The following is a 72,089-nucleotide window of genomic DNA, read 5'->3' on the forward strand; positions in this document are numbered from 1 at the left end:
AGACCGGGGAAACAAAGCGCGGGGGGGGGGAAAGATGTTGTTTAAAATGTTTTTTCACCATGTCATTTAAAAGAGAAATTCACAAAAGTGTCTATAAACTTTCTTTCACCAAAAACTGAAAAGTGGCTGTTTAGTTGGAAATTAGGCAGATTTCTGTTTGAATATGGAGAAAAGTTTTACCACCGCACAAATGCTATCTCCATTTTTGTGAATTCCCCCTTATTGATATATACAGAAAACAGCTCTTGCACCTTGTGGGCTGTGACACACGGGAGACTAGTCTCCTGCGACAAATCTCCCTTGTCGAGGGTGACTAGTCTCCCCGAAATCCCATTCCACCGGCAAGTATGTATATCGCTGGTGGGATGGCATACGTGGCGCCACAATTTCACCAAAATCGTGGAAGTTGCTGTGAGAAGTCCCGTGTTTCCCCGTGTGCCACAGCCCTAAAAATAGGCTGCTAATGCCCATGGATATGCTAATATGCCCCCCATTCTGCAGCCAAAAGTGGGGTAAATGCAGACAGAAAAAAAGAAATGCAGAGGTGAGGAGAAGAGTTACACTGAGCTTTACTCCATTTTTAAAAAAGGTGGGGGGAAAAAATTTCTGTTTAAAATGCTTTTTATTCACAAAAGTGTCTGTAAACCGTTTTTCTTTCCCCAAAAACACATTTGTCAGATTTCTGTTTGTGAATATGGAGATTGTATTTACACCACTTTAACTAAAAAAAAAAAATGCTTTCTCCTTCTCCATTCCCCCCATTGTGTTAAATTAGATACAGTGCTACTCAGTTTTCTTTCAGTTTGTTGGGGTCTTCAACTCAGATTCTTTTTAAAGGGCAACTATATGTCATCATGATTGACAAACCAGCTTACACAGCTCTTCCTTTCAGGAAATGGTACCGGGCAAGGGCAAGTCCATTTTTCTAGTCTGGTGGGGCTTTTGGGGAGGCTGGCCTGTGCAGGGCCCCTCTTAGAGACAGCAGACACATGTTCCCTGTGCTTTCAGCTTCATTTTGTGATATACCAGCCTGAGGGGTTCTCCAGAAAGTATGCTTTGCAATATTTGTATAAAGTATGTCACTATAAAAGCATAGGAATTTTAAAACCTGAGTGCAAGGATGTACTTTCTGATCTACTTACTAATGGATAAATTGATTTATTACTCAGTTTCCACAAGTCACTGGAATGTGTATCATGCTGCCACCCACTGGATACACTGGCCAATGGCAGAGAGTTTCTGGACCAAGAACAGATATGTAGGGTAACAATGTGCATTAAGTTCCCTGCAACACAGGGAGCTCTGATACTGCTAAAATAAAAGGCATAGGTCTGCTGCAGTAAGCGGCACAACACCTCTATGTCATGGGAATAACAATACAAAGATATTTTTATATACATGTCCTTTAATAGGCTTGCAGAATTATAATAGGCTGAGATCAGAACCCTAAGATTAAAACTTCTGAAACTAAAACCACTGAACTTCCTGTGCTTTCAGTGGCCTCAAAGCAGGTGCTTAATCTTGAATTCCAGACAAGCTTTAATTGCATAAAAACTATGTGTACTGCCAAACAGAGTCTTGTGTAGGCTGCCATGGGGGCTACCAAATAGCTAAAGCCCATATTGCACCCCCAGAAAACATTTTGCATGCTTGTGGTGCTTTCCAACTCTTTTTACATTTGAATGTGACTCTCAAGTAATCAGCAGGGAAACAGGACTGAGCACTGAGGGGTGCAAATCTGTATGGGTAGTTAAGTAAAAGTTGATATTACTCAGCTGAGAATGTCCAGCATGTACATGGGGCGATATGCAGTATGGTGATATGCTCAGTTCAGTGGGTGATTTCGGGCTAATTTGATCGTTTGGCCCTAGGGCCAAATAATTGGATTAAAATGGTAAGTATATTGGCCATCGGACCAAGAACCATATAAAAGACCTGACCAACGGGAAAATCAAACCTATATACCGGTAGGTCAGATATTGATTGGGGGTGCCCATACATGGGCAGATAAGCTAACAAATCGGTCTGAAGGGTCCGGAACATGCAGCTGAAATTTGTCTGTGTATGGCCAGTTTATAGGTATATACCCTGCTTAGTGATTGTATTCACTGAGGGCAGTCCAGAATTACCAGGCAGCGAGATAACTTCATTTATAAATGTAGGTAAAAGGAGTGTGGTGTTTCTAGCGCCTCCCCTCTGTTGTACCCTAGGCACTTGTCTCTTCTGCCTACCCTTAGTTCCAGCCCTTACTGGGGGTGGCAAGCAGATTGGTACTTTTAAATGCACCCAATGTGTTTATCAATAATCCCTGTAGAGTCAGACGCACAACATTAGTTACACAAATGGTGCAAATCTCATACTTGTACTTTTTTGAGTAAAATTTATTAAGGGTTATAGACATATTGATTATGAAGATCTGATATTTCTTCTTTTGGACTGGGGACTGTTAGTTGTGTCACTGCTATGTCTTTTTTTGGCACTAATTGGTCCCATTTGGCACTAAAGGTCCCATGCCAATTCCCTGCGGGCACAAATTCTGGATGGTTTACCATGAACCTTCTGCTGCCTTGAAATCTACTACTCCCAGTACATGTGAGAGCCAGGTAGGCATGGCAGGTATAGGATCCCTGTGCAATAACATCCAGAAAGTTCAGAATTACAGAAAGGCCATCTCCCACAGACTCCATTATAAGCAAATAATTTGAATTTTTAAAAATGATTTCCTTTTTCTCTGTAATAATAAAACAGTACCTTGTACTTGATCCCAACTAAGGTATAATTAATCCTTATTGGAGGCAAAACAAGCCTATTGGGTTTATTCAATATTTGAATGATTTTTAGCAGACTTGAGTTATGGAGATCCAAATTATGGAAAAATCCCTTATCTGGAAAACCCCAGTTCCTGAGCATTCTGTATAACAGGTCCCATATCTGTACTAGTTTTGTACCTCAGACTGTAATCAGTTATCTGAAGAACACAGGAAGCTGGAAAACCTGATGATGTCCTGGTTCATTCCTAAACTAGCCCATCCTTCAATATAATGATTGATTTCTTTCCATGTGGACAAGATGGCAGTGTTTCTGGTGTGCAGAGTACCGCCCTAACAGCAACTCACCATTCCATGAGCCACAGCAACAAGATCTTTCAGGAAAAACAAAGCTGTCTCTGGTAACCTCAAGAGCCAATTTTCTGTTTATTAAAACAGAAGGAAAATACTATAGCAAACTGAAGTTAGAACCAGTACATAATGAAGTATCCTTCTATATCCTCCCTTGTACAAAAATGGTTTTATTTTAGGGCTTAAATTTTCATTCTTGGTCAAATAATGTATATAGGGTTTTGTTTGCTATAATAGAGAAGGAAAGGAATTTTGGTTTTTTTGCCAACAGATTAGCCACATTAGTGCATTTTAGAATGCTATATTTATTCTGCAGAATGCTTTACCATACCTGAGTAAAAGCTCCCTCTGTATGTATAAGACAGCAGCTGCCATTTTAGCTTGGTCTTGGTAGCTTCCTGCTGTAGCTCTGGCTGAAGCTCAGATTACAGCTTTCTGCTGCCAACCATATAGTAAAGTAATATAATATAGTTATGTAATATAGGTTATTTGTTAGACACCATAGCCTTAATCTGAATTACATGCTAGTCATGGGAAGAATACTCATAAATTTTAGGGCTTGTTTAAAATAAGTTCTCCAAAAATACATATTACCGTGTTTGTGAGTAGATCAGAAGGGAAAAAAAAAATGGTATGGTGACGACCATACAATAAATGATGTGATCTGTCATGAGACATTCAAGGTGCAAAATATGCTACTATCAGCCATTTTTTGCACTTTGCACACTATGTTTGGGTGTGCACTTCCTTTTCTTTAATAAACCACTGACTGCGTTAGTGCTGCATGTCATTGAAATGCACAAGTTACAGAGCGGAAGGAGCAGAAGGCTTTCCTTACCACATGCTCTAAGGGCTGGGGATTATTGAGATGGCACCCCCTGCAAAGCGCAGTGTGGTCTTGTACATGCTAAGCTGAAAAGCCAATTGCCATGTCAATGTTTTTAACTGCTCTCATTTACTGTAAAAAGTTACAGATACCCTTTAGCATATGGTAAACTGTAGCAAGATTGTAAATGTGCACACAGGGCAGATTTTGGCCCCAGTACTGAGTATTTTTACGCAGAAATCTGACCTAGGTTCAAACTGACAGATGTCATGTGAGTGTAACAGGCAGTAGTGGAGTCTTCTCTGTGGGTACTTAGGCTTGTGCCACGCACAGTGTATTTTCAGCCTGCAGCCACCAGGTTAGGGAACCATTATCAGGAGCGCTTTTCTTTAAACTGGTCTGCAAAAACCTATATTAGAGGTCTGATCCTAAGGGACACAGTGCACATGTGCATTAGTTTAAAAACTAAGCTATCAAAGGCTGTGCTGTTATCTATCTCACATTTACTTGATGGATGCAAAAAGGGCCCTGGCTAGAATGTAAAGTGGGATGGGATACGCGGAGAGGAAACTTCGGCAAATTGTGGCGCCACGTATGCCATCCCACCGGCAATTTACATTCTAGCCGGTGGGATGGCATTGCGGGGAGATTAGTCGCCCGCTGACTAATCTCCCCATGCTTCACAACCTTTACAAGGGATCATTTACAAACACAAAACTGTGAATGCAGTGATGACATTCACTAAAGGTACTTGCACCAATACATGCTCCTTGCACTTGTGCAAACTGCTGCAATGAATAGTGTGCGCAATGACATGAATAGACACCACAGAGACCCAGAGTATTTCCAGCCTGGATGTGCCAGTAATTGCAGGTTTCTTAACTGACTTGTAGCAAGTAACTCACAATTTTAATACTGTTATTTACACTGTGCACTACAAGAATGGTGTCCCATTCAAACACAGAGGAAATACTGCATGGTGTAAACTTAGGGTGCAACTTACCAAAACAGACACTACTTTGTACATTGCACGCAAGTTATACACATAAAATTACCCTGGCGTTCTGGGTGGGCATTGTGGGTAAAAAATCATGGTGATTTCATTAAAAAAACTCAACTGGCGGCAAAAAAAAAAAAAAAAAAAAAATATACTGGAACATTTTCCAAATAAATTACAAATAAATTAACAAAACCAGACATCCACAATTCTTTGCAAAGGATAATTGAAGTGTCTCCTGCACCCAAAATGTGGTTATCTACTGATACTTTGGACCACTCAACTTAATATTGCTTGCCAAAACGCCTTGGTAATCTCCTCATTTGATGATGCCATTACAAGGGCAGCAAAGCAAGCCCAAATCATCAGCAAACCTCCTCCATGTTGTGCTTTACCTATAAACTCTAGATTTATTTCATTGCTCCACAGGACATTCCCCCAAAAGTATTTTGGTTCTGGGGTGTTTTTGGCAAGCTCTGGAGTGAGGTCTTCCTGGTACTCCCTGCTACAAAGCTCTCTTTTCATTGATAATAGATGGTGTGAATTGAACCTGTTGTACCTTGTGCCTAAAGGTCAGCTTGAATCTGTCTGGCATCTGATATAGGGTCTTTCAATACAATTTGAATAGTCCTTCTCTTATCAAATTTTCTCTTGCATCCAGGAAGACTGGCTACTGTGCTATGGGCCTTAGGGCAAAAACAGAGGGAGTGATAAGTCGCCACAATTAAAATAAAAATCTTTGTGTGTACAGTTTGCTGTATGGGACAAACTGGTTTGCTATAGGTGTCGCGATTGGATTTTTAAAAGTTGCGGCAACTAATTGCCCCATCTGTTTTTACCCTTAAACTTCATGTACAGTGGACACAATACATGTTTTTGTATCTGTTGTTCCTTCTCAGACTGTTCTGACACAGCCAATGCAAAATCACAAAAAAAAACATAGTATAAAACCAAATACAGGTATGGGATCCGTTATTTTGAAATGCGTTATCCATGAAAGCTCCAAATTACAGGAAAGCCATCTCCCATAGACTTAGAGATTTACTAATCCACGAACGGACCAAAAGCGTCCGTACGCGTTTTTTCGTAATGATCTGTATTTTTGTGACTTTTTCGTCGCCGCTGCGACTTTTTCGTATGTCCCGCGATTTTTCCGTTGCTGTTACGACTTTATCGTATATTTTCCACGACTTTTTCGTCGCCGTCGCACAAAAAAGTCGCGCAAAATACGATAAAGTCGTGGCGGCGACGGAAAAATCGCGCAAAATACGGAAAAAACGCGACAGCAACAAAAAAGTCGCAAAATTTTCGTTTCCAATCCAATTTTTTCCCATTCGGGATTCGGATTCGTGGATTAGTAAATGTGCCCCTTAATTTTAATCAAATAATTCTAATTTTTAAAAAAGATTTCCTTTTCCTTTGTAAATAATAAGACATTATCTTGTACTTGTTCCTAACTAGCTCCAGGTCCCAAGCATTCTGGTTCACAGGTTCCATAGCTGTATGTGCAAACATACAGAAAGCTAGACCACAAGATTCACCCATAATTATTTATTACAAACACATATGCATAAGCAACAAGTAAAAAAAAAAATGCTGGGTAGACTTCATTTGGTCATTCACTGAAGTAAGAAAATAAAAAGTCCCAAACATCAAGACAGGAATAACTATAATGTTTGATATAACATAATTTTTCTTAAAAAAATACTATTAGAGTTCCTTCTGCACCAACTTTTGTCATGAAGTACGCCTTTAAGTAACTTCTATGTTTGTAACTTTGTTGGTGACTCTGGACCTGCGAGGTATGCACTCCAGATCATAACGACTCTCATAGATTGTTGGGCAAATCTGCCAGTGATTATTCCTGTAGATTCCTAAATAGGTATAAACATCTGGTTTGTAAGCCAGGAGACACTTTATACCAGAGCTGCGAATGACTGCGTCAGTTTGCATGATGCTTTCTTCATCTGTGAAGTCTTGCGTATATACACAAATAACATGCTTACTGTCTGTCTGGAAGGGGCTCACTTTGGCTACACTGAGCTGCCCCTCGACCACTGCTTTGGCGATGCCACTCCAGGCATAATCCACTTTGAAACCAGTCTCAAGATGCATAAGCCATTTCCCTGAAGTGACCCCATAGTTTAGAGCAAGTTCTTTTATAAGTTCATAGTTTATTTTACGCCCTGTACTTTGCAGTTTGTCCCAAGCATCTTGAAGTTCCTTACCACCCTCCACTTGTGGGCAATATCCTGGACCATACACTGCTATCCATCCCACTGGACTTGCTCCCTCCTCTGGGTTTCCAAAACGGGAGACTCTGGAAGGGCGATACGTTTCCAGCCACTCACTGAACTCAGCTCTTGGTGTTTTTCTCGCATCAAAAATAATCCATGGGTCCATGTCAGCAGCCATTGATTCAGCTGCATGTTCTTCTGCCCCAAGAGCCCTCCCTCTTTCTCCTTCCTCGTAGTCTGCCATTTTTAACAGCTGATGAAAAAGAAAAAATAATTGAAATCAGAAGGTACAGACCTATGAGGAAGGGTAAACTAAAAAATGATTTTTCTTATTCTATCTTTGTCTTCAAAGGGAATAATCAGAGATATATTGTTTAATTCTATAATAACACAGGACAGCAGTTAAATATTTCTCTGCAAGCTATTAGCAAACCAAGGGGACTTTTCCTGTTTGTTTTTCATACCCAGCTCACTAACATAACCAGTTTTTCTGTTCTGGCTACAAGCCACTGCCTCGCCAACTCAAAATATTGTATTGTTCCAAGATTATAAATACAAAAGGAGAATTTGTGGACACAGAATTATGGATAGAATTAAATAAAAAAAATTTGACACATGGCAGAATCTGCAGTATTTCCTTTAGACAGAAGGTAACGTAGTGTTCAAATGTTATTATTGTGCTTGGATGGAGGAGTCATTTCTCTGGAACTCAAAGGGTGAAAGGCAAGTTTGATTTGCCAAACTGGGAGGAGAATGCCACAGTGTCCTTTGCACGTGTATTAAATGTATCCTATGGCAAACTCTGGTGAACTGGCCTTTCACCGTTTGATAATTTTACCTCATGGTCTTGCAAAGTACATCAGGGTCAATTCCCCTTTAAAGTAAAGATTCCTTGTGATTTTAGGTCTACTGGCTGGCTAAATGCTGGCATATCAACAAACTGCCCTGAATAGTAAACCTTAAAGGGGTAGTTCACTTTCAGACTAACTTTTCATAGTTTTTGAATTATTTGCCTTCTTTTTCAGACTTTTTCCAGCTTTCAAATGGGGGTCACTGACTACAGCTGCCAAAAACTATTGCTTTGTGAGGCTACAATGTTATTGTTATTTTATGTTACTTATCTTTCTGTGTAGGCCCTTCTTTATTCATATTCCTGTTACTTTTACAAGCCACTGTTTACTAGGTTAAACTGGGCCCTAGCAACCATATGGCTGCTGAAATTTCAACCTGGAGAGCTGCTGAACAGAATGCTAAATTATTAAAAAAACGCAAATAATAAAAAATGAAGACCAATTGCAAGTTGTCTCAGAATAGCCTTCTCTACGTCATACTAAAAGTTAATTAAAAGGTGAACAACCACTTTAGGCTAGCAAAATCAGGGTAGTTAGAAGAACAGCAACAGCAATTTCAATGGATGTCATTAGGTATGTTGGGGAGCAAGGTGTGAATCCTATTTCTATTTAATTTTTGGGTAAAATAACTAAAGGCATTTAATCACAAAAAAACCCTGACATTGCCATGAATAAACATAAAATAACAATGAAAGAATCTTGATGTGAGTTCATCTAAAATAACAACTAGTGATATCCACACTCAGTTTTCATTCAATTGATCATGAGAATAAAGGACCTGTTATTTTAGAAAGTGCCTAAAACCGCAGGAGGAAGTTTGTTCAGAAAAAAAAAGTGAATGGGATTTTGGATTCTCTGAGCATTTTTTTGCTTTCCTGCGAAAATATTTCTTCCCTAGGCCCAATTTATTTTAGAACTGAAACAACTGGTTTTGCAGTAAAGCCCAAACACTGTTTTTTAAAATTTTGGGCTTTGACTCCACATAAAAGCTACGCTCTTCAGCGTAAACTAACATAGCAAAATCTGCAAGGCACAAAACCAGTTTTAACAAAATTCTGCCTATATGATACAGAGAGCTGGCTTCCTATCTTTGAAGTAGCCTTTAAAGAAGCCTTGCAATAGTAGAACTTTGCTTGCTGAGTAAACAGACACACCTGAATCTGACAGATTCAAATAAGCAGTGTAACCAAAGGCTTAGGGGCCCAAGGCAAAATTTGTCCTGGGGCCCCTATGCCATAGGCTCCTACCATACAGGGCGGATTCTTGGCCGGCGGATAAACACAGATGAGAATCCGCCCCTACGTTTCAATAAGTTCATTGCTGTGCCTGCACCCGGGGCCATTGCACAGGCCCAGCTGCAGGCACACTAAGCATCTGTTTATCTGCAGACTGAGAAACCACCCTGTGTGGCAGGAGCCATAAGCTTGCAGTGTTGCAAGCCCCAGTGCAGTTGCACCCACTGTTTCTCTGTTAGTTACACTACTGTTCTGAAATGTATCACTTTGTAGTGCCAGGCAGACGTTACCATATTTTGTGATCATTTTCACTACAGACTTTGGATGGAGTTTCTATGGTATAGTAAGTAAAGAACTCTATTTTGAATAACCAAATCATTTTACTGAACTTTATTTCAAAAATGCATAAAAGTGGAAGCAAACACAAATATTTTATATACCCAAGGGAATAGAAATGTGTGGCATAACTTGAGCTCTGCTCATCTCTTCTCTACTTCCCAGAAAACAGACCAGTGCCTTATCTGAAATTCATTGCTTAAATAAAATTTGCCCTTACCAGGGCCAGCTTATCAGAGTTTTTTTCTGGATCGCTAGCATATTTGCATTGATCCGTTCATTTTAAATGAGTCTATGGTTGACTTACAAATCGCAAAAAAAATAAAATAGCTTGAATCCTGAAAAAACACTTCCCATTACTTCTAGCCAAGCTCAACAGGGTTTTATCAGGCAAATTTTTTCAAGCGATTTTTTAAAAATGTATCTCAAAATGCATATAATAAGATAATTAAGATCAAGTGTATCAGCATTTTATCACATTGAGGCAAAACAAATATCTTAAATTTTAATAAATTTGTCCTTATGCTGGGAATAAGGGAATGGGAAAGAAATGACTGCAGCCTGGCATGTGTGCAATTAGATCTAGGCATGCAAATGCAAGCAGGAAATGTGAGAGATGGTTGTCTGCTCTTTGTGCTCACTGCTCCATTCCAGCAGCTGCCTATCTGCGTGGCTGCATTTATTAACCAGAAAGACAACAATGCAATTCTAACTTCCCCAGACCAGTGAGGTTTCTTCCCAGCACCAGCCTAAAGGTGGCCATACACGAGCAGATCCGCTCGCTTGGCGATGTCGCCAAGCGAGCGGATCTTCCCCCAATATCCCCACCTACGGGTGGGCGATATCGGGGACCATTTAGGTAAAAAAAATAATAATCCGATCGTTTGGCCCTGGGGCCAGACGATCGGATTATGTGAGCGGCAATGGGGCAGTCGGATCGGGGACCGCATCAACGAGCATTAACGTGTTTGAAAATAATTAAAACATGATAATTTGTTGTCCTGTACTAATAAAAGTGATATCTAGTATAAGTAAATCTAAAGCAACTGGACTTGCTAAGTAATCATTGAAGACAGCTGCTCGGATGAGTATTGAAACGTCTTCAATGATTACTTAGCAAGTCAAGTTGCTTTAGATTTATTTATACAGGTATGGGATCCCTTATCTGGAAACTTATTATACAGAAAGTTCCAAATTAATGAAAGGCCATCTGCCATAGACTCCATTACAAACAAATAATTCCAATTTTTGAAAATTATGGAGATCCAAATTACAGAAAGATCCCTTATCCGGAAAATCCCAGGTCTTGAGCATTCTGGATAACAGGTCCCATGCCTGATATACCATGACCTGGATGAATGAAAATCTTCATAGTCATATAGTAAAACTGATGTGTTTGCTTCAGAAATGTTATTATTGTGTATATAAACACACTGCTGTGTAGCAATGGGTAGCCATTAAAGATGGGAAGGAGTAATGCACAGGTTTACAAATAACAAATTAGCTCTGTAAATACAAGTGTATTCTGTTACACTTTCATTTTTTGGTATTGTTGTTCTTTTAACTTTGTATGAATGTATTATATCACTATGTATTTTATATATATATATATATATATATATATTTATTCATGTATATACACACAGAGAATACATACTTTGATCATTTATGTAGTAGGTACATTTTAATATTTACATTTATTTTAGTTATTCTGTGGATCTCCACGAACACATATGTATGAATGTGTCTGGATTTGAAGAGAATGAGAGAAAGAATAGCTTGTAATATATATATATATATATATATATATATATTATTTCTTTCTCTCATTCTCTTCAAATCCAGACACATTCATACATATGTGTTCGTGGAGATCCACAGAATGATTAAAATAAATGTAAATATTAAAATGTACCTACTACATAAATGATCAAAGTATGTATTCTCTGTGTGTATATACATGAAAATATGAAACCATTTTCAAGAACTCCTAGAAAGCTACAGAGTACACCTAGAGGAAAAGAAGGCGATGACCAGGAAAACAGGTAACCTAGCCTATTCCAATCACTGGAAATGTACTCATTCCTTACAAGATTAAGCGATTCGAAGTCGCGTCGCTGCAGCGTCCCACTTCCTGTACCAGGCCGCGTTGCCGCGGAAACAGTGACATGTTGGGTTGCTAGACAGGGAGGGTTTTGTTGCTTCCATTTTTTTCAAAAAACTTTATTAACTAGAGGAAGCCACTAACACTGAAGAAAAAATACAGTATACTGTACATTAGTGCGCGGCTGGCTTCAACCCAGCACCTCAGGGTCGGCCGTCCATGCACTTTACTTATATTGTGGCATGTGCATCATCCAAACCAAACAATACAGCAATATTTCCGAGTTCAGAGAAAAACAAAAATCGCATGGGTTTTGTTACAGCGGGAAAGTGTGCCGCTACAGAAGCATTTTGCAATGCGGCCAAGCTGACACAACTTTAGTTTATACACAACTCAATGAACTGCTCGCTACAAAAGCAACACTGAAGTGGCAGCGCTCGTCAATAAACTTTATTGTTCGCGAAGCAGCGCAGTGAGCACAGCGGGGCAGGGTGTGTTTCCTCCTCAATTCGCTCAACTTTAATGAACATCGCTGGGCGCGAACACTGCCAGTCTCCCGGCGCTGCTGCTTGTGGCTATTGCCGCTTCTCTGGAGGCCTCAGCTGAGTTCTGCTCCCCCGCCCTTTCCCTCGCTGAAGATGCCGAGCAAGAAAAAGAAATACAACGCTCGTTTTCCCCCGGTGAGTCGGCGGTCTCCTCTCGCACCGCTCTTTCCTGGTACAGGCTCCCCGAAAATCTCCCGCAAGGACCCCCCTCTGGTTCTGGATCCTTTGCGTTGCGCCGGATTTTGGCATCTTTTTTGCTCTGCCCAGCGCTATGGTTATGGGCAGTAGGAGCGTTGTGCAGAGTATTCAGCCTCATTGTAACAATAACACTGTATCCGCACACGCTGCAGCTTGTTATTGCTCACTAGTGCCTTTTGTACAGTCTATAAACATATATTGTTTACGTTCAATACACTGGTTCCTTAACGGAGTATCTGCCCCTCGACCAGGATGTTCGGTGCCTTGGCAGGGCCAACCCGCAGCCACCCGGGGACATAGCTGGGTAGAATGCCCAAGGTACTATTTAATTCCCTTCATGAAGGTCATTTAAAGCAAGTTTTGGGGTGAACACTGTTCTTATGGCTGTGACTGAATGGATAATACACAGAGTCTGTGATCTTGTTATGGGCTAAGGGGGTCCAAGCCAAATGGTGGGTCTTAAAGGTGAGAAGATAAGGGACCTGGGCAGTTTTTGGCTTTAATTAAGGTGGGGGTGGATCCTGGCCAAGTGGTGGGCCTTAGATGAGGGGGTCCTGGTTAAGTGTTGGGCCTTATTGGGGGGGGGGAGGTAAGGTCAAATGGTGGAAATTAAAGGGGAAGGGGGGCCCTGGTCAAATGATGGGGCTAAAGGGGGGGGGGGTCAATTAGTTGGCCCTATTGGGGGTGTCCTGGTAAAATGGTGGTGGGCCTTAAAAGGGGGGGGGGGGGGGCTGGTCAATTGGAAGACCACTGTTCTTATGTTTGACACGCATACACCTTGCTATCCTATTCATCCAGTGCACAAGTAGGCCTTCCTCATTACCTTAACATTAGTTGCTCTCAGTGCCCCCAAACCAGGGAGTTATTTTTGAATTCCTGACTTGGGGGCAAGTTTTGGTTGAATAAAAACAAGGTTTACTACCAAATAAAGCCCACTGTAAGCTGATAGGTTGCATAGAGGCCCCTAATAGCCAATCAAAGCCCTTATTTGGCTCCTCCATGAACTTTTATGGTGCTTGTGTTGCTCTCCAAGTCTTTTTACATTTGACTGTGGCTCATGAGTAAGAAAGGTTGGGGATCCCTGCCTTAACCAATACTTTCTTCTCTAACCATTCATTGTCATCCTTTGCCTAAATTGCTTAGTATGATGGGATTTTTTTTTAATAGTACTAAAGGGTAAATTTGCCAGGGCTCACTATCGGACATTTTATCTGCTATATCTTATTGCTGAAGCTTCCTAGAGCAGTGGTAACCCCTGCGTTTTAGTGAGCTTAACATAACCATTGCAGTTCTTCTTTTATTTAGAAATAACTTACTTCTAACTATTTAGAAAATGTTCAAAGTTATATTTATTTATTTAATAAAAACCTAGTGTTTGTGATTTTTCTGCTCCCACCTCTGTTGGTTCTCATGTCTACTTCAGTAAGCATAGACTGTTTCTCTGCCTTCTATATTTACTTCCCCTTCGAAGGGGCACAATTTCCCTTTTTTAAATACATTAGAGGACATTGTGAACAGATAGCAGGGAATTGTTTTTTCCCACAGAAAAGATGAAAGAATAAGAAGTCCCCTTTAGACTTGAGCAACTGAACTTTGAAGCAGCTTAGGTGATTTTTTTTATGGTAAGGGCAGTGAGGTTGTGGAATGCCCTGCTGGCAGATTCTGTCAATGCTTTTAAGAGGGGCTTGGGTAATTTCTTGGACAAGCACAATATCCATGTCTATAGTGATTTTAAGATCTACGATTATCTCAGTATAGATACATGTTCATATAGTTACATAGGGTTGAAAAAAGAGTCCATCAAGCTCAACCCATCCAAGTAACAGCAACACACAAACATATACTGACCTATCTATACACTCACATACATAAACTATATATACCAACATCAATTCTAACTGTAGATATTAGTATCACAATAACCTTTGATAGTCTGCTTGTTCAAAAACCTATCCAGGCCCCTCTTAAAGGCATTAACAGAATCTGCCATCACTCGGAAGGGCATTCCCCAACCTCCCCAAACTTGTACAGAGTAATCATGTCCCCTCGCAAGCACACAACAAAACATCTGTCAGATTTCATTCCAATTTATTCTAAAGCAGGCAGACATATTACAATAACAATCTTTCCTGCGACCATTAGAGTTTACTAACTTGGATCAGAATAATCTCCTTTAACGTCCTAAGGGCATTGAAATGTTGAGGCAGAGTTTTGGTATGTTCCATTTGGTCCTAGCTGTCTGAGGCTCTTGGGATATTAGTAGACTCAATTTTTTTTTGAAGATGTGCTTTTTATAATTCTGATGTAATTATGTCATATTTATAAAGCGCTGTGTATTTGTGTAGGCACTATAAAGAGATTAAATGTCTTTCGCATCAGTCCCTGCCCCATGGGACGTTTTATTTGTGAAAAGACATAGAGAAAAAACATTTGCTTGTGCCTTATAAGAATAGCTGTAAAGAATTATAAAGAATAGTTATGTATGGGCAAAACATGGTAAGATGGACTGCCATAGCCACTATGATTATATGAGAACTAAACCCTAAAAACTAACATGAGCAAAAATTAGGTTTTTAATATATCTGAACTTACACCACCAGCCTAAACTTTCAGATTCTCTATAACAGTAATGATTCAGGCCTTTAAATTTCTGCGCAGTGGCTTCCCTTCTTGGATTTTATTAGAAGTGTCAGTAACACTGCACATGCTCAGTGTGCTCTGGGCAGCTGTTGAGAAGCTAAGATTAGGGGCTGTTGCAAATCATAGCACAGAGCATGTGCTGGGAATCAGAACAGAAAATGGTGTTGGGGGCATCTTTAGATTCACAGATCTTCCCTGTTGTAGTAGAGCTGTAGTTCTCTTGGACTAGTGCAGAATCTCAAAACATAATGTGCAGCATTTCTACCCTATTTCTTTGTTCTCTTTTAATATACTGTGTGTGCCTTCATTTCCAAGGGACTCCCTTATGGAAATGTAATTGTTGTTTGCTTCTTTCTATTCACTGCCATGTGAGTTGTGACTCTAGTCTAGATCAATGTAGCAGAGGCCAGAGAATTGGCAGACTTGTTATATATAGATATATAGATATATATATATATATATATATATATATATATAGATATGTGTGTGTGTTTGTTAATTTTTTTATTCACAAATTATGTCATTTTTTATTTTAGTCCTTGTAAATATTTTGTTGAGGATTAGTAAAACTTTTGGATCCCATGCAAGCCTTGGCATAATCTTTTTATATATACTGCACACAGAGCCTTGGAATTGGAATTCATGCCAAAATGGGAAGCTTGCAATTAGTTCCATCACTGCAGCTTTATAAATATGTAATTATATACCAGATTTTACCGGTATGTACTTTGCTATTAAGAGGTTGTGATGTGTCTTATGAATCCAGGTTACCGTAATGCTATGTTTATAATAACATTTCTTGTTTTCTCACATATTTTGCTTGTATATATCAATGTAGCTTTGCTTTTTCTCTAACAGGCGAGAATTAAGAAGATTATGCAGACAGATGAAGAAATAGGGAAAGTTGCAGCCGCTGTTCCTGTCATTATCTGTATCCTTTCATAATAATAACATGTAAATATTGTGACAAATTTGTTTAAATTGCTGCACTCACACTGCTATCTTTAAATCATCAAATAAAACAGCAGTTTCAGTTGAGTAAAAATGTATTCCTTGTGCACCTATTTTTTTCAGCACTTGCAAATCTTCCATTCAGTCCAGCTAGATTTATTTTACAGGCATATTATTATTGTGTGGGTGCTGGGGGTTCTCCAGATTAGAGATCTTTCCGTAGTTTGGATTACCATATATTGTCTGTTGAAAATTATAAAATACATAAATAAAACCAATTGGATTGTTACAATAAGGATTCATGCATCTTGGGTACCATTAAATACAAGCTACTGTCTTATTATAACAGAGAAAAAGGAAATCATTTTTAAAAATGTTGAATTTTTTTTTTATTAAAATTGAGTCTGTGGGAGATGAACTTCCCTCAATTCAGAGCTTTCTGAATAATGAGTTTCAAGATAATGAATCCCATACCTGTATATATTCTGTGTCAATTATAGATACAGGTATGGGATTATCCAGAATGCGCAGGACCTGGGGTTTTCTGGATAAGGGGTCTTTCCGTATTTCAGATCTCCTACCTTACATCTACTAACAAATTATTAAACCCAATAGGATGGTTTTGGCTCCAATAAGGATTAATTATTACCTTAGTTGGGATAAAGTACAAGGTACTGTTTATTATAACAGAGAAAAAGGAAACCATTTTTAAAAATGTGAATTATTTGGTTAAAATGGATATGGGTAGTCATTACACAACACTTTATTTGGTTATATAACATGTGCATAAGCACTGATGCTTGCCTGCGGATTGCCTTCTGAGAATGCTTTAGTAGATATTTTCAGACTGCAGTCATCTCACAATCGCCAGTGCTTGCTTTTTCAGACAAATGCCATTGACACTATTATAAAGCTGCTTATTGGAAAAACAAATTAGACGCTTTAAGGACTGGTTCTGTTGACAAGAATGTTTGTTTTTTTAACTTAATTTCCAAACTGGCTTCCAGCCTTGTGTACAGGCTAGAAGAAGAGGTCTCCTGTGTCTTTACCACCATTCTGTTATTTAGGCTTAGTGAGGATCTTCTGTTCTCTCCATCTGCATTTTGTACGCAAGCAGAGAGAAGCGGATCCGCTCCCATCCACTCCTTTGAGTAGCTACCAAAAATGTAAAAGTATGCGTTTTTGTGCCAGTATTCGCAGAGAGAAGATGATGATCCACACCATCTGTCCTTAGCTTTAATGTTATTTCTTGCTATTTAAAGCTGTTTCTTTGTCTTCGTGTGTAAAACTGAAGGATCTCCTGGGACTAAAACTGCTGACTTGATCATCATTCTGTTACCTTCCAAAAACACTTTGTGAGACTTTTATTTAACAAAAAGCCTTGCTTAAGCTAGCAATGAATCTGTGCCTTGGGTTGTAAATACAGTGCTTAGCTGTATAGCATAGCTTTGCTGCAAGCACAACTCTACTATATTATATCCTACTCATGGGCAAAATAAATGCTTTAAAATCTGACCAGAAAATCTTTGAAATGCATATATGCCCTTTAACACTCTAGCATAGCTCGTGCACTAGAACTGTTCCTGGAATCACTTCTGAAGAAAGCATGTCAAGTCACACAGTCCCGAAGCGCCAAAACTATGACTACATCGCATCTGTAAGTCTGTTAGCATTTTTTGGTTTCTTTTTTTAATATCCTGTTACTCTTTTGATCCCTTATTTATTTGTTTTAATTAATATATTGTCATAGCCGAAATTCCATATGTATGAAGAAAATATTCCTATAACTATATTTTATATTTTTAGACCCTAGACTGTCTAGGCCACTACTTTGAAAAAAACAAAAGTGTAAGTTAAATAAAGAACAATAATAAAAGTTATGATAAGCAATAATAAATGAAACTGTAGGGGCCCTGACACACAGGGCACTTTATCATCCATGGGAAATCCCCACCTCTCGTGGACAACCAATAATATTTGGCCCTCAGAATTCACTAAATGCAAAACATTTTACATGTTATGATCCCAGGTAATAGTGCAAAAATGCCTTCTTATGTGTTTTCTCGTTTGTGGGAAAGATTTCCCGTGGACGATAAAAAACCCATTCATCATAGCCATCGGGGAGCAAAGTAACATACCATTATGTTGGTTATATATATCCAACACTTACAGATATCTGTGACCAACTGTGCAAAGCAGCTCTGTATGTTAACTTTTACTCTTAAAGGGCATGTCAACCCATGTCAACTTATGAAACATTATTAGTGCTTTAAAGGTTATTTGTAAATATAATTGCTATAGAAAGCAGCATTTGCTGAACTCATGGTTGTTACATTTTAAATAATGTTGCAAGTGCCAGGCTCCTCCGGCAAGGCAGGTCTGTAAAATCTGTTTCCTTGTGTTACATTGTTTCAAATGCCAGAGCCACCAGGGCAGAGAATAGAAAGGACAGGCAGACACTACTTTTAATAGCAGTTATACATATATACAAATAACTAAAAAAACTATTACAAATATGTAATGTATGTATATTGCAAAGTTGCTTAGAATCAAGTTGTCTGTTATTGGGCAAAAAATAGTTATATCTTTTCTTTTGTATACACATGTTCTTCTGTGTCAGACTTCTCTCGGAGAAATCCTTCAGGGCATGACAAAAGTCTGCTTGGTTTGCTCCTCTCTCCCCCTCCCTTCTCCCCCTCCCAACTGTGCTGTAATCTGAGCTGCAGCACAGAAGCTACTGAGACCAAGCTAAAATGGCAGCTGCTATCTTATACAATCAGTGGGAGCTTCTAGGGCTGTTTAATCAGGTATGGCAAAGCTTTCTATAGAATAAATATAGCTTTCTAGCTTGCACTATTGTGCCTTAACAATCGGCAATAAAATGCCAAAATTAGTGATGAGTAAAAATTTTTGCCAGACATTGATTGCACAATTTTGCATTTCGCCAGTGGTGACTTTCACAAAACTGGCACAAACATTTGTCACTAACAAAAGTTCACTCAAGTGAGGAAAAAGTTGCGGTTGCATCATAAAAGTCATGTGCCTCAAAAAAGTTGTGCAGTAGCCACTGTGAAATGGGACAGGTTCGCTGATCACTAGCCAAAATGCCTTTTCTTCTCCCTTAAACTTCATATATTACAAATGCTATCTACCTCTCCCCTACATATTGTAATGATCCAATATGATCGAAACTAATAGGATTTATTGTTGTTGTTTGATGTAAAGAAAGTTTTTTTTCTGGATACCATAATAATATTGTATGTTTTGATAAAAAACATTTTGCCTTTTTCTCTTTTCCAGAAAGCAGTGTATCGAGCTTGAGCAACAGTTTGACTTCCTAAAGGATCTTGTAGCTACTGTTCCAGACATGCAGGGTGATGCTGAAGACAATCATACTGAAGGAGAGAGGGTGTCACGGAGGTGAGCTACTGCAGAGTAAGCCCAGTAAAGTGCACCACATGTGAATACATAACTTTCTGGTCATTTCATTGGAGTTGCTCTTTCCAGTTCATAAAAGCATAGCCTCAGTGGTGCAAGTAGTATTCACTGTAAACATATGGTAGTGGTAGTTATGTAGTCTTTTGGTTTTTACCCACCTGTACCTGAGACCATAACTACACTTTTAAGAGTACAAGAGAAAGGATGGATAGTAGGGAGTCAGGAGGCACTACAGCTAAGCCTGTTGTGTATCACAGAGGGGTACTTGTTAGCAGCCATCCATCCAGTGTTCCACCTCATGGATTTTTATATTGTTTTCTGTGAGAAAAAGATAAGGGGCTGGGTACTCCTTGATTTATCCCTGATATGCAAGAAATAAAATATTGATGTTTATATGCTACTGATTTAAGGATGAGACTGTAGTGGACATACGTTATATGCTATCAAGCATTTTAAGGGTAAAGACACACAGAGCTACTAGTAGCAGCTACTGCCTAAGGGCAGTGGCACACGGGGAGATTAGTTGCCCCGCGACAAATCTTTGCTACCACCGACGACTAATCTTCCCACAGTGTCATCTGACCGAAAACTTTGGGAAATCGTATCAATCGTATGTCATCCCACTGGCGATTTACATTGTTGCTGGTGGGATGGCATTGCAGGGAGATTAGTCGCTCACCCTAAATGCCAGAAAATACCCTGCCATAGACAATACTGAGAATTGCCTCTGCTAAGACACATGTAGAGCCAATTATCAGTAAATGATCAGCATTGTCTATTTTTGTTGCCGTGACAAGTAGCTGCTACTAGTAGCCCTGTGTGTCTTTACCCTAAGGGATTATAAATGATATTATGCCTTAGTTTCATGCAAATAGTGGTGCAGCACCCTCCAGCATGTCTATTCCAGATATAGTAGAATAAGTAACTAATATTTCCTGTAAGAATATTATATACCAAATAACATAAAAGCTAATTCTGCATATGTCACACATTCTTTTTTTTTTTTTTGTAACTCAAATTTTTTATTTGAAAAATTATCATGTGAAATACATAATACATATAAAACATTGCTGATTAGGACATCTTGATAGTTAGTATGTTGTGCTTTACTTTTAATACATAAATGAAAATAGCATAAGTTCAACAGTTGTAAACCTAATAAAACAGTGCATGCTCTGGTCCAGATCCTGTTACCTTGTGTGTCTTGTGGTTCTGCAACCCCTATCTTTATTAAGGTGTGGTTTTTAGTTTCCATCTGACATATTGTTTGTGCTTGTGTGAATTTCTGGATTTTCCCGTGGGTTTGATGCTAAGTAGGCTTCCCAAGGCAACCATATGTTATCATTCAATTGCACATTATTAGTTATAGAGGCGGTCATCGTTTCAAATCGTTTATTGCTCTCCACCCTTGTTATGACCTCGGATATGTTGGGGATATTGTGTGATTTCCACTTGGAGGTGAGCGCTAATCGTGCAGCTGTTGTGATGTGGTTTACAAGTTTTTGAACTGGGCGTTTGAGTCTCGCTATGGGTTGTCCCAGTAGAAGATGAGGTGGTTGAATATCTAGTGGTATTGCAAGTACTGAGGTGATGAGGTCGCCTACCTCTTTCCAGTAGCTTGTTACCAAGGGGCATTGCCATAGTATGTGGCTTAAGGTTCCTCTAGCTGTGCATCCCCTCCAACAATGTGGGAGGCTGTTTGGATAAATTTTTGATAGCCTATCTGGTGTCATGTACCATCTCATCATTACCTTGTAAACGCTTTCTTTCTGCTGTGTGCAGGTGACTATGTGATTAGCATTGTCCCAAATTTTTGACCAGGTATGGTCAGACAGTTCTATCCCGAGGGCCTCTTCCCAATACCGCATGTAGCTATGTTTGGGGAAGGGGTCCTCAGGTAATGTTACCATCAGTTTGTAGAGGTGAGATATTAAGCCCTTATAGGGGAATGGGGAGCTCAAGATTTTTTCATATGGGGTCAAGGGGTTAATTGCGATTGTGCCCAGTTTAGAGTTTATAAAGTGTTGGATTTGCAGATATTCCATGAACTTGTCTTTGGCCCATTTGTACTTCTCTTTGAGTCTTTCATAGGGGTAAAGTTTGATTTCTTGGGTCCATAAAGTTATGGATCTTAGTCATATTGATTGGTGCCCAGGTTGTTTTATGATTCCAGAGGAGCCCTGGTGAGAATTCAGGGTTTCCCAATATGGGGGTGAGAAGGGAGTGTAGCCCCAATATTTTATATTTCTTTTTGCATCTGTTCCAGGTCATGGCCGTGAATTTTATTGGGGCAGGTGCAGTATCTGGTAGTAGGGTTTTACCTTTTTCTACAAATAAGAGACAGCTAATGTGGTAGGGGTAGGTGTATGAGGCTTCTATTTGCGCCCACCTTGTGGGAGGTGTTGGCTGGATCCATGGTAGAGTTTGTCTTAATTGGGCTGCATCGTAATATTTGGAGATGTCTGGCACAGCTAGTCCTCCCTGTTGTCTGCTTGTGAGTAGAATTGATCTTGAGACTCTGCCCTTCGCAGACCCCCAGACAAATCTCAGAGTGTCCCTCTGGATGTTTTTCAAACCCGCTCCGGGAACTGTGACAGGCAGAGTCTCAAAAAGGTACAACAGTTTAGGCAGAATGTTCATTTTAATAGAGGCTATACGGCCGAACCAGGATAATGGGTAATTATCCCATTCCTTAAGGTCCTGTGTGATTTTTTTAAGTAATGGTATGTAATTTGCCCTATAGAGATCTTCATACTTGGGGGTGATGTGTATCCCCAGGTATTTTAGGTGGGATGTTTGCCATTTATATATGAAGGTTTGGGTTATTGCCTTTTTTGTGCGAATGTCTATGTTCATGGGGAGTGCCTCTGTTTTGGACCAATTTATTTTATATCCAGAAATGATGCTATACTGCTGGAGGGTTTTATGCAGATTAGGCAGGGAGACGACAGGGTTGCTAATGGTTAGGAGGACATCATCTGCAAATAGTTAAATTTTGTAGACTTCGTTGTTAATAGTTATTCCCTTTATATCTGGGTGGGTTCTTATTCTGGCTGCAAGAGGTTCGATGCTGATTGCGTATAATAGTGGGGATAATGGGCACCCCTGGCGGGTCCCATTATGTATTGAAATTGGGGTTCCTCCATCTCCGTTTAGTTTTAAATATGCTTTGGGGTTGGAGTATAGGAGCTTTACTGCCTGCAGAAATGGGCCTCTGAATCCCATATATTGTAAGAGTTTGACCATAAAGCTCCAGTCTAAGCGGTCAAACGCTTTTTCAGCGTCTAGGCTGAGCGCTATGGTCGGGAGTTTTAATTTTTGTATAGTGTCGAAAATGTCTATAGTTCTCCTGGTGTTGTCTCCTGCCTGCCTTCCCATTATAAAGCCAACCTGGTCCAAATGAATTAGGCGCGGTAGTATTCTGGCTAATCTGTTGGCCAGTATCTTTGTAAAAATTTTTAAATCGCAGTTTAATAATGCTATAGGTCGGTAATTGGCACATAATGTCAGGTCTTTCCCTTCTTTTGGTAGTAATGTTATGTATGAGGATAGCATTGTATCTGGGATGGCTTCCCTACCTCTTAAAAAATCATTAAATAGATCCACTAAGATGGGGCTAAGATAGTCTTTAAAAATTTTGTAGTAAGAGTTGGGGAAGCCATCTGGGCCCAGTGATTTTTGAGAGGGGAGCGACTTTATTACGTCAAGAAGTTCTTCAACTGTTATATCTCTGTTTAGTTTCTCCAGTTCCTCAATTGTAAGTTTAGGTAGTTTGCAGTCTTGGAGGTAGGAGGCTAGTGTACTAGACAGGTTGGCTTCACAACGGGAAGGGGCATCTGTTAAGTTGTATAAAGTTGAGTAATATCTATGAAATGCCTGTGCAATCTGTCTAGGGTCATATGTTAAGTCCCCGGTACCTGTTTGTATAGAGAGGATTTGAGACTGATTATAACTTTTTTTCAGTTGTTGGGCTAGGATTATGTGGGCTTTGTTTCCTGATTGATAGTATCGTCTTTTGGTCCAAATCATTGTTTTTTCTGCACTTTTGAGGGCACTCTGTTTTAGTAAATTGCGGGCAGACTGGATTTCGTGTAGTAATGCTGGAGTGGGGTTAGTGTTGTAGGAGGTCTCTAAATTTTTGAGTTTAGCTTCTAAGTTATGAGTTTCGGTGCGTCTGGCGGATTGTTTAGCTGTTGAGAGGGCTATAAGTTGGCCCCTAATTGTAGCCTTGTGGGCTTCCCATAAAAGTGCCTTTGATGTTACTGAATCTTTATTAATGGTAAAGTATTATTTAATGGAGTCAAGGACCTTGTCTTTTGTTTCTATGTTGTGTAATATGGTCTCATTGAGACGCCAATGTGATTGTTTTGGGATGCTGGGTGGTAATGAGATAGATACTGTGATGGGGGCATGGTCAGACCAAGAGATGGCTTGTATGGAGGACTCTATAGGGTGCTTCAGGCATTGGGGCGAAACAAAGAAATAATCTAATCTAGTAGAAATTTTGTGGGGCGAAGAATAGAATGTATACCTCCTTTCCTTAGGATGTTTAATACGCCAGATGTCAAGCAAAGAGTGGGCTCTCAGCATTGATCTAAACTGTTTAGCTTGGTGTGTGTCGGGCTTTAAGGTTAGGGGGGTTGTCCCTATCAAGTATATCTGAGTGTACCATATTAAAGTCTCCCCCTATAATAGTTATGGAGGCCGTTGTTTTGGCTAGTTTAGATAATACCTTTCTCAGTGTATGAAGTTGCTTTACATTCGGGAGGTATACATTTACGAGTATGATAGGAATGCTGACATAGGTGCCTTGCAGCAGGAGGTAGTGGCCTCTAGGGTCTGCAATTTGCTTAGTTATAGAGATTGGGCAATCTTTTCGAATTAAGGTTATGACTATGTCACACATTCTTATATTGCAAACCACTGCTATTATAACGTAAGTTATATTTATCACAAATTAAGCCATTCAGAACCTCATTTGAATGTTTTTTGTAGTATATTTATCAGTTAAGCCCTGAGGGGGCTTGAGTCATTGATTTGCATTTTCAACAGTACAGCACTGCAACTTGTAAAGTAGTAATGTGCCTACACTGCAACAGGCTCCCTTACAAAAAAAGTCTATGAAGGAGCCTGGTGTGTACTGCAACCCTACCATCCCGGACGGCCCACTAGCGTTTCTCTAAACCTATAGAGGAAGCAGACCCTGCAGTCAGCCCCCCCCCCCCCTACAACCGCGGGTTCTGCTTCTACTATATTTATACCACTCTTGTCAAGATTGTATCCTGTTAAAGTATTTTAACATCAAAACATCATTTGTGGGTATTTCAGGTATCTCTGAAATTAACTGAATAACTCACTTTTGTGTTTTATGATCTCATCGTGAAGCTCAGGGCTTGCTGTTTTGATTAGATATCATGTTTCAGGGTTTTCTTTTTATGATTATTTGTGGGTCAACTTGGGTAAATGAAGACATTTTGGTGAAAGCCACAGTTACTGAAAAGCACCACTGCGCTTGTGAAAGTGTTAGCTGACTAGGTTGTAATTTTTTTCATCATTGAGATTCTCAGTAAAGAGAGTTTCACCCCGCAGAGAAAAACTTACTTTAATATAACATGTTTTATTTCAAAGGGGACGAAAACCAGGAAGTAGTCGGAAGAATGGGGGATCTGCCATGAAAGGAAAGGACAAGAAGCAGTCAGAGACAGAGTCAGAACAAGAGGTACATAGATCAGCAGCAGTGTATATGTTGCAGCTGTGAATAAATGCAACAAAAAATAAAATTGTTAGGCAAATGAAGCCTATTGTTTAATTATATTGTGCAATTAAGAACAACTATCTTTCTTTTTCCGCACATATATTTGCATGTTTCACATTTATCTTGGTATTGTTAAAAGCTCTTAAAAAATATTCAGCTATTTAGTCCTTTCTCTGTTTTTTGCAATTATATGGATCCCTTGGACTAAGTGTTAACATTAGTTTGAGCTAATAATATTTTCAAAATAACAGGAGGAGTCTGAAGGTACAGAATCGGAGGGAGAGGAAGATATGTGTCCCGATCCTCCTCTAGGCAACCAATCACAAGTCACATTTCAGAGGTAAAGCCATTTCCACTCTTTGCATTTGGGTATATCTTTTTAAAGGGGTTGTTCATCTTTGAGTAAACTTTTAGTATGATGTAGACTGGAGTGCTATTCTCAGACAAGTTTTTTATTATTGGTAGTTTTTGAATTATTTTATTTTTTGTTCCATGGCTTTCCAGGTTGGAATATCAGCAGTTATCTGGTTGCTAGGGTCCATTGTACCTTAGTTACCAGGCAGTGGTTTGGGAGAGTGACTGATATATGAATAGTAGAGAGCCTGAGTCATAAAAAGTAACAATGAAAATAAATTTGTAGTCTAACAGAGTCAGAAGAGAAATTAAAAAACTAGTAAAGATAGAAAGTAAAGACCAAGTTGCTTAGAAGTAGCCATTCTATAACATCTTAAAAGTTAACTTTGAGGTGAACAACCCCTTTAAGCCAAAACTGAACCTCCTGTGTCTGCTTCCGGGAGCCACTGAATCGACCCAGAGGAACCAGGTCGATGACCACAGATATGCTGATTTTCAGCTTGTACTTATGCACAGGCCAAGAATTAGCCCCATGGGGCATTACCTTTAAAGGGGTGGTGCACCCTTAAGTTCTAGTATGTTATATAATGTCTTATTTCTAGCAACCTGGCAATTCCTCTTCTACATCTTTGCAGCTTTCAAATTTGGGTCACTGACCCGGCAGCCAGAAAAATCTCTTGGGTATAATTTCGTTATTTTGACTTCCTTATTTTCATATTCAGTTCCTCTACTAATTATATTCCAGTCTCTCATTCTACTTGGTGGCTAATGTAAACAAGACCCTAGCAACCACATAGCAGCTGAAATTCTGAGCTCGAAGAGCTAATGAACAAATAAACTAAATAACTGAGAAACCATAAAAAATGAAAACCAATTGCAAGTTCTCAGACTCTCAATGTCTGTATTAACAACCCCTTTAAGCTGACTGTATTGTCATTGAATAAGCACAGGGGTTGGGTAGTCTGATGTGAATGCATTTATTTCAGATAATATCCTGTAAGGCTCTAAAACTGCTGCTCTTGCATCCGTCAACGTAACTAGTCGCTGTTTGATGTAATAATGTATAGTTTCCTTTAATTCCTTTACCACTTGAAAGAGCTGTAAGATTTGGAGCTGTTGTCATTTTTTCCCTTTGAACACATGGGTATTCAGAGTTCCTAACAGCGATATTATCAGTATAGTGTGGGTGCGTGTAATTAGTAATGTAATGCGTAGCTGAGAGGAGCAGCCTTGCTGATGATACAGAATGCTAGCCATACACTTAGGGGCTGATTTACTAACCCACGAATCCGACCCGAATTGGAAAAGTTCCGACTTGAAAACGAACATTTTGCGACTTTTTCGTATGTTTTGCGATTTTTTCGGATTCTGTACGAATTTTTCGTTACCAATACGATTTTTGCGTAAAAACGCGAGTTTTTCGTATCCATTACGAAAGTTGCGTAAAAAGTTGTGCATTTTTCGTAGCGTTAAAACTTACGTGAAAAGTTGCGCATTTTTCGTAGCGTTAAAACTTAACGCTACGAAAAATGCGCAACTTTTCGCGTAAGTTTTAACGCTACGAAAAATGCGCAACTTTTTACGCAACTTTCGTAATGGATAGGAAAACTCGCGTTTTTACGCAAAAATCGTATTGGTAACGAAAAATTCGTAAAGAATCCGAAAAAATCGCAAAACATACGAAAAAATCGCAAAATACCGATCATTACGAAAAAAACGCAATCGGACTCCATTCGACCCGTTCGTGGGTAAGTAAATCAGCCCCTTATAGTTGCAGATTATTTTAACTGAAAGTTTCCAGTGTGTCAGATATTGACCATTTGTCGATGAAATGTTAATATTTGTACCTTTAATTCATGTTAATTACCGTAGGTGAGGAAAAGAATGAAGTAGGAAGAACCTCTTAAAGAAAATATTTTTTTATGTGCAAATGAATCCCTTTCTCATATTGTTTTTTTTTTTTTCCCCTGCATTCTTCCTTCATATGGATTCGCCTGTCCAGCCCCCAGGCTCCTTCTTTCACTAATTTCCATTCTGGGACTGCACTGCCCCAAGTACCTGCTGCTCTGCCAGCAATGCCAGCTCCATTGCCACCTACCGGCTGTGAGGAGGAGGAGGAGGAGGACTATGATTCGTAGCCACTAGATGGACCCTGTTTAATTCCGTTTTCATTTATTCGCTTTGTTTGTTTTTTTTATTTTGATTTTAAAAGGGCTTGAAAGCCTTGGGGGGGGGGTTGTTATATGTGTTCTTAAATTTATTAAAAAAGGAAGTGGAGGATAAAAACTAAGTTTGTGTTTATTTAAATGTATGGCGTATCATGCACAGCGGGGGCACACCTTTGTGTTTCCTCCCCCAGTCAGGAGGGGGCCGGACTAAAGGCCAGTTAGAGAGAGATCTAGGGGTAATTCCTGTTTGCACTTCTAGATACAATCCAATTTTTTAAAAATAGCATTAAGGAAAACTAAAATACTGAAAACAATTGCAAAAAAACAGTTGGTAAAGGTGAATGGGGACTCCATTTGATATAAAATGTCTAGTGACTTGATTCATCACAATATCAGGCCCTCGTGTACTTAGCCATATAAATGCCCTATTACCCTATAACTAAGATGGTTAGCCTCATTTTCACTTGTGTCTAAGTGGTCAATGACACAGATCACTAATTTGTGCCTGAGCTGGCAAATTGGCATTCCATTAGCATTTATAAATAAGCGTTTATCAATATGAATGCCACGTGTAAATGTATAAATTTATCTAGAGCAACTGGACTTGCTCAGTAATCGGTAACTAAGTCCAGTTGCTCTAGATTAACTTGTTCTAGATATACCATGACCTGGATGAATGGAAATCTTCATAGTCACATGTAAATGGATAACTTTCATGTTAAAGCCTAATATGTGCACCAGTTTTTAAGAAACGCCAAACTATATGTGATGCTTGGGTATAGTACACCAAATGTCTAATGTACACAACACAATGATTGCATTCTATTTAAAGCCAGTTTCCAATGCAGACCTAAGAAATAGTTATCTTGCAGTGATCATTGTTCACAATACCTGATCATTTAGTCTCATTGCATAATGATAGTACGAAGGTCATAAATAATTAACAGTTCAGATCTAAAAACAAAGTCACTATAAATGTAATAAAAACAACTCATTAAAATACATTTATCAGATTGTGGTTAGGGTTGCTATACCTGATCTGCTAGTTATATTCCTTTAGGGAATAAATAAGACTTAAACAGGCGGTTCGCCTTTACGTTTAGTATGTTATAGAATGGCTTATTCCTAGCAATTTTGCAATTGGTCTAATTCATGTATTCTTTATAGCTTTTGAGTAATTTACCTTCCTCCTTACTCTTCAAGGCTTTTAAATGGGGGTCTTTGACCCCTGTAGGCAAAAACTATTGCTCTGTGAGGCTACAATTTTGTTATTTTTATTACTCATCTATCTATTCAGTCCCTTCACAATACTTTTTTCAGTCTTTCAGTCATATCACTGGTTGCTAGGGAAAATAAGACCATAGTAACCAGATAGTTGCTGAAATACCGTACTGGTATACTGCTGAATAAAAAGCTTAAATAACTGAAAAACTTAAAAGAAAAATGAAGGCCAATTGCAAACTATCAGAATATCACTGTCTAATTTAAAGGTGAACAAACACTCAAGGGTTATTTTTTAAATAAAAACAGATTAAGAAATATTGTATATAAGTATGTTTGTGAGAATGCAAAACCTAGTGACAAAGGCAAACATTTGCTGCAATATATAAAGGTAAAGGACCTTAGGCTTTGTGAGACCTCCTGCAGCCACTTCCAGGTGCCCATAGGAAGCATGGAGGGATCCAGAGGAATGCCCACAACATGTCATTGCCACAAATACCATTGTTTACTAGGACAATTGTCAACCCACCTCTGTTTGTTGCTGCTAATATACAGCTTCATGCTTCTCAGGCAAATGGTTAAAGCATAAAATGCAGATGAATAAATGATTATAGCTCACCCTGCAGTCTGCGTATGTTTCTCTTCACTCTTCTTGCTCCACCCCTTTTCCTACCATACTCTCATCTTCTCTGAACTAGTTTCCATACTATATTGTCCCTTTTCCATGCACCGCCTTTCCCCGCAATGTGTTCACATTTTATAAGTTGGGTTTGGCATGATGTCACCTCACACAGGCTGCCTTTTCTCCCCCATATATGTATTAAACATAATTGTGTCTCTTCCTATCAGCATTGCTGTTCTGCCTTTATTATCAGTGAGATCTCTGCATGGTTTGGTAGGAAAGAACTGCTCTGTGATTGCTCAGTTAGCAAAAGGCTCCAGTCACTTGCTGGCTGATGGGTTGCTACCCAGGTGAAAATTTGCAATCAGCAACATTGTAAATGGGTCTACAGCGACCCTCCACCTCCAGCTTATGCCATTTCTCACTCCCCTTCCTTTTCAAACCTCGAGTCAGTGATCTGAGCATGCCCAGTAAGAGCTGCCTGTCCACTGAACATGCTCAGATTGCACCTGGATCACCTTAATCAGACTTAACCAATCAGTCGTGGTCAGCCTGGCAGCCAGGAAAAGGGCTTCAAAATGCTGAATTGCAGCTTTTCTGGCAACTTCCTAGGTATTTAAGTTTAAAAATATGGCAGTTTAAGTTTGGGACCTGTGGCCTTTTGTACCCCACAAATTGTATGTATATTTGTCACAGAGCCTTGTTCCCCTTTAAGACATCCATGTGCCTAAAGAAGGGAATAAAAGGCTCTGCAGCCCTTACCCATACAACGTTTGGAAGTGGACATTGCACTGCCTTTGTTACCTTCTGTGCTTTCTTTGTCGCCACTTTTTTTTTTTATTACATTAAAAAAATATGGCAACAAAAATATATAGTTTTGCTGAGGAGCAACACCATCATGACAAAAGTTTCTGGGGGCGCCAAATAAGGGCTGTGACTGGCTATTTGGTAGGCCCTGTGTGTACTGGCAGCCTACAGAAAGCCTACAGCCAAACATAAGCTCCTGCTTTGAGGCCACTGGGAGCAACATCTTGGAACCACTGGTTGGGTATCACTGTTGTCGAGAGTGCTATTCTGAATATTTTTGAATTATTAAGCTTTATATTCAATATAATTTTAGCAGCTATATGGTTTCTAGGGTCCAAGTTACCCTAGCAATCAGGTAGTGGTTCAAACGAGAAGCTGGAATATGAATAGGAGTGGATCTGAATTGAAATATAAGTTATAAAAAGTAACAATGAAATTGTAGCCTCAACTTGTTTGGCTGTTGGGGTCAATGACCCCCTTTTTGATGCTGGAAATAGAATAGAAAGCCAAATAATGATAAAGAATAAAAAAATGAAGACCATTGGAAAAGTTGCTAAGACCTGGCCATTCTAGGACATACTGAAAGTTAACTTAAAGGTGACCCACCCCTTTAAAGAATAAAGGACAGCAATGTAAACAAGACAACTCTTGACAATAGATGTAACTGTGATTCTGTCATGCTATGTTTCAGTTGTTTCTCATGTCGGTGATTGTGAAAGGTGTGTGGTGCAATGTATTGAGGAAATGTAGCCATCTGTGCTTGCCAGACATGCCCGCCCATACCAGTTATCCAAAAGCCATGCTTTCCCAATGAGGAAAATGTCTACACAGCTACTGGAAAGATGTAGAACTCTTGCACAAGTTAAAGCAATGGAAATGTTCATACGAAGCAGTTGTTTTAATTCACCATAATAACAAAAAAAAGCAGCATGCAGATTTTTCTTAAAGTGCTGAGATCAGATGAATTCAAACACAGTGCTGAATAAATCACAGTCCTTACAACTCCCATCTTCAGTGGCAGAATCATTTCCCTTTTCAGTATATTTATAAGGAGTGGTTTCCCGATTATTTTAACTATGTAGTGGCGTTTTGAGTGGTTTTCCATGTTTATCCATTTTCTGGCATCTTTTGCTCGCCGCTATACTGTATGTAAATCTGAATCCATTCAGAGGTTGGTAATAGGGATTTCTGCATTGCATTGAAATGTTGAGCCCTTCAGTAACATCCTAATAATGATTTCCCCTTTATCTTTAATAAACCTGCTTTGTGATTCCTTTGTCAATATTTGCAGAATTCTCTCTGTGTTTTAATTAGAAATACGGCATTTAGATCCCAACAGAGGTTGGTTTGGTCAAGAAGAATAGTTTTTTGGCTTCTTTATCCATTGACAGCTACACAAGCCCAGAGCATGATACAGAGAAAGCAACAATAGATCACTGAGGCCAGGAAAGCAATGCTGAGTCCTATGTACTGCACAATGAGCATCCAGAAAGCGAAGAGGAAGAGGACATCTTGACACTTTCCATGGTAGTTTATGTGGTGCTGGAAAACCCAGATGCTGCCTGCAGAAAAATGATGGATAAATAATAATTAAAGTCTCTCCAGAATAACTTTTACATAAATGGGGTCACCATGCCTTAAGTTTACTGAAAAACCATTTAAACATTAAACAAACCCAATAAGATTGTTTTGCCAATTATATCTCAGTTAGGATCAAGTACAAGGTACTGTTTTATTGTTAGAGAAAAAAGAAATCATTTTTAACCATTTGATTTTATTATTCTAATAAAATAATTATATATATATATATATATATTATATATTACATATGGAAGTTGACCTCCCTGTAACTCTGGATAACAGGTTTCTGGATATGCATCCAATACAGGTATGGGATCCCTTATCCGGAAGCCCGTAATCCAGAAACTTCCGAATTACGGAAAGGCCATCTCCCATAGACTCCATTATAAGCAAATAATTCTAATTTTTAAAAATGATTCCCTTTTTCTCTGTAATAATAAAACAGTACCTTGTACTTGATCCCAACTAAGATATAAATAATCCTTACTGGGGGCAAAACAAGCCTATTGGGTTTGATCAATATTTCAATTATTTTTAGCAAAAGGGGGATATATACCATAAATTTTTGCAATGCACTAAAGAATGTAAAATAATGTAAAATAGAAGGAAGTGCTTTTATTTTAATACCTTTGGCTTCAAATATGTCCATAAGTGCTTGAAAACTGTGCTCTACCCAGATACCCAGACCTTATGCCAGCTTCGGGTTTAGACTCTTCAGTATAGGGCTCAGAGAGCTGCCGCCCAGATAGACTTCAATGACACCCTCACCTACTTAAAGTGAAGTGAATATGCATAGAGTGGGCAGGGCTTAGCGAGCTCACAGGCAGTCTGTTCCTGCTTTACTTGCTCCTCCCCCCCCCCCCTGGCAGCAGCACAAGCAGAGAGACACAGAAGGAGGGAGGGGTTTTCCCTGCTGCTGCTGAGTAAAGCCTGTCAGTCAGTGCTGTGACCACTTCCTGTGGGAGACTGAAGGACACTCCCATGTCTCATTTAGCTCTGGCTTCAGACTGGAGAGCTTGTGTATGCAGCTCTCATATAATGACAGTTTTAGGAGGTAAAATGCTTTCAAAACATCTTTCTTTCTGCATCATTTCAAATTTTGAGGGAGGATGAATATTATAACTGAATATGAACTTTATATAAAATGTCTCCTTTAAGGTATAGAGATCCAAATTACGGAAAGATCCCTTATCCGGAAAACCCCAGGTCCCGAGCATTCTGAATAACAGGTCCCATACATGTACCTGTATTTATTTGCTATGAAGTCATTGCATTGCTCACTGAATATTTTCTTATCAATATTTACTGAATACTTTAATGCTTTCTATTACTTATTACTGACCATAGGGACAAAGAAATATAGAGGATTTTATTCCCTCAGATTGTAATTGTGTTTAAAATGTTGCAGACTTCCAGATCACTAATTTCTATTTGAGCAACTACCCTACCAAAGGGACTGTAGGGCTTAAAGGAATACCATAGTGGGTAAATAGGTTTTTTTCAAAATGCATCAGTTAATAGAACTTCTCCAGCAGAATCCTGCATTGTAATCCATTTTTTAAAAGAGCAAACCAATTTCCTTACTTTCCCCGGTGCTCAGAGCCATGTGACTTGTGCTCTTATAAACTTCCCACTATCTCCCACTATCATCCCACTATCTATCCCCCCAGCAGCCGATCAGCAGAACAATAGGCGGGTAACCAGATAACAGCTCTCTGGCACCTCTGCTGAAGGATTAGGGTAAGAACCCACGGAGGGAGTTACTTGCCCGCGAAAGATCTCTGCTATCACAGGAACATCTCTGAAAAGGTTTTCCACCTGGAGCAATAGAAGTCGCCAGTGGAAAGCCCTTTGCGTCAATTCGGTAATTTGAAGTCACGCAAAGATTCCCCCTGCAAGCAACTTCACGTGACTTCAGAAACCGAAGTCTGCTCACTGTAAATTTGGGTGTAGTTTGGCCATCCATACGTAGGCATGCACGCCAACAAACTCCTCGTCTGATGGAATTTCTAAGCCTGTCTGATTGATATCTGTCCCATATTCTGCTAGATAGTGGTTGGCCAGGCCCGATGGTGGATGCCATACACGGCCAATAAACTTAGCCTGGACTGAGTTGGCAGCTTTTATCGGCTTGTGTATGGCCACCTTATGAAACACATTAGTCCTTAACTTTTTTTAAAGAGTTATTTAGATGCTAACTATGGCCAACTAAATGGGTTAATTCCATAACCAGTTAAAACTGATATAGTGCGTATAAATTACGTTTCTATTTAGTCTTATTCAGGCAGCAAAAGGTAAATTATTAATTGTGAGAGTTAACAGAACTGATTATAGTGCACTGTTTTTATTAAAAGATCTTCTTACCCATAATGAGCCAACAGAACCAGAAGGTGCCCAGAATGCAGAGAAATAAGAAGAGCAAGACAAAGTGGTCACTTGTAAAGAAGATTGCAATTGCAGCTGCAAGTAGCAAAAAGTGAATTCCTTGCACCAGCACATAGATAGGAATGTGTCTTTCCAAAGCGCAGTCATCTAGGTAGGAGGCACCTGAGGGAAATCAGAACAAATAAGCATCAGCTTTAGCCTTGGTTGATTTGGACTCCCTTTTTCCAAAGTATAGGACATGGGGCATACACAGTGAGTGGGGCAGCAAATGGCAGGTCCTGGGCAAAGTGCAGTATGCACAAAGCAATGCCAAGAGAGAAATGCAAGAACCCTAAGCAGCGCAATTCTGCACCTCACCCCATAGTGTTCAAGTACTTTGGTAAAAGAGACCATTTTTCTTCATTGTTGCAGCCAACAAAAGAGCTAACAGGAATACAAACACTTACCAATGATTATAAATGTAATCCCAATAATGCACAGGACGGTAATTACTAAGACCACACCAACTGTAAGAGAGAAAATAGCAGGTATTATTCAACTCTGTACTTACTGACCAACACTGTGGGTGGTTTAAATTTATGAGATGTGATGTCTTTATCAGTCCTATGTCTCTAGGTTTCTCTGGCTACTCTATGGCTGGGCATGTGCGGCCATCACCAGACACAATTAAACTTTGTTTTTTTAATACAAATGACTTTTTTGCAGATGACTAATCATCAGCATGTGATGCTTTGGTTGTTGCCATCCTGGGGGGGGGGGGGGGAAGGGGGGGGAAGGGGGGTTAGGATTCACAAAAGTGGAATAAATTGAAATTGGAGTCAATCATTATTGGAGTTAAATGGGAATTAAAAGAGCATCAAATTCACCAAAGTCTTAATCCATTTTGTGAATATGGCAGTTTTGTAGATTGTCTCATTGAGTTGCATTGTCGCTCCAGAACACCACAAAACTGATATTAAATATCTGGCCAGAATCAATTAGGTGAGAAAAGCTCAGCTCCTTATTCAAGTACAAATTTTCCTATAGATCCAGATGGAATTTCGAAGTTTTCCTCAAATTAAATATGGTCCAAAAATTTCTCCATAGGAATCTGCAGTACAACTTGCACCAGGCGGAAGTTGGCCGTTTTTTTTCACTATTTTTCTGGAGTTGGTCACCTTCAAGTTAACTTTTTTTTTAAAGGCAATTTAAATCAAGTTAATTTTTAGTATGTTATAGAATGGCTAATGTAATTTGCCTTCTGCTTCTGACATTTAAACTTTCTCATGGGGGTCACTGACCCCAGCAGCCAAAAACTATCGCTCTGTAAGGCTACAATTTTATAGCTATTAATATATTGTATTAACTTTTTTTTATTCAAGTCCACCCTTATTTGTATTACAGTCTCTCTTTCAAACCACTGCTGGTTGCTGGGGTAATTTAGACCCTAGCAACTTGATAGCTTCAAAAAATTTCAAACTGAAGAACTGCTGAACAAAAAGCTAAATACTGCTAAATAAAAGCTAAATAAAAAATGAAGACCAGTTGGAAATTGTCTCAGAATATCATGCTCTACATCAAGTTGCAACCCCTTTAAAAATGTCTAAACTGTTGAAATTGCTTTTCTCCAATTTTTTTTTTTTGAAAAAACCCAAAACATTTTGGCATAAGGTGGCATAAAAGAAAAAGATGGTGTTCAAACAATTGCGAATTAGTTATTTTGGAGCAAATGAACATTTTATTCCAATTCAATGCCAATTTTGTCTTAATGTCACTTTTGTAAAATCCCCCATAAAGCCTGTGTGAGTTCAGGTATATATTCCTGGCTATGTGCTTCTTCTTATGTTGTGGCAGCAAATTGCACCCAAATACTGACAATTCACTAGCCAAATAGGGCTGATTGGATAATTTGACCTCCGAAGGCAGACAATTAGAACTGCAGTCCATGCCTGCCAGGATTTTCAAGCCAATCATACTAGTATCCAGCCTAGCCCCTACCAGATGTCAGGAAATGCCATTGTTCAAGCCCATATAGGGGCCAATAAGCTGATGACTTTGCAGTGATTACAATCTATTTGCAGTGGTGTAGCTTGTATATAGCAGACCCAGCAACTGCAGGAGGGCTTGGGGAAGAGGGGGTCCTAAGCCTGCATTCTGCTCCCTCCTTCCTTCACCTCTCTATCCAATGACCGCATCCTTCCCCCATGCCGAACTATTGTTTGACAAACACACAAGGGAGAGGGTTGTATCATACACTTAGCAGGGGCCCCCAAAATGTTCACTATGGGAGTCAACATTGTCAGTTAGTCAATAAATGTAGCACCTTCATGTCACTTTTATTTTTCATTTTAAAAGCGTTACCTTATATCATGCATAGATTCCCGAGAGCTATATAACTCTGCTAAATGCTTGCAGGTGACAGTGACTCTATGTACAGTAAATGTAAGACCAATACATTATTTTTGTGATTAGAATATAGAATGTGAAATGTTGGCAGATCATGCAGTCTTGCATGTACCATTTCATTCCCATGCTACATTAAAATTAGTAAATCATATCCTGTGTAGAATGTAAATGTGAAGCAATGTGGCAGGATTGGCTGTTTGGATGTACAGCCTAGAGCTTTGGCTATTCACACCTATTTTCTTATGCGTGCTCTGTTGTAGGCCTCCATCATTCCAGCCCCCACCTCTGAATGAATCATTCTCTCTCCTACACTGATCATACGCACGCCTTGGCAACTCTCAGTACCACCCATCTACAGATCATTGCAATGCACCTAGCTCGTATTCCTTTTCCCCAGCCAGCAACAGGCAGCACTATTCACTCATAGCCCACTTAGTAAATGGTATTTTATAATAAAAGCCAATGCCATCTTAGTTTTACAGTGCAGAATGTCCCCTTGCAGGGTCAGACTGGGCCGGCAGGACACCAGGAGAAAACCTGGTGGGATCAGGGCTTCATGGGCCCCCGTCGACCCTGGCCCACTCCCCTGCCTGTGCCGCCCCATCAAAGATTCTGAGTAAGCAAGCAATGTGATGTGGCAAGAGCATGCATGCTCTATGGGGGGGAGTTTTGAGTTGGGAGGGGACCCTAGAGATTGTGAGGGGTCCCTTAAAGTTGCAGCCCCAGTGGGCCACTGCTGCCCCACTCTGACGCTGTTCCCTTCTGATCTGAGAAGAGTGTTTAAGATTTTCAGCCTTCAGTTAAATCAGTGATCCCCATCATTTCTGCATATCCCTGCATTCCTTTTGCTCTAAATGTGCGTTTGCCTGTAATACACACAGACAATAAACGTTTCTGTGCAGTGACTTTGTGTGTTCCACCACTGCATGTAAATGGAGCTAATTCGTTTCTGTTGTCCCAGTATCCATGCCACCATACTGAACTACTGAATGCAGCGGAGATGAACGTGAGTTTTTTCTGCTGTTTGGCGGTTCAGATCAGAGCTGTGGGTACAGGGATAATTGAAAAGAATGGGCTCCGTTAACTCACGCATTCCATTTGTTGGAACACATAAAGCCACTGCACAGGAACACATATAAAACACCTGTGTGTAAAGACCCTAAAACAATATATTTATAGAGATCCCTGCAACCAAAAAAATGCCATTTATTTTTAATGTAATCTTTAGTTTTAATGGCTTATGTTTCTGTTCAGGTACATTTTCCACTTCCCATGAACTGCCATGTTGCTGTTGTAATTAAGCCTCAGATAACTAGATAAAATACTTAATTCCTAGCCTGAGAGTTGCAGAGCAACAAAACAAAAAAAACCCTTAAACACTAAGACTAACACCAAAATGCACTATAGTGTAGACAGACAACACTAAAAGGACATGGAATGACAAACCTCTGTGGTGTGATTGTGCCAATCTGGGGTACCTTACTGAAAGCTTGAGGTTGTGCTTTCCTGTCACCCAAAGTGCTCAGTGCAAAAATAAATGTGCATGTGCAAAATACAATAAACCTTCCCTTAAAAGGAAAAGGCTCCAACACAGGCCTGGATTGGGATTCAAAATAGGCCCTGGCATTTCAAGTGCACAGGGGCCCAAACAGCCCCCCCACCCACAGGCCCAATAAATAGTGACTGCCTCTGACATCTTACAGCAGCCCCTCTGGCATTTGCCAGTATCCACAGATTGTCAGTCCGGACCTGCCCCAACACATTTTCCAAATCCTGTGGCCAGTGGGCTCCATGGGACTTTAGAGTCTTTGGCCCCTCCTTTGCTGAAGCTAGGAATACAGTTGCCACCTTGAGTCCAGGCAGGGGGAGGGCTGTGATGTTTCAGGGGGTGGGCCAGTGAAGTCGGATCGGGGGGTGATGGTTTGGGTCTGTGCCACATCAGGGTGTGTGTCTGTGATGCAAGGATTGGTGATTGGCTTATTGCCTCATCATGTCTTTTCCTAATTTGGATATCTGGACAGGTAGTTTTTTTTTTTTACCCAGACAGCCCTTCCAAAAACTGTGCTGGGTGAAAACCCCTGGCCAACAGATATGAAGGGGAAAAGGGTCTTTCAGACCTACCTTTACCCAACGCTGCCCCACCATATTTTTAGTCCTCACTACCTCCCGGTACGTATGCACAATAGAGCAGAATAGGAACTTGTAAGCAAGCCCGGACTGGCAATCTGTGGGTTCTGGCAAATACCAGAGGTACTGCTGTAAGATGCCACAGGCAGTCACTATTTATTGGGCCTGTGGGGGCTGTTTGGGCCTCTGTGTACTTGAAATGCCAGAGTCTAATTGGAAGCTAAGTCCAGAGCAGCTTACAAACTAGAAAAGTATTTTGGATAGATGTTCCTCATTTGTATGCAAGGCAGTTGTGAGAAGGAAGCCCAACATAGCTAAAATTTCCATTTCCATGGAACACCTTAGAGCAAGGATCCACAACCTTTTTTTTTACCCTTAAGTCACATTCAAATATAAAAAAAGTTGGAGAGCAAAAAGGTCCTGGCGTGCCAAATAATGGCTGCTTTGAAACCACTAGGAGCAGCAACCAAGTACCAACCCCCAACATGTTGCTCGCAAGCCACTGGTTTGGGATCACTGTCCTACAGACTAAACCACTGAGCTCATAGTTGTAGAGCAATTTAAATAGTAAAATCAATGTTCACCTATGAGGCGGATGCCGACATCTTGCGAGTTTCAAGGCATTCACACAAATGTAAATTGTGTCTTACAGGTAACGTTGAAGTATAGAAATATATGGGGCTATTAGTAGAGACATTACATTTATAATTAAAGGGGAACTACATCCAAATATTACTTTTTGCACAATAAAATAAACTATAATTGCAAGCAATAATACAATAATAATAATACGCAACTTTCCAATATATATTGAAAAATGTCAGGCCCTATAGTGGCAGCACAACACTAAACTGCCCAATGCACGTGGGACGCATACAGCATTCCATCTGCATTATGTGGTTGAGATGGGTGTAGTGGGTGCTATCAGTACGGGGTACAATGGGGTATGTTAACGAACGAATGGAAAAAGCCACCACATGGGATTCTATAGAGCCATTGCTGGGTTTTGCCTCTTGAAAAAAATTTAGCAACTATTTAAAAGTCCTGGAGGAGAACCGATTCTACTAAATCGTTTCAAGAGTCAGAAACAACAAAAGAGATAAACAAATGCAGTTTCAAATTTGAACATTTACAAATAACTGTAAAACCACTAAAAGTTGGAAAGTTGCCGAGAGCGGTGATGATCCACTCTAGTAAAAGCAGTAGCGTTAGAAAGAAAAAATTGCTTACCTGTAAAGAGATCAGGTTTGTGACATAGTTTGTTCTAAGGAAAAAAGGGTAAAGAATGTGACAATGTATACCTTTCTCAAACATACCTGTCTCACAGAAATATAGAGCTTGTTTTTAATGAGGGCCTTAGGCTCTTACCCCTGCCATTGTATGAAAAGGCTTCTGGGTAATTATGGTGACAGTGTTCAGGTCAAGACATCTAGGAAAAGTGAGTAAGGGTAACCAGACATATAAACAAAAGTATCAGAACAAAAATACATTGATAACAATGAAGACCTGGTTCTTGGGGCAGTTTCACTGAATTACACAAAAGGAAAATAATCTAGAATAAATGGATGCAAGATAATGCATGCAAATACAAGGAGGGAGGAAAGAGAAAACAAAGTTATAGCAAAGAAAAGTAAAAAGAAAAAAAGGAATGGCAATGCCCAGGGACTGGTTGCTGGGCAGCAAAGGGAAGGTGTCTTATATCCTGGGCATAAAAAACATGGTTTTACCCCTATCCAGTTATCCTTGTCCAATGCCCTCAGTCCGTACTTCCCCCCTCTGCTACCTGAGCCACAGTCTCTGCTCTTCTCTTCTTTTTCTGCTCTGCACCTAAAACCATGCGCTCTCCTCCCCGTCTCCCTCTGCCCAGCAGGATAGCTGATGTTGAAATCAGCCACAGCGACATGGCATTTTCAAAAGATTTCTGGACTGCCCTATCCTTGCCCTCTTGTACCCACACAGGCCTCTACCTCCCTCCACTGCCTCTTTTTACTTCGCCCCCTCACCACCCTCCCTCTCCCACCACTGGAAATGTAGTATCTTCAGGTGCGTCGTAATGTCTTCTTCCCATAGCAACAGCATTGAGTGTGTGTGCAGAAGAGCGCAGCAACACCTCCCTCCCTTCCATTCCATCATCCACCCATTATCTACACCCCTTAATCTGTCTGCCCCCACTATGTCTGACTTCATAGTCTGCCTCTATTATCTCTGCACACTGCACATGCTTGTACACTTCCCAGCCCATGCATCTCTCCATGCATCTACCTATGTTTGTCTCTCCTCCAGGCATACACAGTGCCACTGCTGGACTTTGCTGTGTTTGACTTGTGCAAACACAAAGTGTGCCACACGCTCAAAGAGTCACTGTGCTATTGTCCTGAATCCCCAAGACCTTACACCCTCTAGCTCTCAGTCCCTCCTTCCATCAGGCTTCAGAACAAATCATTCCCCACCCTGCATATCTGTGCACTCCTCTGTAGTTCTCTGTCCTGCCTACTCTCCTCTTAGCAAATCATTGATCGGCTCACCCCCTCCATGTACACAGCTTTTATTCCTTTCTCTAAGCCATCACAGGCAGTACAATTCATTGCCCCTCTCTTTCTCTAAAAGTAAAGCAATCCATGGCAGAGAAATAGGCAGCAGAATAAATGGGGTTTCTGCATTTTCCTATATTCCTTTCACCTTTCACTCTGCATTTCCTGCACATTCTGGAGCTGCATATTCTTATCAAACCTCCACCTTATATTGACATCTGATCATTACTTTTCTAGAAAGGTTTGGATTTATTGTTAGCAAAAGTAACCTTGCACTGTATTCCACAGGCAGGACATGTATTGAGTTTTATCTTTATTGTTTAGGGCAATAAATAAATACAGGTAAGGACGGTAAATGCTTCTCTATGTTACATATGCATATAACCAAATGCTTCTCTATGTTCATGGGCGTCCACAGAAGGGGGCAAGAGGGGGCACTTGCCCCCCCCTGGAAAAGTAGCAAAAAAAACAAAAAAAAAAAAACAAAAAACCTTACTCCGTTTCTGCACTGTCCCCTCAAGCCTGTTTTGCTGTGCTCCGATTGGATCTTTCTTCTTGTGGATTCTCCAATCAGAGCACAGCTTCCTTGACAGACAGTAAAATTGACCAATCAGAGCACAGATGCACACAGGGATCGGGAGATTTTGCAAACTGGAAACAGAAATGAAGACTGAAAAGAAGAATCTGCAGCTGTAACTTTACCTAAGAACCAACTCTCAACTTTTGCTGCAGATTTCATCCCACAGGTACTATACACAGGTACTATACATAGGTACTATACAGTTCTAAAGAATCACTAGCTGACATTAAATTGTTTTTTGCCCCTACCCTTACCCTAAGTTAACTCTTTCCCTCTGAAAAAGCTCATTGTGTGTTTATATATTTGTTGTTGTTTTTTGCACTTACTATTTTTTTTTTAATTTTTGTCATTGTTTTGTTCATTTATAGTAAGTTACAGTGGGGCCAATGTTGTGTATCAGTGCCAGTGTTATAGTGCCAGGGCCTGAATATCTGCCATCAGTACCCACTGCTTCTCACTGTATATAATGTGCTGGGTTTGTAAATACGGACTGCGTCTCACTGTATATAATGGGGAGTCAGTACCCACTGCCTTTCTTGCTATAAAACTAACATTAACACATCTAAAGGGGTGGTTCACTTTTAAGTTAACCTTTAGTATGTTATAAAATGGCCTATTCCTAGCAACTTTGCAATTGGTCTTCCTAATTAATTTTTTTTAATAATTTGCTTTTCTCTTCTGCCTCTATACAGATTTCAAATGGGGGCCAAAAAATATTGCTCTGTGAGGCTACAATTTTATTATTATTATAATTTTGTATTACTTATTTTTCCAAGTAGGCCCCTTAACTATTCATATTCCCATCTCTTGTTTAAACCACTACCTGGTTGCTAGGGTAAATAAGACCCTAGCAACCAGATAGCTGCTGAAATACCAAATGGAGAGCTGCTGAACAAAAAGCTAAATAACTGAAAAACCATTAAAAATAAAAGTGAATTCGAATGCGAACTACCCCTTTAAGCTAACTGATCACAAACACAAATGTTTGCAGATCACCTCACAGAAGTGCACGTATGAATACTTTTACATACTAAACATTTTAGGGTAAAAAAAAAAAGCACCCCCCGCACTTTTGTACAGTATCCCTGGGAGTCAGTGGGAACGGCAAGAGGTAGTTGGGAGGTTAACTTTTTACGCCAGCAGCGAATCCACTAAGTGTCACATTAGCTGTAGGTCAGTCTGTGTATGGGCCATCTTTAGCCTCCCCTAGTATCATCCTGCAAAAAAAATATATATATATATATTTATATATATATATTTATATATTTGTCTGTTTTAGGATGATGCTAGCTTACTTGCCCCCCCTTGGAAAATTTTCTGCGGACGCCCATGTCTATGTTACAAATTTTTTTTAATTCTCTCCCCCTGTAAAGTGCTCAGATATTCATGTCGATACTCATGCATGCCTATGGCTCAGTTTATTTAACTTTGTGCCAAGTTGGTGCCAGAGGGGGTAGGGATCCTTGGAGAAAGCAGTCTATCCAGTATGACAACCCAGAGCTACATAGACTGCTATATTTAATCGCTGTGGAAGGCAGACTTTACTATTGCCACACACAAAAGGGGATTGATCAATGCTCATTTCATTACCTCGTGTTTCCTAAAAACACTTGCTGGTACCTACATAACAGAAAACAGGCTTTTTAAGCTGGCCATACACACACCGATAATATCGTACTAAACCTCTATTTTTGGTGCATGTATGTATGGCCGACGACTCGCCGATCGGGCGGGTTAAAAGCAAAATCTGCCTTCAGGGCTGAATCGGCAGAAGGAGGTAGAAATCCTGTTGTTTCTACCTTCATATCTGACGATTCAGCCCTGAACGTCAGTGGAAGGTTGGAACGATCTTTCGTGTGACCGAGATAGAAAATGTGAAGTAATATTTGATTAGGTGAGCCAAAAGTGTGGCGTTTTTACTAAACAATAGGAGGACTATTGGGCAGTATGCTTTTTAAATTTTGACTTGCATTCTCCTAAGTATTACATCATGTACTTTTTCCTTTCTAGCATATTAAGTTTCCTCTCCCCCCACAATTTGCCTCACTACAGACAGTGTTTGGGGCCTGTAAATTCACACAGCATCAAAGAAAAGACTTTTAACCTTGCACTGCTCACCTCACAAGACACTACTTCGGCGGCATTGCAGTCCTCAACTTTATCCCATTTCTCAGCCATTTCAATCACTCAGCCTTGCAATCAGTGTGGGCAGGCAGGACTCACCTGGCTCACATGCACAACTGGGGGGCTTTATAAAAGTGGCGCGGAGACAAATTTGGAGTAAAATAGGCATAAAATTGTTGTTTATTCCATCAAGTTGGAGTAAAGCATTTGGCCAGTTTAATTTCACCTTTCAAAATTGTGAAATGATTAACTTTAGCAAAGGGGGACATTCACAAAAGAGTAAACTGAAACTAGAGTAAGAAATATTATTCTGGAGCTAAAAGAACATCAGTTTCACAAAAGCCTTAATATAGTTTTAAACACTTTGGTGTTAAATTGTCATTCCAGATCGCCCTAGGGTTGCTGCTTTAACCCTTTAATATTGCCCACATAATGAATCCACATCCTGCATGGCTAATTAGCTAATGGCTAATTCTGCAGACTGAACTGATATACAGGTATGTGCAGCCATGCAGCTGCATCTAAATAAATAGCTAACTAGCCATGCAAGGTGTGGATTCAACATGTGCTGGTATTAAAGGGGTATGGTAGCAACCCGTATAACAACCTTAGTGACTCTGGAGTAAAAAACACACAACTTCATCTTGGGGACAACAGAGAGAAAGTTAAGTAACCTGAAATTGGAGTGAGAAATATTGTTGGAGCATCACATAGCCTTAAAGGGGTTGTTCACCTTTAAGTTAACAGTATGTTATAGAATGTCTTATTCTCTTAAACTTGCTCTGTGAGGCTACAATCTTATTTTTATTGTTACTTTTTATCACTTCTTTCTATTCAGGCCTCTCCTATTCATATTCCAGTCACTGATTCAAGCCTGGTTGTTAGGGTAATTTGGACCCTAGCAACCAGAAAGCTGCTGAAATTGCGTATTGCAGATATTCTTAGACTGTAAATGTCTACATTATTCTAAAAGGTGAAAAACCCTGTTTATTCCATTTCATTTTTCAGGCAGTTTTGTAAATTTTGGTGTTATATTGTCGGTCAGACTATGGAAGTGGTACATATTTGGAAATAGTTGAGAAACTCATCTTAGGCGGCAGCTCCCCACAAGTTACCAGGGGCTCCTGGAAACTTTAAAAGCCAAATTTCTGTTTCTTAAACCAGAATTCGGCTCTTCAAGTGCAAGGAGCACAATTGTGCTCTCTGCACAAGCAATGCAGCCCCCCCAGGCCCCCTCCAGTGCAGTAAAGGTAAGTACGGGGGGCAGCCACATTGGGAAAGCTGCGTTCATACAGATTGTACGTTCCTCTATAGCAGTGTTGAATGAGCCTATCATTATATCAGGAAATCTCCTGGTGGGTCTAGCTGTCAGTGAGCCCTTCTGCACCATTTTGCCTTGTATACCTATTTCTTGGTCATTCCTCTTTTTTGTAAAAGAATAAAGAGCAGTAATGGAGAGGCGGCTAGATGGTACTATAGAGAAGTATGAAACATGACGCCATGTCAGCAGTAACAGGGTAAAGCCCTCTGGTCCCGTCAGAGGAACTCTCCCCAAAGCTTTAAAAGACCAACTCCATGTCCAAAAAGCCATCTAGTGACAAGCTTCTAGCAGCTACCAGAAACAATACAGGAAATTTGTATCATCGAGTTCTGGAAAGGCCAATCATGATGAGTTTAACTCCATGCTACACTGACTTGGATGTAACAGGTACTAAAAAGATATCTGTATCACAGAATGTAACCCCAAGAAGAATAACTAAAAAATGTATAGAAAGAGATATGGATAGGAACAGTGGCATAACTAGATGTTACTGGGCCCCATAGCAAATTCAATTTGCTATAGTAAATTGACCTGTTCTACCATATTGAAATTATTTATTTATTTAAGGCCCCTCTGGGCCCCCTGAAACCGCAGGGTCTGCTTCCTCTATAGTTACGCCCCTAGATAGAAAAACCAAACACCCTCAGCCAGAGGAATTCCATCAGGGAAGCAGACTAGTCTTTGCTAGTATAGTATGATGATCTTGATCCTAAGATGGAGGGACACGAACAGACTTAAAGTTAATATAAAAGATAGAGGGGGATTGATCAATAAACATTCCATGGTCCCGTTTAAAAAAAAAAAAAAAAAAAAAACAGGGGTTTTTAGTTACAAAATTATGATCACAAGATTGCTTCGTCACCATACCACGTCAAGGTAAACCCCATATGGTGGTCCTAACTATTTACCTCTGGTCATATTTTTCAAAGGCTGGCACTTCCCTGCATGGTAGCGATCTTGCGATGAGTGTCTCCATACGGGGTTTACCATAGACACACCAGCACCAAGTGCAACTATGGAAGTAAAAGGAGTGACTTTGCATACAAGCGCCTTCTATAAAGGTTATAAAGTCACAAAAACCAAGTCGATTTTAGCACAACCATAAACTGGGTTAGGGTTAGGCCTAGAAAAAAACTAGTGTATGTCACACTGTGCAACTTGTATTTAGCCTTAAATATAAAAGACTGAATTCAAACTTCAAAGTCATCGATTAACCTAGTCCATCATCACCTTCAGTGAGCATGCATCACACGATTCACATGGCAAATGCCCATTCATTGTACCTTTTCTAAAGCACTGGCCAAGATCCATGTATTGATTATCACTCATTCTAGGTACATTTTCACTAGACGCTAAGATATCCCTCAAGTCAGGGGGGCCTCAAAGACTTTGGTCATGCCACAGACTCTTACTGGGCCCAAGGGGCCAAATGTAAACTCAGAGAATGAACCAGTAAGGGCTCAACTCGTCAGAAGGGCTGGGTCAGAACTAGAAAAAACAAAACAAGGCAAAAAGGCATATAAGTGTGATGCAAACTTAGCCCCCAGTATGGGATCAATAACCCAGAAGGATTGGACCAGAGCAGGAATTAGGAACAAGAATTGAACTGATTCAGGAATCCAAGCACTCAGGTACAAAAGGTCTTGACCTGCAATGTACAGGGTTTTTATGTGTTTTTATTAATAACTTTACAGGGAATGAGCTCACAGCTAGGCATTATATAGGGGTGGTAAACTCACCTGAGCAGACTAAGCTTGCCTAAAAACTCAAGAATACCAAAACAGTGAATCGGGAGACTAGCTGTCTGCTCATATAGAGCAGTGCTATAGCAGCCTGCATAGTCAGTTGCTGGGTCATATCGAGGCAGGTTTTTACACTCTCCCTGTATACAAGATTTATTCATTCACTTGTCTTTAGGGCAACATTGAAGGTTCCAGTCTAACATGAAGCCCTCAGACTTTGTCCATCTGCTGGGCCAGGGATGTCTGACATTCTGACATTGTTTCAAGTAAATGTCTATGCAGTTATTTATGAATTTTCTCTTCCTTATTTTTTAATGAGAAGAACACTTTTGGACAAAAGAATGGGTAAATCGGTTAACATACAAATTTACTTGTATATATTTTATTGTCTTGTCTTCATTTTAACCTCATATTTTACTGGGAAGGGGCCTTGGATTTTGCACTGGAGATTACTAATGGAATATGTATATTAATCACATCTATCACTATTGCTTTCATCAACTTTTTGTATAGAGGTTTTCTTATAAATTAGCACAATGACACTTGCCAAGATCAATCAAGGCATGCAAAATGTATTTGTCTATTCTGGGCCATTTAGAAAATGTTTGGGGGTAAATGAGGAGCAGAATTAGAAGTAGAAAATCGTGCATCAAATATCCATAGAATGTTTGTGGGTCAGGGGGATCAAAAGTACAGAGCAAAAGTATGTTCCTTCATTGGTCAGGCCCGAGGCCGCCCCCATTCTTCGTCCCCCTCTGCGCATAGGCGAACACCTGAAACCCCCGCCGCTGAGCGCGCATGCGCATTCCCGAACAGTAATAGTCCCATACGGAGCACTGGGGAGAGGTCCCCATTTCTCCGTATGGGAGCAAAATTTAAAAATTGTGCTGCGGCAGGGCAACATGCCACCTCGCCACAAATCCGGGCCTGGTTAGGGCATACATGATTCTATCAGATAAAAGCATGCCATGTGAAATATGCATAATTCAGAGCTTTGTGGGAAATGGTAGAATAGTTGTATATGTTCCAGAATGTATTGTAGAATGTTTAAGCACTACATAAATTATCCGAATGAGGAGAGCACCTCTCGCAGAGTTCCTGCTTAAAAGGGCTTTATTCCTGACTACACTGTGTAATGAGGATTAAAGCCTTTCTAAGCAGGAATTCTGCGAGAGGTGCACTCCTCATTCGTATACTTTACTTTTTACATATAGAGGGCTGTTGAGGGCAGGACTTTGGTGATATTTACACTGGCAAAATGACAACAAAATGAGAACAGACCTGTGATCCACTGAAAATTCGTCTGGCACAGGAGTGGCAAAGGAAAACAAGAATGATCTTCTGCAGATACAAGATTTCCTAATGTTTGTTTTTAGAAAAGGGTTTACAAACATTCCTACATTTCCAAGTACATTGTACTTGTATTGACACGTAGAGGCAAGTCAGCACTTTTTTGCAATTCCAGCTTCTAGACAAAATATGGCAAATATGTTTAACAACTATAAATAGTTGTATGAGCTAAAGCACAATATATAGGCTCTAGTGGAATGATTTCCTAAAAGTGTCGGACTGAGATGCCAGGGGGCCATCAGGAAACCTTGGACCATAGGCCCACTTTCTAAACTCACTCAACCTCTCTTCCGAAACCTCTTGATTATCCAAGTCTCTTTTCTCTATCCTTCCATCTCTTTTCCCATACAGAAATAGGGAATGACCATGCTAATGGCCAAATAGTTTGAAGCAAGAGGGCTCACTAACGCCTCGGGCCACCGGGAGTTTTCCTGGTATCCTGGTGGGCCAGTCCGAAACTGTTACCTAACGTGGATATTAACTTGCACCACCACAGTTAGCAGCAAGAAATCAGTATACATTTTAATTGGTTAACCATTAAAAGAAAACACATATTTTTAATTAATGGTACTAGGAGGATTAGAAATATATTGCGCTGCTAGGATGGTGGTTGGTGGATCTCAATGGCAATAGAAACTTACATATGGTAAGCTGCACTCTTCTGCCCTCATAAATGTGTCCTCATATCTAGCAACACCTCTCTCAATCTTTCTTCAGATTTTGAACAATTTCTGCAGGCAGCTAATGTCTGTATGTAAAGTGACGCATGCAACACAATCTATTAAATCAGCTTTGGCGTATAAAGACCACATCCCAACAAGCTATGAAAAGATATGGGAAGCAGCATTTGAGTATAACAGGGGTTATTCATTATGTACAGAACAGAATTGAAAGTATAAAAAAACTGCCACAATCTGTCCCAGTCAGAGAATTGTGAATGTCATTGGCTTTAACAGAGCCCTGTAATTATGGTAGGCAGTAGGCTTCTTACACTTAAATCCTAAAGAGGCATTACATAACACTGTGCATCTTCTGATGGACCCTATTGTATTTATGTTGGCCATGGGTCTGAAGATCCCCCTCACTGGGTTTACCAACCAGGACAAGGTGAGAAATCCTGCATCTTCCATAAAAAAAATGTATAGGGAACCCTGAATGTATACTGATGATCCACATGTGGGAATGCTCACCTATTGGGCATTAATAGGTGTGGGATTCCATTCTTTTTTTTTTTCTTTTCCAGCTCCTATCGATTTTTGATGGTGCAAGCAGAAGTATTGCCCAGCTGACTTAAATCAGTATCCTGCTGAATGCCAAAGAGATGTGAGCAGGGTCGGACTGGCCCACCTAGAAATATCCCAATGGGCCTCACCACCCAGGTTTTGTCAGTTTACATAGCCTATTGCCCCCTCAGTCAGAGACATTGTTAGTGCATGGCCCTGATAAAATGTATGTGCACAAACTCAACACTCACAAGCTCCTTGCTGCCTGTAAGTCAACTCTGCCTGCGGTTGTCTCTCCCACTAGATATATGGCTGGTATTACCACACATGGAGCTGGGAGTATAGATTACAGGAGCACAGAATGGACATAATAAGTGGAAACACACTGCACATAAGAAAGAAAGACAGAGGAAAGGATAGCATATATGGATAAGAAAAGAGACAAGAGGCGCATGGGAAAATAAAAGCATGTCATGTCGGAAAATGGGGAATAAAACACTATGACCTGGAAAAATAAAGATAGCCTGGACAAGAAAAAGTAAAATCAGGAAATAGGAAAATGCACAATAGGTATGGAGCATCAAGGAGACAGCAAAAAAGGACAGAAAAGAGGCAAGGGGAGAGACTGAAACAAAAAGAGTGAAAGAGTGAAAATTGAGAAGAAAAACAATCTTAAGTTAAAGAGACAAAAGAAAAAAAGAAAAGGTGAAATGGTCTGAGATATAAGAAGTAGAAAGGTAGACAAGAATTTGAAAAAAGCCCCCAGGCCCAGCACTGGCAATGGGCACTAATTCACCTTAGGCGGGTTATGCACAGTATTTGGTGGGCCCTTTAAGGTAAGGTTATCTGGTGGTCCCAGGTACCCCAGTCTGACACTGGATGTGAGGTGATCTTTTGGAAGTGGCACATCCAGGACAAAATGTCAGAATTTAGGTGCAGCATCCCCATACTCTGGCTATGGGACAGCTCATCCAAGGAGGGCATATGTCTCCCAAACAAACAAGGCTAACTGGATGGATTGGCTGGTGCTGATCATTCTGTTACTGCTGACTTACTGGTGCCAACAGAGACATGGAACACACTGCCAAAACTTCAGCTGCCATGACCACAATTCATTTTTTTCATGTTGAAAGTGTAACAAAATGGCATCTGTTCCTGTTATTTCTATGAATCTTTTTAAAATCCCCCACTTTAACTCTTACCATTCTGTGACAGTCGCTATCAATCAGCATGGGATTTTGTACCCTACAACTTAAAAAAGAATGCTAAAAATTCCAGTTTTTTTCAAGGATTAAAAATGTTCTATTATTGTGAAGTGCATGTGAATTTGGGAGGTCAAAGCAGCAGTTCTGTTACTCTGATATTACAAGTTTATTTCAAGCACCCTCGATAAATGATAACTGATAACTAAAAATTCATGATATGTAAAAAAGTGACATTCATTTAAAAATTGAATGTTTTAGATTATTGTGCAAAAAACCCCCACTATAATTAATCTGTGGGGAAAAAATGCTATACAGGTATAGGATCTATTACCCGTTATCTAGAAAGTTCTGAATTACTGGAAAGCCATAGACTCTATTTTAATTAAAAATTTCAAAAATGATTATCTTTTTTTCTGTAATAATAAAACTTGCAGCCCTTATAGCTTCCCAACAAATTCAGGATGACCAAGGGTGGTATCTTATTTTATTATGCAAACTGTTTGATTCCCCAATCACTATAGTAGGGCCCTAGGGTTAAATGAATTTGCCCAATATTGCACACCTGTAGGTGGGCATATCGGGAGAAGATCCGCTCGCTTGGCGACCTTGCCAAAAGAGCGGATCTTACAGTGTATGGCCACTTTAACACCTGCAAAAAGAAACAACCACCATGGGCATATAGCCACTCAGGAGACTTTATTCAAAGTTACATTAAACCATTTCCAAATGCCCTACGCGTTTCATGCTCTAAGGGCACTTAGTCATGGGCCCTTGACTTTTTTCTCCCAAGCCTTTTTAACTGGGGACATCAAATGGCTTTAAATTTATATATCACGCTGACGCCCAATCAGGTCCTAAACATTGGTGTTCAATCCAGGAAGTCTATACTCTGAAGATGGCTGCCAGAATTAATAGTGTGATGGAAACAATTATGTTATATGTTAACAACTATACTGTATCATTGTACTATATCATTGCTAATTTTCATTTTCCTGGCAACTAAATTAACCACTGCAAAATTCTGGAAATCAACCCACATCCCCATTTCCCACTTCAAAGACAAATTGAACTGGATTACGGTCAATAAAAAGCTGAACAGCATACTTCAAGTTTATGAAAATATCGGAACCTACTGCAGGGACGTCATATACCTTTTCACTGTAGATCAATTTTTTAAATAAAAGCCACTGAGTAGCATACAGTGGTGTGAAAAACTATTTGCCCCCTTCCTGATTTCTTATTCTTTTGCATGTTTGTCACACAAAATGTTTCTGATCATCAAACACATTTAACTATTAGTCAAAGATAACACAAGTAAACACAAAATGCAGTTTTGAAATGAGGGTTTTTATTATTTAGGGAGAAAAAAAATCCAAACCTACATGGCCCTGTGTGAAAAAGTAATTGCCCCCTGAACCTAATAATTGGTTGGGCCACCCTTAGCAGCAATAACTGCAATCAAGCGTTTGCGATAACTTGCAACGAGTCTTTTACAGCGCTCTGGAGGAATTTTGGCCCACTCATCTTTGCAGTATTGTTGTAATTCAGCTTTATTTGAGGGTTTTCTAGCATGAACCACCTTTTTAAGGTCATGCCACAACATCTCAATAGGATTCAGGTCAGGACTTTGACTAGGCCACTCCAAAGTCTTCATTTTGTTTTTCTTCAGCCATTCAGAGGTGGATTTGCTGGTGTGTTTTGGGTCATTGTCCTGCTGCAGCACCCAAGATCGCTTCAGCTTGAGTTGACGAACAGATGGCCGGACATTCTCAGGATTTTTTGGTAGACAGTAGAATTCATGGTTCCATCTATCACAGCAAGCCTTCCAGGTCCTGAAGCAGCAAAACAACCCCAGACCATCACACTACCACCACCATATTTTACTGTTGGTATGATGTTCTTTTTCTGAAATGCTGTGTTACTTTTACGCCAGATGTAACAGGACACGCACCTTCCAAAAAGTTCAACTTTTGTCGGTCCACAAGGTATTTTCCCCAAAGTCTTGGCAATCATTGAGATGTTTTTTAGCAAAATTGAGACGAGCCTTAATGTTCTTTTTGCTTGGTTTGCGCCTTGGAAATCTGCCATGCAGGCCGTTTTTGCCCAGTCTCTTTCTTATGGTGGACTCGTGAACACTGACCTTAATTGAGGCAAGTGAGGCCTGCAGTTCTTTAGATGTTGTCCTGGGGTCTTTTGTGGCCTCTCGGATGAGTTGTCTCTGCGCTCTTGGGGTAATTTTGGTCGGCCGGCCACTCCTGGGAAGGTTCACCACTGTTCCATGTTTTTGCCATTTGTGGATAATGGCTCTCACTGTGGTTCGCTGGAGTCCCAAAGCTTTAGAAATGGCTTTATAACCTTTACCAGACTGATAGATCTCAATTACTTTTGTTCTCATTTGTTCCTGAATTTCATTGGATCTTGGCATGATGTCTAGCTTTTGAGGTGCTTTTGGTCTACTTCTCTGTGTCAGGTAGCTCCTATTTAAGTGATTTCTTGATTGAAACAGGTGTGGCAGTAATCAGGCCTGGGGGTGACTACAGAAATTGAACTCAGGGGTGATAAACCACAGTTAAGTTATTTTTTAACAAGGGGGGCAATCACTTTTTCACACAGGGCCATGTAGATTTGGAGTTTTTTTTCTCCCTTAATAACGTAAACCTTCATTTAAAAACTGCATTTTGTGTTCAATTATGTTATCTTTGACTAATAGTTAACGGTTTTTGATGATCAGAAACATTTTGTGTGACAAACATGCAAAAGAATAAGAAATCAGGAAGGGGGCAAATAGTTTTTCACACCACTGTATATGGTTAATGGAATATAGCAATAAGGTCTTATACTAGCCTTTCCCCCCCAGCTGCTAGCTGTTAAATCATTTTATTTTTCTATACTAGGGGACCTCAAAGGTATAATCAGATAATGAGCTTAAATAATGTATAGACTGTTGAGTTAGGTTGTAATTACTCTTTATTTCTTGATTTTCTTTTTGGTCCTACTATGCAACACAGGACCAACTTTATTCTTCGTCTTCTTTCCTTTTCTGTCAGGATATCAGATGATCATTATACAATTATTCTATTGTAATATCTGCTTTGTTAAAATGCAAATAAAAACCATTGAAAAGCACTTGATGGTAACTTCTGGATTTAGTGCATGTTTAAATGATTTTTTAGCAGACTTTGGGTATGGAAATCCAAATTACAGAAAGATCCCATATCTAGAAAACCCCAGGTCCCGAGCATTCTGGATAATAGGTCACATACACACATACCTGTATTTTCATAGATAAAAAAATCTTTACTTGATAAATTTGTTCTTAGAAGGGTTGAACTCAGTACAGAGATGAATTCGGTATAAATGAATGTATGGGTGTTTGGGGAATTGGGGTCAGAGTTTTCTGAGACAGGGAGAGGTTTGAGAAGAACAGGGTGTGTGTGAACTACAAATGAATAAAGCGTGTCTGTGATGAATTAAGTGCAAATGAGATTGAACCATATTTCAACATAGTTCTCCGAATTACCTTGTTGGTCCCTAGTTCTAAGGATTCCGGATTGGTATTATATACAGTATGCCAACTACTACAGACTACAGAATCTAAAGATATTAGGCTTCACTTATAAATGCACACACAAGTGTAATGTTCCAAAATGGACGCAATAGAGTGCATAGTGATGCAATTCATTGAGGTACTTGAGTCCAAACACATTCTTCCACATGGTTGTCAATGCCTCCATCCTGCCTCTTCCAATGAATGGTGTTCAACTGTGTCTATTGATGTTGGGAGACCCTGGAGTTACCAACCCCCTGGACCTAACTGTAGTGCCAGGTTTCTCCCAAGTTCACCAGATTTGCACTTAGCGATTCAGCCGCAGACATTGTATTTAACATGTGCCCTGGAAGTGATGCAGCTACCACTAATAATGGAGGAAGCAACGTGGTTTGCGTCTAAATGCAAGAGCACAATTCATTTTAAAGCATTGGCCACAATGACACTGGCATTGTGGGAAAAACTGCTGTGTTAGGATCTCTAACTCTTCACTAGTGAATTATTGGAATATAGAAAATAAGGATTTTAGAGGGGCTTAATCCCCCTGAAATGAGATAAACTGCTATATAAATGATAGATATAATTTCTGCCTGCTATGGGTAGCCACCCTAAACATATACCATCCACTGAATTCTCTGTCATTCCCTATTTGTAGCAAAACATCCTGTGCATTGACACTTTCATTGTTTTAATCACCCAGAATGCTTTCTAATAAAATGATTCGAACCCTAATAAAAAGTTGGCAGATTTAATAAAAAAACACAAGAAAACAATTTAAGTGCCGTCTATCTCATTGTGCCATTCTGTGGTTATGGGGAGAATAAAACTCGTGGCTTTCTTGGCTGTCTCTGCGTTTCATCCTACGTAGGGAAAGACATTGCAAGGAAACATCAGCAATGTGTAAGTTGTTCCTAACGCCTTTTTGCTAACAGTCACTTCTTTGTCAGGCTTACCATCTGTTCCTTAATAGTGAGCAGCATCCGAGAAGTGAGAGGGGTTTCTACTATGATTTTGTGCCAGGAAAGCTAGAACACAGTCATTTTTCCCTTTTGAATTTCTGCAGATAAATGAATATATCAACAGAAAAGAAAAAAATGGTCCAGAAAAATGTTACACTCTCATTTATAGTCTAGGGCTACAGAGACTTAAGGTGGCCACACACGTGGCGATCTGACGATCTTTCGTGCGGCCATCGGTCACACGAAAGATCGTCAGATCCGCCACTAACCTTCAGGCAGATAAGGAGGTAGAAACAATAGGATTTCTACCTCCTTCTGCCGATTCATCGCTGAAGGCAGATTTTGGTCAGGCGCCTTCTATGGCGCCTGATCAAAATCTTTTAACTGGCCCGATCGGTGAGTCAACCGATATCAGCAGCTTCCTGCGATATCGGTCGACTTGCCATACACGCACCGAATATCATACGAAACGAGGTTTTGTACGATATTATCGGTTCGTGTATGGCCAGCTTTAAGAGGCACCGAAATAAGGTCTACTGTATTGCAGCTCTCAGCCTCTGCAGACTTGTCCATAGTCACTAGGTTTGTTTGCCTTGGTTAGTGAACCTATGGCACCTTTAATTAGTCTGTACCTGGATTAGATCTATCTCTGTTTTGGGGTTTTAAGGGACTTTGCCACTTCAGCAGTAAACCACTTGAATAGGTAAATAGTTAACATATATTGGGTAAACAGTATTTCAGGAAAATGTCTTTATTAGCTTGAGTATCAGTCCCATTGTAGACTATATTAAGACCCTAATTAAGACTTAACTACCTCTGTAACTGGCTGGATTATGTAATCTTTTACATAGAATAATTATATAACTTTGTTAGTACTAGATGTTTTCAAATTACAGAGCAAGGAGGTATGGTAGTTCTTGACTGGCAAATGCATTTTTAAGGTTACCCAGTTGCAAAGTGCTATTCCTTCTTTTATTAAAGAAAATACATTCCTCCATTAGAATAGGAAAAAATATGTTTGTTTTTTTAAAGAAGCAATTTTATTTACATATTTACAATTTCATCATGCAGCAGTATTGGTGCAGCAGCCATCAGCATGATGCTGCAACAGAAAACATATCTAAGTATGTGCTTTATGCTGTGGCTTATGTTCCTAGGACACCATAGGGACACTATACAAACTTCTATATAAGCGTTGGCAGTTTCCATGAGAAGAGCAAATATCTACTCACATGATTACTTTATTTACATTATGTTTATAGATGCTGAGAGGACTAAAGCTTTCTGCCACTGACCCCACCGCAGGGACATTATAATACATAACCCTGCCCTTAAGTTTTATCATTTTCAGGTTATAAGTCAATAACTACTAATTTAATTTCATTTACCAATTAATGTTCACTTCTATGGAAACTGAATGCTTTAATTGACTTTTTTGAGCTATGGACTTTTCCAATCAGAGTTGTGGAACTTTACCTATAAACACAACTGGGGGGTGGGTTCTTGGACTTAAATTGGTATCATGTTCTGTTTGTATTTTACACTTGAAAAAGGGCATGAGGGAGCCTGAAACATGTTGTGTGTGTTGTCAGGAATAAAGCCTTTTTGAGCAGGACTTCTGCGAGAGGTGCTCTCCTCATTCGTGTACTCTGTGCTAATTTCATTTGTAATATCTGTAGCGAGATTGCATTCGTTTAACGGCTGAGTAATCAGGAAAGGGATGTGTGCAATCGCACAAACACTTTCAGTAGGAAATAATGGCTCACATAAAACATTCTGTCAGCATCTATAGAGAATCAGTTCCTTTTGATACCTCAAGCAGTATACCGGCACATAGAGTATGCTATATATGTTTAAGTGAGAGGTGACTAAGGCCTATGGCACACAGTGGTCATGATTACATTTTCTGTCTGAAATCCACATCATTTGCACAGTGACAGGCAGATCACCAGGCAGCAATTAAGTAAAGTTAATAACAGGCAATAACACGAGTACCAATGTGCAGTTTTCCCCTCAATTCCTAAAATACAGGCGTCACTGTGGATGTAAATGGATAAATCTCTTAACAAAGTTACACTTCCCTACAGCAGTTGTGTCTAAGTCACCAAAATGGATGCAACTGTGCATGTGCTTCACCTCAAATCAGGTGCAGTTGTGTCTACCTGGTATCCTTTCAGGTGTTTGGGGTGTGAGTGACATGACAAGGGGACTCCTCAATTGACGCTTTGCCTTAAAGGAACAGTAACACTAAAAAATAAAAATGTTTTAAAATAATTAAAATATAATGTACTGTTGCCCTGCACTGGTAAAATTGTGTGTTTGCTTCAGAAAGACTACTATAGTTAATAGAAATAGCTGTTGTGTAGCCACGGGGGCAGCCATTTAAATTGAATAAAGGAGAAAAGGCACAGGTTACATAAGAAGATACCAGATAAACTGTGTAGAATACAATGGGAATCTGCTACTTATCTGTTATCTGCTTAGTAACCTGTGCCTTTTCTCCTTTTTTCAATTTAAATGGCTGCCCCCATGGCTACACAGCAGGGTATTTATATAAACTGTAGTAGTGTTTATGAAGAAAACACACAACTTTTACCAGTGCAGAGCAATAGTATATAATATATTAATTATTTTTATACACTTTCATTTTTTGGTGTTACTGTTCCTTTAAGGCATCTCACTGAACCCTCTTGTTACATACCTTAATGAAACACCAGGAGACAGAGGTGGAGAAAATGGCCACAGCATTTATTCACATTTTATCAAATAAATAGGACCTTGCCAGCCTAACCCAAGGCAATATTCTAAAGCCGTAATTCCATAAAAGGTTGCTACTATGCTCTGATGTTCCTCACTGAAGACTTGAATGAGTATTAGACTGCCTCTACCTACAGAGAGGATGGCCACAAACTCTGCTACCAGCAGGAGCTGCATTACCAACCATGAGAGAAGCTCATGGATCCTGGATCTGCAGTGTCTCTATGATAGGAAATCCAAGCAGGCTGTCACCTAGCACAAGCAGTAGTAGCATCTGTATCTATCAATCCACTGTGCAGTCACAGGAGAGAACCTCCTTTCTCCCTCTGCTAAAATTACCTGTGCAGTACCAGATCCTACCGCTGCTATAACAAATAAAACTTAAAATACATTAAAGTATATCCACTGTTTTGAGGAAGGCAAAAAACCCAACCTGAAGCTAAAGCCAGTTATGCCTCAAGAGGGAAAAAATTCCTTCCTAACCCCATGGCGGTCAGAAACATTCCCTGGATCAAGCAATCGTAGTTAATATGAGTTAAATACAATGCGGACTCTCAGGTTTATACTGTATAAAGATATAGAAAGCACAATATAACAATGCATTCAGAAAAACATCCACATTCAGTTATTAATAGATAATATGAAGACAAAAAGAACAGAAACTCCTGACATTTTGCAAAATAGGCAAAAAGGGGGAAGGTGGGTGGGATGTTTCTACATATTCAGAAGATAAGGAAGTGAGTGCTTTTTTTTCTGACATCACATCTCTCTTTCTCCGCCCCCCAGAGCAGCTTTCTCCTGCCTTAACTCTTTTCTTCTCACCTAATCACAGTTGCACCTGGTTCTGCCAATCTCTAGACATAAACTAGTGTAATCTGGCTGCTGGTCATTTGGATCCCCATTATAGCTCCAGGGCTTTCCTTTCTTTTTGTTGCATGAGTGCTGTGCCTATTGATGCAGGGCACTGAGGGCACACTGGTCAGGAGATGGTGGTAGCTCTAGGGTTCCCCTCTGTCAACAGGCATAGAAAGCACCCGATTTGGAACGGAAGGCAGGATGGACAAGAGGTTTTTCCCAGTGCCCCGACGGCCCAGTCCGACCCTGACGGAAAGGTCCTTTATCTGAAAAACCCCAGGTCCCGAGCGTTCTGGATAACATGTCCCATACCTGTACCATTGTCGGATTCTTAAGCCTCGCAAGCTAAATATGCCAGTTCTCCCACTTAGAAATCATGGAGGGGTCTGAAATTCACATTGTAGGTGCATTCCCACTGTGAGAGACAGCATTTAAACAAAAATTCAGGAAATCACATGTTATGATTTTTAAAGAATGTATTTGTATTGCACTGCTGCACATAAGTATTTGAACACCTGAGAAAATCAGCGTTAATATTTGGTACAGAAGCCTTTGTTTGCAATTACTGAGGTCAAACGTTTCCTGTAGTTCTTGACCAGGTTTGCACACACTGCAACAGGGATTTTGGCCCACTCCTCCACAGAGATCTCCTCTAGATCTGTCAGGTTTCCGGGCTACCGCTGAGCAACACGGAGTTTTAGCTCCCTCCAAAGATTTTCTATTGGATTTAGGTCTGGAGACTGGCTAGGCCACTCCACAACCTTGATACGCCTTTTACGGAGCCACTCCTTGGTTATCCTGGCTGTACCTTTCATCACACATACAAAAAAGACTGGATCCAAACAATGTCTGATCCAATGAACAATGTCTGATCCACGCACCCATTTCAGCCATACCCTAGATAAACCCACAAGAGAGACAACACACCAACACCCTCCTAATAATACTAAAATACACACTCCCGACTTGGGACAATCTTATAAGACAGCATCCACTTTCCCATAGATATGGACCCATGACACCTTTGGTAGGAAACCCTTCCTTCTCCCTGGGACTCCTCAGCCGCGCTTTCCTCAACAGGAGACGCACTGAAAAACTACCCTTTTTACAGGTACAAACCCCCACGGGACTACTCCCACTAGACAAAATCGTGCAAAACCCAACACAGAGTTTCTCACAAAAATTTGCTTACCACCAGCTAGCGCACTGGCTACAAACCCACCCAGAGAGAGAAAAGCTGCTCGGGGACACAACCCCCTTTGACGACTTATGCTTGGCCAAGGGCACCCCACTCCACACCATCTCCCAAATTTACGCTATCTTATTAGAATTAAAGGGCAAACAGCCTCTTCACTTTACGCAACAATGGGAGAGAGATCTTAATCATTCCTTCTCTGAAAAGGCTCCACCCTAACACATACAATGGTAAAGACCTGCAAAGCGCAGGAAACAAATTATAAGATTCTCTCCAGATGGTACAAATGCCCAGCTTCTTTACATACCATGTTTCCAAATGTGTCAGATAAGTGCTGACGATGCAACACTCAAAAGGGTGATATGAAACACATATGGTGGGAGTGCACAAGCCTACAACCCTTCTGGGCATTAGTGTTCCAAACCATTTCCAAAGTGTTATGGTTAGATCTTCAGCCCGACCCAGCCTTAGCATTACTCACTATACCCCCAGCAAACATGAAAATCTCAAACAAAAGGGGCTCCTTGCTTTTTCACTAACGGCAGCCAGAAGATGGCACCGGTGAGGATGGCAGCCGTTGCTCAGTGTCCTCCTCAACTTTGCTTTTTTTCTTATGTTTGTCGTGTTATTTTTTAGTTTTTTTGAAACCTGCAATGCTCTCACCTTCACAGACTGACTTTTTTGAGAACGGAGGTGACTTACCTTGGCTACCTGGGCAGAAGAAACACCGGAGGAAAAGGGGGAAAAGAGCTGGGATCCTGGTCAGGCTGTGGAACAGACAACACCACGCCCCACTTCCCAGCATTCTTCTAGCGAATGTCCAGTCTTTGGAAAACAAGCTTGATGAACTAAGAGCCAGGATAACTTTTCATAGAGACATTAAGAACTGCAACGTCTTCGTTTTTACAGAGACATGGCTGGACCCTTCCATCCCTGACTCGGCCATTGTTCCTGAGGGACTCTCCATTCACCGCCAGGACAGAACAATGGACTCAGGTAAATGCCGGGGAGGTGGCGTGTGTGTAATGACCAACAAACCGTGGTGTACTGATGTACAGATCTTTTTATCTGCCCAGGAAGTTTACAGCAATATTTTGTACAGCTGTTTATATTCCTCCCCACGCTGACACCACACAGGCACTGGATGAACTGTTTGATGTTATCGACCGGCAGGAAACATTACACCCGGAGGCTGCTTTTATCGTGGCTGGCGATTTTAATAAAGCCAACATGAAGAAAGTTCTGCCGAAGTTCACACTTCAGAAAAGTAAACACACGGAAAGCTCCTGGACCAGATAACATCCCAGGTTGTGTTTTTAAAGCATGTGCCCATGAGCTAGCAGATGTCTTCACAGACATTTTTAACCTTTCCCTGCTCCAGTCTGCTGTCCCAACTGATCCACTCCAGTTTGCCTACAGGTCAAATAGATCTACAGACGATGCCATAGCAATTGCACTTCACACTGCCCTTTCCCACCTGGACAAGAGAAACACATACGTGCAGATGCTGTTCATTGGCTACAGCTCCGCTTTCAACACCATCGTACCATCCAGACTTGTCATGAAACTCCGTGACCTGAACATCGGTTCCTCCCTGTGCAGCTGGATCCTGGACTTCCTGACAAACAGACCTCAGGTGGTTCGGATTGGCAACATCACCTCATCCACACTGACACTTAGCACCGGTGCCCCCCAGGGATGTGTGCTCAGCCCCCTGCTGTACACCCTGTTCACCCACGACTGTACAGCAACACACAGCTCCAATACTATCATCAAATTTGCAGACGACACCACCATCATCGGCTGCATTTCTAATGGAGATGAGTCGGCATACAGGGCAGAGGTGAGAGCCCTGACATCATGGTGCCGTGACAACAACCTACTGCTCAACATCAGCAAAACTAAGGAGCTCATTGGGGATTATAGGAGAGTGCAGGGAGGAGGCCATACCCCCATTCACATTGAGGGAGCAGAGGTGGAGAGAGTCAGCTGCTTCAGATGGGCATCAATATCAGTGAGGATCTGAGTTGGTCTCACTACGTTGGTGTGATCACAAAAGCTGCAAGACAGCGGCTCTTCTTTCTGCGGCGCCTGAGGAGGTTCGGCATGGACTCCAGAATACTCACAAACTTCTATCAATGCACCATTGAGAGTATTCTGTCTGGCTGTATCAGGGGTGGGCCAAGCCGTCCGGGCACCCTAGGCAACCCGGTCAGCCACCTCGCTCACCCCACCCCGCCCCCTCCGTTGGCGCATGCGCAGTTCGGGGGGGGGTGCGATGCCGTGGGTCATTGCCCCCGCCGCTTGTCATTAGCGGCGGGGGCAATGGCAAAGTAGGGGAACTAGTGGTAGGCAGCAGAGGCTTCTGCCTGGCGCCCCCTAATCATTGTGCCCTAGGCAGCTGCCTCTTCTGCCTACCCCTAGTTCCGGCCCTGGGCTGTATCACCACCTGGTATGGCAGCTGTAATGCTTTGGACCGCAAAGCTCTGCAGAGGGTGGTGAGATCAGCACAGCGCATCACCAGGACTGAACTGCCAGCCATGCAGGACCTGTACAGACAGCGCTGTAGAAGGAAGATGCTGCGGATCCTCTCTGACCCCGGCCACCCCAGCCACAGTCTTTTCACGCTCCTACCTATCAGGCAGGCGGTACAGGAGCATCCAGACCCGCACCAGCAGATACAGAGACAGTTTCTACCCACAAGCCATCAGGCTTCTGAACTGCTGACATTCTGCACAATCCAACACACACTCCCCATAACTACTGGACTCTTCGCAGTGTCACTTTAAGCAAAGCCACTTTAAATCCTCACTGCACAATTTCAAATATTTAATTGCATTTTTTTATTGTAAATACTTGTACCTTTATTGCACACTTTTATTATATTTAATATTTGTATTTTTTTTTTTTTGTCTATGTAAAGTTGGGAGGAACACGGGTCAAAAAAATTTCATTACAGTAATGATGCTTCATTGTTATTTGTATATGACAATAAACTTGAAAACTTATACCCAGACTCTGGAAAAATACCAGGTCCCCAACAATTGGAGACTGGGCAACTGAGCTGAACCATATATTGAGAATTGAGGAAATGCTGGCACACACCACTAAATCGCGCAAAAATTTCACCAAAGTCTGGACAACCTGGATTCTCTTTAAAGAATCCCCAGAACACAACCAACTATTAGCAACCAGCAACCCAATCCAGACTCAGGCCTGACCACCTGAAAACAAAATACAAAGATATAAATAGTCTGTAGCCTGTTATGATACAATGCAATATAATGTACTTACCTTTGATAGAGAACGATTTCAAACTAAACATATAGGAACCTACCACCATCGAATGGCTCTGACCTACCTGACCCCCTTCCCCCCCTTTCTCCCCCCCTTTCTCCCCCCCTCGTGTAAACACAACAGTTACTATACTATTACTTATTATCGGATATGGTCTTAATTACAGTAAATCAGCAAAGTATTACGCAATGATGTAACTATACAAACTGTGATAACTGTAATAGACCTTTGATGACCTTCTTCTTTTTTCACCTTTTTATGTATGTCACCTTGTTTATGTGTTTAAAAAACTTGAAAAACAAAAATAAAGTATAAAAAAAAAAAAAGGCTTTGCTTTGTAACTCCGCTTAAATACAACCTTACTTATCTCACTGCTGCACATAGGTAGTTCAACAAACTATTTCTCCTATTTGTTGAAAAATGTTTATCCCAACTGCAAATTTAGTCAATAAAATTAAAATTAGTTTGGTAGAAGCATCCTGCAGAGATGGTAGACCCTTTACTTTAATCATCTGGAAGAGTTCTACACTACGATTATTTTAATTTCTTTGCCTTTTTTCTCGTGTTATCACCATTTAGTCACTTTTCTGCTTCATAGGTGTCACACCTGAGGATCATGTCTACTTTAGTAAGCACAGACCATTTTTTCACTGCTTGTCTTACTGTATTGAACTTCACATGCTTGAGGGCAAACTCTGCAGTTAGTGAAGGGAACTGTAGTGCAGGAAGGACCTCTATCTCACCCAATCAGAAGCAGTGACTGAAGTTCATTTGTCTCTGTTGCACAGAGGTGCACTGACAGACACGGTTAAGAGCTTTGGGCTTGGGGTAAGGAAGTGTGAGTTGATTGGATGTTGGGTGTTTCTCACAATGTATTTTTCCCTAAGCAAGGTGCTTACTTCTAGCGCTGTCAATACAGGGCTTATGTGCAGAATAGGAAATTAGGAGGGAGAACTGGGGAAAGAGTATTGGGATGGAACAGCTACTGTTGGTGACTCAGTTACTGAAGGTAATGCATTGAGAAGCTGTGGGAAACCAAAAGAACCGTCTGTGGAACTTGCAAGGATGTGCTGGTGCAGGGGTACAGCTTAAACAGATATAAGGCTGCTGGCCATGTTAAAGAACTACTGAATCCCTATTCCTTCAATCAGTGAACTTAGTTTTATGTTTTCTCCAATTTTGCAATGTTTTTTGTGGCCCCACCAATTTATGAGTGCTTTTGCCAGATTTTACAATGAAAATTTTGTTCTGGTGATCAAAATATGGCTGTTTTCCCTCTGTCAATGTTGTTAGTTAAATTAAGAGGTTTACTGTATTAACCAGATGCATATTTTTCCTTGGTTCTATCTGTAAATAGTCAGTTCCAATTAGTCTGCACCTCATACAGCCAAGAAAAAAATCACTAAGGTTGCTATGATGTTTAAAGGACATGTAAAGCCTACATTTGCCAACAATGTAGATCAGTTGGGCACCTCTCCCCCACCCAAATGGCATTATTTGTACTGCATATATTCCCTCCATTTGCCAGCAGCATCACATTTTCCTAAAGCAAATAGCAGCTCTCACCCAGTGGCCATTTTTCCTCTGATACATACAGATGATCTGGAAAATAGACTCCGCAGAAACAATGTGCGCATAGTGGGCCTACCTGAGAAAGCGGAAGGCCAAACGCCAGAGACATTCATAGAAAATTGGCTTAAAGTGGACCTGTCACCCTAAGAAATAAGTCCAAATTATTTTCTATATTGTTAGTTTGAGCAAAAAAAACTTTACTTACTCTATATAAATAATATAAATCTTGTTTCCTTCCGTCTTGGAATTACTCAGTCAAAGCAAGCAGGCAGGCACCATTTTGTGGACACTGTTATGAAGGCAAGCTTTGTATCATGCCAAAATCTTGTTTATGTGCCAGAATGGGGGACCTGATGCCCATGCTCTCGCACTGGTTACACAATTAGATGTTGAGCAGGGAGGGGGAAAGTGAGATGTGCAGTGACATCTAGGAAGTGCTGAATGGAAAGCTAAAGTTATTGTCTGCCCCGCCTCTATGCCTAAGGCATAGAGGCGGGGCAAGCAATATATGATTGACAGCTGTGATTTTTAAATGCCTTTATAATGGGTTTGGATGTGTTAATATAAAAATGAATTTGGTTTCATGTTTAATTTGAACAGGACGTTTATTATACAGATTTTCATGTCTGGGTGACTGGTCCACTTTAAAGAAACTCTAGGAAGCGAGGTGTTCTCCACAATGTTTGTAGTTGAGAGAGCCCACAGAGTCCCTACCAAGTTGCGGGAGTACAGGGCGATCACCACCCCGCAATTGAAAACCAACGAACCTGCTATTCCACGTCACCTACAAACACTTCTGGTGGCCACTATTCTAGACGATTTCCTAGAGGGGTAAAAGAGACACTCACCCCTGACGGGCCCTTGGAAATCCTACTGAGACTCTAACTATCCCACACCTCTGGAAATTCAATCTCCAATGTCCACTAAAGTACATTCCTTATTGACACCCTTCTGGGAGAGCGCTTTGGAGGGGGAGACTTTCCTCCATCAGAGAACAGCCCTCTTAAGGCTAACCAAGGTGCATATCTTTCATCCTTTGGGCACGTGGTGCAAATATCCTGGGTCCGGCTCCACGACAGAGCTCTGATGCTGCGGTAGCCATTTGCTACTCTTTGATAACACTCCAGTTATTTTTTTCATATTTTCTAAGTTTGTACTACAATGTTGGTTGGATGAGTGAGGACATGCTCTCCAAAGCTTCTATAAGCATGTTACAGTTTTGGATATTAGACCCACCTAAGTTGGGATGGTGGGTAGGGTGGGCTAGGGACCTTTGGTTGTGAGTACTACAGTGGCTTGCAAAAGTATTCGGCCCCCTTGAACTTTTCCACATTTTGTCACATTACAGCCACAAACATGAATCAATTTTATTGGAATTCCAGGTGAAAGACCAATACAAAGTGTTGTACACGTGAGAAGTGGAACGAAAATCATACATGATTCCAAACATTTTTTACAAATAAATAACTGCAAAGTGGGGTGTGCGTAATTATTTAGCCCCCTTTGGTCTGAGTGCAGTCAGTTGCCCATAGACATTGCCTGATGAGTGCTAATGACTAAATAGAGTGCACCTGTGTGTAATCTAATGTCAGTACAAATACAGCTGCTCTGTGACGGCCTCAGAGGTTGGGAGCAACAACACCATGAAGTCCAAAGAACACACCAGACAGGTCAGGGATAAAGTTATTGAGAAATTTAAAACAGGCTTAGGCTACAAAAAGATTTCCAAAGCCTTGAACATCCCACGGAGCACTGTTCAAGCGATCATTCAGAAATGGAAGGAGTATGGCACAACTGTAAACCTACCAAGACAAGGCCGTCCACCTAAACTCACAGGCCGAACAAGGAGAGCGCTGATCAGAAATGACGCCAAGACGCCCACAGCTCAGGTGGGGGAATCTGTCCATAGGATAACTATTAGTCGTGCACTGCACAAAGTTAGCCTTTATGGAAGAGTGGCAAGAAGAAAGCCATTGTTAACAGAAAACCATAAGAAGTCCCGTTTGCAGTTTGCCACAAGCCATGTGGGGGACACAGCAAACATGTGAAAGAAGGTGCTCTGGTCAGATGAGACCAAAATGGAACTTTTTGACCAAAATGCAAAACGCTATGTGTGGCGGAAAACTAACACTGCACATCACTCTGAACACACCATCCCCACTGTCAAATATGGTGGTGGCAGCATCATGCTCTGGGGGGGCTTCTCTTCAGCAGGGACAAGGAAGCTGGTCAGAGTTGATGGGAAGATGGATGGAGCCAAATACAGGGTAATCTTGGAAGAAAACCTCTTGGAGTCTTGGACTGGGGCGGAGGTTCACCTTCCAGCAGGACAACGACCCTAAACATAAAGCCAGGGCAACAATGGAATGGTTTAAAACAAAACATATCCATGTGTTAGAATGGCCCAGTCAAAGTCCAGATCTAAATCCAATCGAGAATCTGTGGCAAGATCTGAAAACTGCTGTTCACAAACGCTGTCCATCTAATCTGACTGAGCTGGAGCTGTTTTGCAAAGAAGAATGGGCAAGGATTTTCAATGTGCAAAGCTGGTAGAGACATACCCTAAAAGCCTGGCAGCTGTAATTGCAGCAAAAGGTGGTTCTACAAAGTATTGACTCAGGGGGCTGAATAATTACACACACCCCACTTTGCAGTTATTTATTTGTAAAAAATGTTTGGAATCATGTATGATTTTCGTTCCACTTCTCACGTGTACACCACTTTGTATTGGTCTTTCACGTGGAATTCCAATAAAATTGATTCATGTTTGTGGCTGTAATGTGACAAAATGTGGAAAAGTTCAAGGGGGCCGAATACTTTTGCAAGCCACTGTATGTTTTTTGTTTGTCTATAATACCAATTTCCAGGTTTTGATCATTCACATGATAGTCCGGTATAGTTGTGAAATAAGGGTGGACATCACACACGGCATCATAAACCCAACTCAATATGGCCAAGATCTCAGTGACCTCTTGGAATATAAGAGGACGTAACTCAAAATTTAAAAGGAGTCTCATGTTCACTTTTCTAAATCGACATCCTCCTTCTATTCTCCTACTTTAGGAGGCGCATCTCACAGGCCAAAAAATTCTAGCACATAAAAAACCCTGGGTGGGATGGCACTACCACTCCACCTACTCCTCATATTCCAGAGGAGTCTCAATACTAATACGCAAAGGGGTCCCATTCGAATTAATTAAGCTACACACAGACTACTATAGCAGATTTATGATTCTCCATGGACTCCTGGCACATAAACCTATAATAATTATCAAAATATATTTACCACCACCGGTTGCGATGTCCGTCCTAGATCAGGTTGTCTCTAAACTGGCACAGTTCCTCATAAGTCCATTTATCATCATGGGAGATTTCAACAACTGCATGAATCCCTCCCTAGATAGATCCAACGCAGGACCCAATACACCTACTAAACTTACGGTGTGGGCAGACGCATTCCGCCTTACGGAGGTTCGGAGATGGAAAAACCCCAGAGCAAGAGTTTTCTCCTGCCACTCACTTACCCACAAGTCCATTTCAAGAATTGATTTGGCCTTCACCTCACCAGACCTACTGCCCATGGTTGATACAATACAATACCTGCCAGAGATAGTATAGTATAGTATAGTGAGTATAATCCCTCACAATAGTTCCCGGCTACGCTAGAGGTGCAATGCACTGGATGGGCCCTACTTTACCCACCATTGCAGCCTGGAAGAATTTGGTGAACACTGTCACTCCCCTATACAAACTCACATAAGAGACCAGGGGTGCACCCGACAAATTTGACAGCGTTTGGGGTCCCTGGTGTGACTTAGAGGGCAACTGATCAGCTCCACACCCATACATACCTTCTGACTCCTGGAGTCTCCCCATTTCTTTTAACACAACCCAACTTAGCTAGGCCTATCAGTTAACTAATTTAATACACTGGAACCGCTGCCGGATCTATACCCTGTAAAGTTATACTCATCTCATAAAGCCTGTAATTGCAATGTATATAGCAATGTTATAATCTAACCTGGGAAAAAAAACGTATTCCGTTCTATTCTTTTGTATTGTCAGATATGTTGTTGTTTTATGTTATGAAAATCAATAAAATAAACCTTTAAAAAAAAAAATATACAATGGAGGTTCTACTGTATATAGAGGGTTTATAGCCCATTTATAAGTACAACTTTATCTTGTATATTGTTTTGTTGAAGGAAAACCATACTCCAGAATAATGTAGGTCTCTATAAAAAATATATATCACATAAAACAGTCCTTATGTAACACCCTGCTTCATCTAAATAAACCATTTTTATAAAAATATACATTAGTATGATGTGCAACTTGGTAAAATTCTAAATAGAAAATTGCCATTTTAAGTACTAAGGGCCACCCCTGGGATCATATGATTCACGGTGCACACAAATAAAGCAAGGGCACACATACATTATTGGTCATATATTATATATATATATATATATATTGTTTATTATATATATTTTCCAGTTTGGTAAGATTCTTTAATAAGTAACATAATATGATAGAAGCTGTTAAGTATTCATTCTGAATGTAGAGTTTTTTTCTGCTTTAAATGAACAGTAACTACAGAAAAGTTGGTGTAGAACTGCCCACCTGACACAAGCAAAGTCCCATTTGCTGTGCACACAGCAGCAGGATTGGGTTTAGTGGAGTCTCTGTGCCAGGCTGTGCTTTCGAAGATGATGACTTCACCTTTAGAATGGCTTTAGAGTGGTTAGCTCATAGCAGCTACAATGATGCCTTAAGAAATGGTAAATATGGAAATACAATTCTTGCTACAAATATTAACAAGGCAGGAAAATAGCCCCCACAAGGGGGCAGTGTGCCTCCATTATTAAGGCACTAATAGGTTTTAACTGCACAGTAAAGAATACAGGATTTTGGTTTAGGATACTGCTGTTTATAATATTCTTTCTAAAATATTATGATTCTGCTTTAACATGACCAGTCGATAGAACTGGGTATCTCTATGATGCAATTTGATGGCGAGCGTGCCACTGTGTGTTTCAGGCCTATAGTCCTCTATTATTGTGTGACCTCCTGACTGAGGTTATTAATGCTTATTACCTGCAGATTATAAAAACAGGCTGAGAGAACATTGAGGTTTATAATGATCCCTTTTCTGTTGATAATCAGACTGATTTCAGGAAGCACTGGGTTCCTACAGAGTAATCTGAAGGCTGCAGGTACCAGGACAGGCTCACACTCTCACACACCAATAAAATGCTGCCTAGTGAGAAAGAATTCATTTTATTCTTATTTTAGGGCAGCAATGGGTATAGCTGCAAAGAGAGAGAGGTGGGACCAATAAAAAGTGGTGTGAGAGAGAGAGAGAGAGAGAGAGAGAAATTAAATACGGCCCCCCAGAAACACATGCGGCAATAGCCAAACTCTTCAACCTAGCCCTGAGTGTGGGCCACTTCCCCCAGGCATGGAACCAAGGCCTCATAACCCCCATCTACAAAAGTGGGGACCGGTACGACCCAGCCAATTACAGGGGGATCTGTGTGGGCAGCAACCTGGGAAAACTTTTCAACAGTATTCTGAACAGGCGAATCCTCACCTTCCTAACCCAGCACAATGTCCTCAGCCAGAGCCATCTACACCCTGCACAGCCTCATCAGAGATCATGTCCACAATACGAAACAAGGAAAAATATTTGCCTGTTTTGTGGACTTCAAAAAGGCCTTTGATTCAGTGTGGCACCCTGGCCTATTCCTGAGACTGCTGGAGAGTGGGATAGGGGGGAGGCATATGACGTCATAAAGAGCTCATATACTGGGAACCAATGCAGCATCAAGGTGAATGGGAAGAGGAGTGAGTGGTTCCGGCAGAGCCGAGGGGTCAGACAGGGCTGCAGCCCGAGTCCAACCCTCTTTAACATATACATTAATGAGCTGGCAGCAGCCTTAGATTCCTCCCCAGCACCAGGACTGAGCCTACATGACACTGAGGTGAAGTTCCTGCTGTATGCCGATGATCTCCTACTCCTGTCCCCAACAGAGAGCGGCCTACAGGCCAAGCTGGCAGTGCTGGAGAAGTACAGTACAACCTGGGCACTGCCCATCAACCCAAACAAAACAAAAATCATGGTTTTCCAGAAGAGGAACAGTAAACAAAGCCAAACACCCTCTTTCCTACTGAACAACCGCGCACTAAGTCACACTGACAGGTATACTTACCTTGGCCTAGAAATCAGCCAATCAGGAAGCTTTAAACCAGCAGTAGCTGCTCTAAAAGACAAGGCATGCAGAACCTTCTATGCCATCAGGAGGCACTTGTACCACCTTAAACCCCCTGTAAGAGTCTGGCTTAAAATCTTTGACGGTGTCATTGCCCCAATCCTTCTCTATGGCAGCGAAGTGTGGGGTCCGATCACCTACCCAGACGGGACTCTAGCCCAACAGAAATATTCCACCTGGAATTCTGCAAGCACCTTCTCCAGGTCCACCGCAGCACCCCAAACAGTGCCTGTCGGGCTGAGCTGGGCAGATTCCCCCTACTGTTTGCCATACAGAAGAGGGCGCTCTCATACTGGGCACACCTACACAACAGCAACCCCAGGACCTACCATCATAAAGCCATGTTGCACAATGAGACCCAGGGAAAGCCTTGTGCCCTGAAACAACTCATCAGCACCCTGCCCACCCAAGCCTCCCACCCACTGACTAAAGGCCAAGTAAAACAAACAACAAACCAGTCAAAAGAGCAATATATCTGTGATTGGAGGAAAGAAATAGCAAACTCCCAGAAGCTTACGATCTACCAATCACTAGGGAGGGAATACAAACTGGCCCCATACCTGGAAAGGCTACAGAACCCCAAAGACAGACAGATCCTGAGCCAGTACAGACTGAGTGCCCACGGCCTGGAGATTGAACTGGGTCGGCACCGACAGAGCTACAGGCCCAGGGAGAGC

At 40.7% G+C, this 72,089-nt stretch overlaps 3 protein-coding genes across 13 annotated transcripts; 1 reads left to right on the forward strand and 2 right to left on the reverse strand.

Annotated features, from left to right (window-relative positions):
• Positions 1-6,478: 6,478 nt before the first annotated feature.
• c11orf68 (chromosome 11 open reading frame 68) lies at positions 6,479-12,055 on the reverse strand. Its single transcript, XM_031900692.1, has 2 exons — positions 11,692-12,055; positions 6,479-7,432 (listed from the first exon to the last, which is right to left on the reverse strand). The coding sequence occupies exon 2, from the start codon at positions 7,421-7,423 to the stop codon at positions 6,695-6,697; it is 729 nt and encodes a 242-aa protein (XP_031756552.1). The 5' UTR covers positions 7,424-7,432; positions 11,692-12,055; the 3' UTR covers positions 6,479-6,694.
• A 115-nt stretch (positions 12,056-12,170) lies between these two features.
• Positions 12,171-27,872, forward strand: drap1 (DR1-associated protein 1 (negative cofactor 2 alpha)). 4 transcript variants are annotated; one of them, XM_031899967.1, is made up of 7 exons: positions 12,171-12,385; positions 15,947-16,019; positions 17,603-17,696; positions 19,340-19,459; positions 25,106-25,196; positions 25,484-25,572; positions 27,459-27,872. In XM_031899967.1, exons 1-7 carry the CDS (start codon positions 12,344-12,346, stop codon positions 27,460-27,462), a joined length of 513 nt encoding a protein of 170 aa, XP_031755827.1. In that variant the 5' UTR covers positions 12,171-12,343; the 3' UTR covers positions 27,463-27,872.
• A 3,409-nt stretch (positions 27,873-31,281) lies between these two features.
• LOC100485199 (transmembrane protein 272) lies at positions 31,282-44,218 on the reverse strand. 8 transcript variants are annotated; one of them, XM_004913694.4, is made up of 6 exons: positions 41,145-41,315; positions 40,251-40,311; positions 40,113-40,146; positions 34,817-34,876; positions 34,350-34,532; positions 31,282-31,966 (listed from the first exon to the last, which is right to left on the reverse strand). In XM_004913694.4, the coding sequence occupies exons 2-6, from the start codon at positions 40,257-40,259 to the stop codon at positions 31,782-31,784; spliced, it is 471 nt and encodes a 156-aa protein (XP_004913751.1). In that variant the 5' UTR covers positions 40,260-40,311; positions 41,145-41,315; the 3' UTR covers positions 31,282-31,781. The 8 variants fall into 8 exon arrangements, 7 of the variants coding, with proteins under 7 accessions (XP_004913751.1, XP_031756553.1, XP_004913749.1 ...); XM_031900693.1 differs by lacking the exon at positions 41,145-41,315 and adding an exon at positions 40,903-41,138; XM_004913692.4 differs by lacking the exon at positions 41,145-41,315 and adding an exon at positions 40,666-40,891.
• Between the last annotated feature and the right edge of the window lie 27,871 nt (positions 44,219-72,089).

Source organism: Xenopus tropicalis, chromosome 4 (genome assembly GCF_000004195.4).
Source record: "Xenopus tropicalis strain Nigerian chromosome 4, UCB_Xtro_10.0, whole genome shotgun sequence".
NCBI classification, from domain to species: Eukaryota; Metazoa; Chordata; class Amphibia; order Anura; family Pipidae; genus Xenopus; species Xenopus tropicalis.

Coding starts and splice junctions, on each gene's coding strand:
- c11orf68 (XM_031900692.1), bottom strand. CDS start 7,423: ATGGCAGACTACGAGGAAGGAGAAAGAGGGAGGGCTCTTGGGGCAGAA.
- drap1 (XM_031899965.1), top strand. CDS start 12,344: ATGCCGAGCAAGAAAAAGAAATACAACGCTCGTTTTCCCCCG. Junction 16,020..17,602: donor CGCTGTTCCTGTCATTATCT/GTATCCTTTCAT, acceptor ACTCTAGCATAG/CTCGTGCACTAGAACTGTTC. Junction 25,573..27,588: donor TCACAAGTCACATTTCAGAG/GTAAAGCCATTT, acceptor TCGCCTGTCCAG/CCCCCAGGCTCCTTCTTTCA.
- LOC100485199 (XM_004913690.4), bottom strand. CDS start 40,785: ATGTCGCTGTGGCTGATTTCAACATCAGCTATCCTGCTGGGCAGAGGG. Junction 40,147..40,665: donor GAGCAGAGACTGTGGCTCAG/GTAGCAGAGGGG, acceptor TTTTTTCCTTAG/AACAAACTATGTCACAAACC. Junction 34,533..34,816: donor GATTACATTTATAATCATTG/GTAAGTGTTTGT, acceptor GATTTCCCTCAG/GTGCCTCCTACCTAGATGAC.